At 35.1% G+C, this 72,089-nt stretch overlaps 1 protein-coding gene across 1 annotated transcript; it reads right to left on the reverse strand.

Annotated features, from left to right (window-relative positions):
• Positions 1–1,442: 1,442 nt before the first annotated feature.
• On the reverse strand, positions 1,443–33,861 carry LOC149563906 (APO protein 4, mitochondrial-like). The gene is made up of 4 exons (XM_089827019.1): positions 33,655–33,861; positions 33,490–33,550; positions 31,387–31,632; positions 1,443–2,342 (listed from the first exon to the last, which is right to left on the reverse strand). Exons 3-4 carry the CDS (start codon positions 31,563–31,565, stop codon positions 1,532–1,534), a joined length of 990 nt encoding a protein of 329 aa, XP_089683145.1. The 5' UTR covers positions 31,566–31,632; positions 33,490–33,550; positions 33,655–33,861; the 3' UTR covers positions 1,443–1,531.
• Between the last annotated feature and the right edge of the window lie 38,228 nt (positions 33,862–72,089).

The following is a 72,089-nucleotide window of genomic DNA, read 5'->3' on the forward strand; positions in this document are numbered from 1 at the left end:
GAGATGAACTTCTGATCAGCTCATTACCACATTTTTCTCTCCCTTGTCTCCTCCACGAGGTTTGAAAAGGCCTTTCACTACTTCACATTCCAAATCTGTCAGACATTGTACCAATTTCTACAAGCAACATCAATCCTATAGGGGTTCTTCACGGCATCCGAAGACTATGGATTGTCCACGGATGCACCTCTCTATTACGGATTTCTTTGTGACAATGAAAAACCCTTAGTCCTTACCTTGTCTTTCTTTCTTCTTGTTGCTTTGTTCCTTTTCAATCACCGTTTGGTGTCTTTGCTTGTCTGGCTCTTCTGTTTGTATGCTCGGTTCCATAAACCTTTTTGATTTTTCATGGACATTAATAATTTTATCTTATCTTATTAAGGTCTCAACATAAGTCCTATATAAGAATAAGTTCACCATTTATCAAACACTATTGTAGAGGTGGCAGAAATACAACACACAGTTGGACTCAGGCAAGCTTCTATAGAACACATGTTCCCATCTTCATTTGTGCAAGTTAAAATCTGCCAATAGAGTCTTACAAGTGTGTAAGGCATACAACAATAGACCATCTGAGACTAAACAAGCAAAAACATCTAGACTAGGGTACCCTCTGGCCGTGTCTGACATGGAGCTCCACAAATTATTCTGATTGTGCATATACAACTTAAGTAAGACACTCAAACTGGGGCAAGCTCCAACCTTGTCTGACATATTCTACTTCAGATTATAGTTACAGATTCATCTATCTCTTCTTTCCAAATCTGACCTACTAAGTTGATTTCCACTCCTGTAACTTTTCTGTTTATGCTGAAAATCATCATTTTGCTATTATTAAAATAGTTCATTCACACACATTTCAAAATGACAAACCCCTTGCAAAAAAAAGGAATAATAAACCCATGAGTTTACCACACACTACCATGTTCCTAATGCTTACATTCCTAGGCTAGGGTCTTGGTTTCAACTTTTCATTTACATGAGCCCGCTATTTCTTATGCTTGCATAACTGATTATTTTTGCATGAAAAATTCATATTTAGAAGCAATCATTTCTAAAATTTATTGCATATGTGCTTGCATTCACCAATTAATTACAATATTTATGTCTCGTGTTGCTTCATTAAGCGGTTAATTGGTCATAGTATAGCTATTAGGAAAATGATGTCTCGATCTTGTGATAATTGAAGTTATTATTGACAAATGAGAACAGAGGGTTTATAGGGAGCGGTCATTTAGCCACTGACCTTTCCTATGTTGGGTCAATTCCTAGCTCTGAGACCATCATACCTAGGAACTCCAATCAACACTTGTGAATGCTCCACATCTGAGACAGAGACCATTCATTTTCTGCCTCTTTATCAGAGCAGGGGTTGTACTTAAAATGGCACTTATACCATCGTTCTATCATAATGCTTATCTTATAGCAGATTGGATAAAAAGTAATAAAAGAATTATAATGTAATTCTTATACCAAATAGGAAACAATGCACAAAAATAATGTAAATCTAAATATGTTAGATGGAATAGGCTCAGAGAAGAAAGACAACCCAGAGGAAACAAAGATAATTAGAAGGCGGTCTCAAACCATATATCTTCATCATGCAGATATATTTTTTTGGAATTCCTGACCCTGCTTGTACACACAATTCCACAACAGCAGGTGCATGGCCATAATAACCTCTCCCCTTATGTAATAACGGAGGCACATCCTGCTGACGTAAATGCCATACATTCCTTGGAGGAATCAAGTCATCCAGATTAGCATGTTTCCATTTATGTTCTTTCAAAACCTTTTTATATAAACTACAACGCTGTACTTTGTGTCCAATAGGACCAACATGAATCTCGGGACAAAATTGGCAAACTTTGACAGGATAGACATGCATGAGCCTTTGGGCCCCTAACCTCATTGTTTCCCAAGCGTAAAGTGTTCTCCGCGCCAAATCACAAAGCTCTTCTAGTACAGGAGAGGAACATTGTGATATCTCCTCATTCACTAAAACCTTTCTTACTTTATCACATGTTTTATCTGCAAAATTACATATTAAAGCATTTTTAGAAAAAGAATTATCTGGTTTCTTTGCCAGATACTCAGGGATCTCTGCCCCTGCTTGGATGCAGAGCTCAATAATAGCAGGAATTCTATCATACTCTAACATCTCATTATGCTCTATTACATTTTGAAATCTATTACGTAAATGAAATGATTCCATGGGAATAAGAATATCATTGATGCTGCCTTCCATCCACTCGTGCTCAACATTTTTGGCTCCCCTCTCATAGCTTTGACACGTTCGAATGCGATGCCCTATATGACCAACATGTATTTCTGGACACCACCTGCACAATAAAAAATAAAATTATAAACTATGTGAGTCATATGCATGAGATCTATTGAAAGAGAAATTTGATCTAGCGAAGGGACAAAATTGATTATAATGAAGCATTTAATTGCGTTGTTTTTTATATTGGAAAATGTTTGCAAATAAAACTTGGTCAAGCAACTACATTACAAGACTGCTACAGCATAAATCCCAGGGAGCACATAATTACGATATTAGAAATGGAAAATACCTTAAGAAATATTTTTAGTTGGCAAATGTTGATTATCAATTCAATATTTTATCTATGTCTCTCCTACTGTCCTACATCATTTGAAGTGTAAACATGATCCATTAGAAACAAAGAACAATTAACAAACATTAGTAAGACAGGCCTCCAATTAACAAATATAAGGATAGACAATTATTATTTCCACTGTGTAACTACAGAAAAATCTGCTCTGAAATTGGCAATTAAAATAAAGAAATGTAGAAATTAATGAAATTTTGAGTTTCATTTTTTCTTCAGAATGCCACCCAAATTGCTGCTAGGATCAATTCCTCACATATACCTCAGTGGTTTTCTTGCTCACACCACAAAGTTATATGGCAAACACATATATTGTTGTCTTAGGAATCTTCAACCTTGATTTTGTGCCGAAGGGCATTTAGTTTAATAGTGAAGTCCATGTTGTAAGTACATGATGGTGTTAAGGTCAAATCTTCTTCAGTATAAAAAACCTTTCATTTTGGTGTTCTTGTTCAGCAATATTCCATGCACATATATCAAAATAAACAGATACTGCTGCTCATAATCGTGAAAAAATCAGACCGTAAATATGAAAGAACAGATCAATGTAAACATAATTTACAATTGCATTATAAAGTAAATCTGCTATTTTTATTATGTTTGAGACGTACTGCCAATAAAACTTTTAAAACTCATTATAAATAAACATCATTTCAATGACATCTCATAATTTTAAGATTAATTGTTCATTGGGTAAAATAGGCCTCTCGGGTGTCTGCAGGTTTAATGGTTTGATAGCATACATTTTTTCCTTCAAAACATATATCGGAAGAGCAAGTATATTTTCCATTTGTTTGTCATAATGGCAAGTAGTTCATATGTGGTCTGTTGTTTGAACAAACCAAGAAATAAATCTAATCACAGAGTTGTTTGAGTTTATCTGGTACGAACCACTGCACCAAAACCCCGAGGTGCTAGTGAAAGCTGCCCACTAGGATCATAACATCCCACCACACTCCGCAGTCCAGACTCTGGGCTAGATGTGCACCCATACAGTGGGCCCTTCCTTGACCGTATGAGCCCCAGACAAACACTGCAATGCCGGCGTTGCCATCCACTCTGAGACTCAAACCTGGGTGGAGGCTTTGATATCACCTGGTACAAACCATTGCACCAAAACCCCGAGGTGCTAGTGAAGGCCGCCCACAAGGATCTTAACATTATCTTACTTGGTAGCTTTTGTCTAATGGGCAAAAGAGGGTTTTCAGGTGTTGCAGGTTTATTGGTTTGATTGCATGGATTTTTGCATTAAAAAGTATCTAAAAAGAGCAAATATATTTTCTCATTTGGTTGTCATTTCAAAGAGTAGCCCATAGGTGGTCTGTCATTATTTATGTCAAATAGTTCATATGTGATCCGTTGTTTTTACAAAACAAGAAATTAATCTAATCACAAGTTTCATTTTCTCTCTCCACTGTGTAACTAGAAAAAAAATCTGCTCTGAAATTGGCAATTAAAATAAAGAGTAGCCCATAGGTTGCTCTTTCCACTGTTTTTAGTTTTAAAAAGAGCAAGTATATTTTCTCATTTGTTTGTCATTTCAAAGAGTAGGCCATAGGTGGTCTGTCATTATTTATGTCAAGTAGTTCATATGTGATCTGTTGTTTTTACAAAACAAGAAATTAATCTAATCACAAGTTTTCATTTTCTCTTTCTTGGTAGATTTAGAAAGCAGACATTGAAAGATCAATTGTATGCTGTTAACTTTGCTTTAATGGGTAAAAGAGGTTTTTCAGGTGTCTGTAGATTTAGTCATTACTAGTTTGACTGCATAGATTTTTGCATCAAAAAATATCTAACAATAGCAAGTATATGTCTCACTCATTTGTCGTTTCAACAAGTAGTTCATAAGTGTCCTGTTTCTTGAACAAACCAAGAACTTAGTCTAATCACGCATCTGTATAAATTTATCTTCCTTGGTTGCTTTTAAAAAGTAGATATTCAAAGATCAGTTGTATGCTATTTGCTTTTCTTTATTTTAGTTTGCTTGCTTCAGTTTGTTATGTTTTCTGGTAGTTTAGTGTAACTTCTTATTTCTTGAAAATAATAATAATGAGAGCCATTGAGCTACTCTTAACTCTTTCCAGTCCATCTCTTAGTAGGTTCTGTCACTTTTAACCTCCTGAGCTCAGGCTCGTCTCTAATATGATCATCTAGAGTGCTCTCACTTGACTTTAGCACCTGCTCTTCCGAAGGGTGCCTGTGAGATCCACTTGTTTATTACAGTTTACGTTCATCCAACAAAGATTTAAGCCGTTTAAGAAAGGCCAAAGCGTAGGCCCCTGACTAGACCACCCACAATTTGGGCCTAGCTAGCTTGTCATATGTAGTTGTCATCATAATTGGAGCCAGACTCAACAAATACTTGACAAGCCAAGTCTTGACTAGGACCCAATGAAAAAAGGAGATGAAATTTTGCGAAAAAAATGTTTTAATATTGCAACCCAATTTCCATGTCAAATTAAATATTCTAGGAGAGGACCTACTTTGCTGTGAAGGCACTTGGCACCTCAATATCCTAAATAATGAGTCAAATTTCTACAATTACTTTTTGGTTACTGTATTCGCAAGTTAAGTGCTTCAAGATATTCTCATCCAATATATAGCCACATTAGGTACATCTTCCTTGAGTTGCAAATACCCAAACAACTAAGTACATGGTTCCTTCCAACCATCAATAGTATCATAAGACCATCGTGGGCCCTAGCTATCCCCCGCACGTAACATCCCAAGCCACTGATCAAATCATTGATACTATCATAATAGGGATGTCACTACTAAAACATGCTACAATATAAGCATAAGGAAATCTAACATGCTAGAATAAAGCATAAGATGATCCTACAAGGTAGATAACATCACCTATCACATGTGTCAGTAAATAACCTCATCTAAACATGATAAAAAAGTATACCAATGAAAGCATAAATCACATGAAGGCATACTCTAGAACTTGAAGTACCAAGTGAACACATCCAACAATGGTCGCACTAGGAAAATAGACCATCTCTGTACACTGGTCCCTAGCAGTGGTGTGGGTAGCTACACCTCCTAACCACGTGGCACCTATAGGTCCATACCTATCATGCTAAGGAGATAGTCTCAAGTCCCAAACAGGATATCAAACCAAATATCAAAATACTCTCCAAGTCTAGGAAATCCTAAAAGCATCTAACTCAAACGTTCCAACATAGATCGACATCTAGACCTAGAGGCACACAAGACACGTAGGAAACCTACTATAAGCAAGAATGTGTCATCGTACAAATCACATTGGAGTTACCCTAGTAGTCTTTTAGGACCCCAGGGTCCCTAGTGATCCCTATGCAACCACCAGTATCCTCTCGTACTGACAAGGCATACTATGAAATGTAGGGTCACAACCAAGTGTTCTCTCTACTCCCATCCTAGTCAGTACTAGCACTCGAGGCATGGGCGAAAACATATAAAGACTCTTATTAGGTTCATTTTAATCCCATTTAGTGTAATGTTTTCACTTATTAAATAACTTACAATGAGTTACCCTGGCAACCAGTTAGTGCCATGGCCTCCATTGCAAGCCACTTTCCGACACTACAAGTAGATAACCTACCCTAGGCTCATAAAAGCACAAATTAATGAATCATATAAAATCACCTTAGTCTTGTACAAGCGACTGGAAAGCATCAACAGATAATAACACATCAGTTCTCAATGAGCAACTAGAAATCATCCCAAGATAAATCACAATACCCATCGATTCTCAATGAGCTACCAGAAAGTATCCCAATAATACTAATCAACAACTCAAAATGGTTAAGTCAAACATGTCACAACATGACATCACCAAGATCAAAGAAAACACTTCAGTCCCATCAAGGTGATTGGAAAGTAACCCAAGTATAACTGACTGAGGACTCAAAAATGGTTAAGTCAGATATCTCATATCATAAATCTTGCTATCCCATAAAGGCACTGAAAATAGAAATCAACAATACAAACACACTCAACATAGAGCACACCATCACATACCATGGTTAAGTAAAAGTAATCAAGATCGAGTCAGCATGATACCACACTCACAAAACCCCCGAGCCTCTGGTTGACGTCCTATAACTGGTCAACAATCTAGTCAACCCCAAACCCCAAACATAAACATCACACAGAAAACTAGATGAAAATTTCATGTTTTGGTTTGTTTCAAAATCACATGGTTAATTTATATATGAGGTATCAGTTTTCGTTTCAAAGTATATTTCAAGTAAGAAGATTCTCTTTTTACCCCATAGTACACCTGTATATTTGTTTCAATGAAAATTAAGGTTTTACCCCCATAATACTTGAAATCAATCTTGGTTCGCCCAAAACATGTGCATTAAGTCATTTATTGCCATGCAACCTGTGTGTCACTGCATGATTAGTTGTTTATTTGACGTTATCTGTACAAAGGACTAGGTTTTTTTAATACATTAGCCTGTAGGTAAATATTTAAGAACAAGAGCCCCCTGCTGCACAAGAAAATGGTAGTTATTTGACCTCACAAAAATAGGGTTCTCCACCTAGTTCCTTCGTGTTGAATCACTACTAGTGAAACATGGGTCAATGAGTTAGACTTAAAAAGTACACAGTTAAATCCTGATAGCAATATCACAATTTGACTTGCTGTGGAAATTATCTCCTACTTATCAATTGATGAGATTAAGGGGCTTTGTAATGAATGGTTCATAAGGCACAACACTTGGCAAAGGTTTTGCAAATGGGGTTGCAAGCAGAGTGAGTTTAACCATGGAGGAAACTCCGTAGTTAAGGGCGCTCAAGCTGGAGTAATACCATGATGGGTGACCTCTCAGGAAGTCTCGGTGCTTCACCTCTGTGAGCATCACCTAGATCCAATGAGTTCTAAATGTTTCATTTATTCTCATGAGAGATGGATTCGTGTTAAATAACTACTCATGAAATATGGGTCAATGAGTTTGACTCAAAAAGTACACTTTTAAATCGTGATAGCAATATCACAAGTTGACTTGCTGTATAATCTAATAATAATCTACTTTTCTTTTCCATATTTAAAATGTGTAAAGTCTATCAGTTATCAAATCAAATGCACAAGATTCATTAGTTTGGTTAGAACTGCAAATTCTGTTGGCAAGTTGACTACTCAAGAGTGCAGACTGGCAGCTGCTGCCTTGCCTCATGAATAAGGTGTCAACTGAATGGTCCAAACTTGGTTATCTTAATTTACATTGCATTTGATCCAGGCTATGGAAGGTGACTTAAAGGCAACCTTAGAACACACAAAATAAGACATTCAAGGAGCTAATGGGCTCAAATCTGTTCAGGGCCACTACTAACTCTTACCAGATTTGCAGAAAATCTCTGAGATGGAGAATGATGTTTCAGAGAATGCACTACAAGCAGATGTCACCCAACATTCTTACACATATCAACACATTCACTAATGTAGTCCAAAGATTACCTATAGAAGCCAACTAGCTAAACAGCAGTTCAGTTCATAAGCATTAGATTCCAGTATATGATAACACAATCCACAAATAGCATAAACCTCCACAAAATCTTCATACGCAACAAATTGCAGATTGAATTCAATCATATATTGTAACCATACCCACTACAGTTCCACGTAAGTGTCATCCACAAACAGTGAAATGCCAGACCAACTCTCAATCATCTTTAAGTATCCCCCAATCACTGCACCACTCATTGCCCTTAATTCGTCTTGACATAAAGTTCATTTGGTCAAACGTTACAAGAGGTCAGTTCCTGATTTCTAATTAGCATACCAGCAGTTTTAGAGCATTGCAAGTTCCAAATGGCAAAAAGTATATTTCAGTAGTTTACTTAGACATGCACAACTCTAAAGAAATATTTGTACCAGTCAGATGTCAGGACTAATTTTGCACCATAAATCACACTTTCTGAACCTGTGCAATTTATGTTACAAAAAATCATGAAACTAAGATGTACAGGTTGCACTCCATATACGGTCTTGGACTTGCCTTAAGTTTCTCCACTACTACAAGAATTATAACTGCTCTGGCAGAAATGATAGATTGTTAAGAAGGCTTATCCTGGCACTTAGTCAAAAGAAGCTCTCAATGGCAAATGCTATGAAGCATTTTCCACTATATATGGATTCACTATATTTTTCCAACAACAATTATTTTAGACAAAGTACAAAAGATTTTTGGACAATATTTTTATCCATGATGGATACAAATATGACCATGTCAATGACTTACATCCTCAAATGCACGGGCCAAACAAAGATAATGATAGGAGGCAAAGTTGTGGAGATGCTTTCTAAACTAATCTATGAGGGGGTACAGGTGCAAAATAAATTTACTCTTACAATTAGAAGAAAGAAATTTAACACAAATGCATTCATCATGATTCATAGCACAATAATGTGCATAGGGAAACCCATTCAAGAGAAAAGCCCCACTCAGAAGTATGAGCCCACTGTACTCTTCAGAAATAGAGGTTAAAATTTCCAGGTAAATATCCTTGATGGAGTAATCAACAAATTCATATCTGAAGTGACTCTGGAAGCATAATGATACTTACAAAACTAATTATGAAATATCCATTACAAGTATCCAGTAAATATTACAATTGAAAGCATAAGCGAAAAACAACAAATCATAGGCCAATAATATGACCCAAAAGTGGCACCTAAATCTAGGGCCCAAATTTAGCGCACTCCACAATGAGTTAACAATAAGATGCTAAACACAGTCGATGCTTTTCATTGTCACAATCATATAGATCAAAATGTCGCCAAGAAGTTAACTTCTATTGGCAGCAACAATTTTTGTCAAGATATCATGGCCTGTAAGTTCATAAAATATCGCCGAAATATCTGCAACTTCGCATGATAAGTAACAAACTTATCTCGCCTGTGTGCCTCTTAAGGACTGACAGCCATGCAAAAGAGCTAAAACACATGTTTTCATGGCCAGTTGAGTTTTGGAGAGGTTAGAAAGTGGTGGGAGGAGAAAGGTGATCATTGCAGCATTCTAGATCAATTTGTTGTGATTTGAAGTGGATTCAAAAAGTTTTTTCAAACAAATTTGGATTCTCAAGTAAGATTTCAGAATTCTTTTTCTTTTTTAAAAATTTTGTCTATCCAAGTTTATACAAACTCTATCATACCATTTCCAATCTACTCTAACTCCTTTTCAAATGTAATGAATAAGATCTAGCACCATGTTTTTAGCAATTTTTGCAAATTTTTCATAGTTTTCTCAAAACTTTCATATGTTTTTTAAAATTTCATAACCTAGCCCTTTTTTTGTTTTCTTTCAACTTCGGCTATGTTTAAACTTATCTAAAGTAACTTAGTTTGTTGCTCAATTTCTTTATTAGATTTCAAAATTTGTGCCCTCATTTTGTATGTGACGTGTAAATTGATTCTTCATCAAAATGGCAAATAGGGATACCTCTGCAATTGGGTCAGTTGCAGGGGTTGTCAGTGTCCCAATAGACACATGTCCATCACGATATGTAGGAACACGCCCTAAAGGGACTAGAGACAAGGCATGGGCATATGCTTTTAAAAGACCCGGATATAATACTGCAATACACATAAAATATGAAAAAGTTAAGAGTGGAGGCATATCTCGTTTGAAATACCACCTTGGAGGGATCACAAGGCGTAATGAAATAATGTGGGTTGTGACTAGGTATCCCAACCAACTTTGAAAAAGAAGAAGCACTTGAGAGCATAGTGGGATCTTATTGTGGCCCAGGGATCCACAAATATACCATCCCCTCGGCTTCCACTTCCGCTGGTTCTAGTAGACCACCGCCACACGCATTTTCTATAATTAGTATTTTTGTGCATGAAGACACACCTAAGCACAGTCATCACTAGAGGATACTGGGGGGAAACGCGATGTGCATTGGCAAGTTGACATTCAATGAGCCAATTTTTGGTTTTTTAACACCCTATCTAATGTTGCAAGAAGTCCCTATTGGCTGAATTTTGTGACAAGAATTACTATGCTTGGAAAGGGCTACAAGACATCTAATCTTGCAAGCTTGAGTGGGAAGTTAGTTCACTTGTTTTAATTTATAAATGTTTTACAGTTCTATTTTTTTACTTAGTTTTGTTTAACGTATGTTTTTTAATAAAAATTGTGCACTTAATGTTAATTTTATTCCATGCTTGTAGCTTGCTCAAAGATGTTTCCAGGCCAAAGATGTGGTTGAATACCAAAAGTTACAATGTAAAGTATTTGGCTACATCATAGTTATAGACAGATGAACAGATGGAAGAAACCGTACCAACATCAATTTTTTGTTTTCTTGCAAGGACCAAGTGGTCTTTTTGAATTCCTTGGATACCTCGGACAAGATAAAGGCAGCTGAAACTTTGGCTCTAATGTTAGAGTAAGTTGTGATGGAGATGGGGGTTGCTAATGTGGTGCAAATAATAATTGAAATGCAGCAGCATATGTGGCAATGGGCAAGATCCTCCAATATAAGTATAGGACACTTTTTGGACCTTGTGCAGCACATATCCTTGACCTTTTTTTGGTGGACATAGGAAAATTGGATTGGGTGAGACCGGACATAGAGGATGCATGAAAGGTAACTAAATATATCTGCAATCACCCTTGGCTACTGCGCTTGATGAGAGAATACGCCCATGGAAAAGAGATGGCTAGACATGTGATCACAAGGTTTGCAATGATTTTCTTAACGTTGCAAAGTGTTATTAGTTCTTTGGCTGCAAATGTTTGTGAGTCAACCATGGCTAGACTAAAATTATTCAAAGAAGCCTAATGCACAAATAGTTGCATACACTGTCTTTGACAACCACTTTTTTTATGTGGCTACAAAAAATTGTGAAGGTAACTTGGAAACTTCAAAAGTTGAATACTTAAACTTTTTTGGTGTTCAATAATCAAGACTTTCATTATTAATTTGTAACACTAGTCTCTGATTAGTGATAATCTTTTTCTACTTTTCAACTGAAGGTGATGGAGTCCTTGGCTATGATTCTCTCCTTGGTAGATGGGAATAAAACCTCAATGGGGTATCTTTTTCTATTTTTGAATTGTACGTGATGAAGCCCTTGGTTAAAGTTCTCCGCTATGGTGATCAAAACTCAATGGGGTATCTTTATCGGGCAATGGAAAGGGACAAAAACTGTTAATAATTACTACAAGGGGGACAATATCTTTATGAGGCTGTGGATAGGGTCAAAGGCTGTTAATAATTACTACAAGAGGGGCAGCCTAAAATTTGACCCCATATGGAAAATTATTGATAGGGGGTAGAAGAATCAGCTCCACCAACCCATTTATGTGGCGGGGTATTTCCTCAACCCTTGTTTTTTCTTCTCTCCATCCTATGGGGATCGCAACAAAGAGTTCATGGAGGGCTTCATTGAATGCATGCAGAGGATGGTACTTGAGGTTGAGGTGAGAGACCTCATTGTGGCCGAGATGGAAGTGTATCAGAATGCAACGGGAAAACTATTCTTGCCAAACTTGGGAAGAAGAGGAAGAAATACTCAAACCCCAAGTACAATATTTGGTGTCTTTCACTACACATTGCAATCTACATCTTTGGTGGTCTACAATTTTACTCTAGCTATTCAACATTTCTTTGGATCAAAACCAACTCCACAAGTCCAGTGCTTTTTCTTGTCATGTCAGCAAACTTCAGCGATCAACCTGTCAAAAGACAAGGACCAATCCAACAATTTCTGTTTTTATCCAGCCAGCCACATAACTCACCTAGCGACAAAAAATTCCTCCAAAGGTCAAACCCACATAAGTGTTTTCCAGCTCAACCAGCCCCTACGACTTTTGGTCCATGCCAATCTTCATTTGACTTGCAATTTATGTCATTTTTTCAGTGATATTTTTTCAAAGTTCAGCATTTTCCAACTCAGTAGGCCCCTACGGTTTTTGATCCCCATCAGTCTTTATTTGACCTACGATTTCTTTGGCATTCTTTTTTTCGATGATTTTTTCCAGGATCTTTGGCAACGGCCTTAATAGTACACTCGTGTTTTCTGAAAAAAAAAATTGTAATTTTCTAGGTTCCGATTTTCTGACCTAGCCACCAACCAAAAAAAAACATTTTTTTCCCATTTTTCTTGCGGATTCATGCAGTCTATTTCTTTTCTTATCTAGTTTTTATTTTTTCTAGCATGTTCAGACAGCCTTGATTTCAACATCTTCACTAAATTGACCAGGAACCTACATTTTAGTGATGGCCTCTTTGATCAACATTATGTTGGAAGGATATCAATGGTACAATGGCTGCAACTACTACACCTGGAAGCAGTGCATTATGACATCTAAATATTGTTGTCTTGATAAGATCATTTTAGGTACGGAGGCATGTCCTACTCAAGTTCAAACGGATCAAGATAAATGGTATGAACATAACTCGAGAAGTTGTCATGCTGCTCAAACTTTCAATTACAGATGTTCAGCTCCCTCAGGTGCCTTCCATTAAAACAACTAAAGAAATTTGGGACATCTTGAAGGATCTTTATGAGATATCTAATAAGTCATGCTTTCTTTTTGAAGAGCTTGGTGTTTTTTATCATGATGTAACAGAAGATATGGTAGTAATCACATTGAAAAGTTGGCCTTGATCATATGAGCACTTGATAGAGACGCTCAATATCACTTCTACAAGTGTTGCCCTAAGATTCTTTGATCTCTACAGCAAGCTTCTACAACGGGGTAGATGGAAGTAACAATTTAGAAATTAAGCCAATTCCTCCTCTTCTGAATTGGTGGCTCGGACAAGAATAAAGGTAAACCACCTCGTAGAAATCGTACAACAATAAAGGTAAACCACCTCGGACAAGAATAAAGGTAAACTACCTTCCAAAAATCGTACAATCACTGAGATGGCTCAATTAATGTTAGAGCATCACAATGTTTCAAAAGAGTTTTGAGCAAAGGCAATCTTTACAACTGTTTATCTTCTAAATCAATCTCCTACACAGGTCGTTAAGAAGATGATTCCATAGGAAACTTGATTTAAATGAAAGCCCAAAATCAATCATCTGAAGGTTTTTGGCCCTACCACATATGTTTGGATTCCAAATGCCAAGCACGCCAAAATGGATTCCAGGACTCGAAATTTAAAGTTCACAAGATACAGTGATACCCATAGGGCTTATGGATTGATTAATGATAACAAGTGATTGTCTCATATTCAGTGGAGACATATGTGGCATTTGATGAAGACTAGGGTCCATTTCAACCTCTCCACAAGCTCCAAAGATGGATGTTCATCTCCAATTTGGTTCTCCTAATAGGAGGGATCCAATTGGCATTGTGTCACTAGCTCCTCCGCACAATATTCAAGCTCCACATTCATTGTCTCTAGGTCTTATTGCTCCTACTACAGCATATGTTGACTCTCCTACTCTCTAGCCTAAGTGATGAGCCAAGACCATTGATGATCTTCCTGCAATAAGAGCATGCAATATACCTTTGTAAAATTTGCTCTTATGATCAATATTCACAATATTTTTGAGCCCTAAACATATTCAGAGGCTAAGGGTATACCAAAGTGGGAACAAGCAATATACCATAGTAAAACTTGCTCTTATGATCAATATTCACAATATTTTTGAGCCCCAAACATATTCAGAGGCTAAAAGGTTATATGAAAGTGGGAACAGGCTATGGCAGCTGAACATCAGTCTTGTGAAACACAACATGCGTGTTGTCTAATCTTCCACCCGAGATGAAGCCCATTGGCTGCAAATGGGTCTATAAGGTCAAGTATAAGACTGATGGCACACTTGATAAGTAAAGGCATGATTAGCAACTAAAGGGTCTTTACAAAGGGAGAGCATTGACTATGAGGAGACATTTACTCTCACTGCCAAACTAAGTACCATTCTCTTTACCCTAGCCAATTCAGCTCAGTTTGGTTGATGCATCCATCAGATGGACGTCAAGAGTGCTTTCCTAAATAGTGATTTGAAGGAAGAGGAGTACAAGACACTAACTCTAGGTTTTCAAGTTGTAAGTAGAGAGCATTATGTCGAAAATAGGTGAAAGCTCTCTATGGTCTCAAACAAACACCCCATGCATAATACATCAAGATTGATAAGTATTTGATTGATCAAGGGTTTCAGCATAGTCCTTTCAATATGTATTTGATTGATCAAGGGTTCCAGTTTTTAGGTTCCTAAGTTTTTCCTCGAGTTTTTTAAAGATTGATCAAATTATTCCCAAACTTTTTTTTGGGCTTGGCAAGTTTTTGCCGAGTGAGAGTTTTCCATCTATCCAAACCACCATATGATGCAAGCCATATTTAAACAATTCCCAAAATTGGAGCTCTTCAAGGTAAATTTAATTATTTAAAAATTAGATATGTTTTAGATATCTAGATGCGCTTTAGTTTAGTAAACTTTCTATGTTTTTTAATTTTAATTTTAATCTTGAATTTACTTTATTATTGTTTTGATCTTAAAATAGGTTTGTCGAGACTTGTTTTGAGACACCTTGTCACGATTAAAGAGGCATTGTCTAGAATGGTAATTAGTGCTAATTGGAGCATATGGAGTCAATCTAATAGTGCTAAAGTAGATTCCATTAAAGCATTGATACTAGATGACTCTTGGTGGGATCATATTGAGTACCTTCTGAAGTTCACCAAACCTATATTGAGCATGATCCAATGCACTAACATGGATAGGTCTTGCTTGGGTGAGCTATATGATGGCATTGACTCCGTGATTGAGGATATTAGAAATATCATAAATGAGAGAGGAAGATCCTAATGAAAAGTTCTTCAAAGAGCTATAGATAATCATGGTAGAGAGATGGAACAAAATGACTACCTGTTTGCATCTACTTGCCTTTACATTGAGCCCCAAGCTCTATAGCCAATCGATCCTTGAGGGAAGTATCACTATAGTTGCCCCATACAAAGATCCTGAAGTTGCTCAAAAGGGTACAAAGCAGTCCTTTGAACACTCTTTCTCGTGCACCTACAACCTTTCGTGAGGATTGAATAACGAGTTTCATGAGCACATATAATTGAGGCCTTGAAGATCTTCAAGACAAGAACAATGTTGATGCTCATAAATGGTGGTACTTCCATGGACAAATGTACTAACACATGCAACCTATTACCATCAAAATTTTAGCAGAAGTAAGTTCTTCAATCTTAAGATTCTAATTTTTAAATTCTTGTTGATGAATATTCAAAACTCTTAGCTCTCTAATTTCAAAAAGGTAAATCTTGATAGGTTGCTAGTTCATCATCATCTGAGAGGAACTGGAGCACATACTCCATCCACCCAATGAAATGCAACCAACTAAACTTCAAGGAGGCAGATAACTTAGTCTTTATGTATTCACAACACACAAAGAGAATATTTACAAAAAAAAGGGAGGTAAAACATTTAGGATGTTGAACCAAAGTTGCAGAGTTGGAAACCCACTTTGATGCACTTACAATTGACAACAATGATCGCGAGATACTTGGTGATGTTTTGTCCAGAATATAATGCTAAACATCAATAAGAAAAGTAGAATAAAATGCACAAAAGACACAAGGGAATAAAATGCAACCAACTAAACTTCAAGGAGGCAAATAACTTAGTCTTTGTGTATTCACAACACACAAAGAGAATACTTACAAAAAAAGGGAAGAAAAACATTGAGGATGTTGAACCAAAGTTGCGGAGTTGGAAACCCACTTTGATGCACTTACAATTGACAACAATGATCACGAGATACTTGATGATGTTTTGCCTAGAAAATAATGATAAGCATTAATAAGAAAAGTAGTATATAATGCACAAAAGACTCTTCATATTACACCCAAACGTCTCTTCATTTTCCAAATACAAGACTCTTCATGTTTCCTGCATGACTCTTGTTACATCCCAAAATTTTGACCTAATTTTAATTTATTTATAGCCGTTAGATTAAATAGATTTTCTTTCATAATCATGTGAAGTAGGTAGTTATTTATACCCACTGTATTAATTAGGTTAATTGTTTAATGAAGATGGTCGATATCCATTATTTGTCATGTGATGTTTAGCAATTGCTTGATTTTGGAATTATGGTTAATAACTAAATTCTTTATCTATATGAAATGTTATTATGAAAATTATTATGGAACTTGTTATTATTGTGAAAATATTGCACGGAAGATTGCAGGAAGAAGATGAAGGGGGAAGCATTGCTAAACGGGATCAACAGAATGGGATACTAGCTTAGTCCAATTAACAAGGTGATAGGTATGACCTTAAATTGCCTTGGTAAGGACTTGGCGACTTGAACTTCAGGATACAATTGAAGGACCTGCATGGGCTATTAAATAAACATTTTAAAATATAAATTAATTGAATTAAATACGTACTTCAAAGGTTTTTTATTGATCTTTCCACCACATAATTATAATAAATACCTATGTACGTACACATAGATATAAGAATAAAGTGACACCATAATATTATTATTTCTTTTATAACAAATTGATGCCACCTCATAAGCATATCTACATGCATGTAGATAGATATAAACCATAATTATTTTCAATTTATAACTTTCAAATCTTTTTCCATCTTTTTATTTCATTTTCTTACTTAAAAACCGATTGTAACACTTGAAATATTTATTTGGCGTTTAAGAGCCAAGACATTTCTTTTATGTTACGGCTTCTTGGAAGCCAAAGAGATACGTTATCTTTTTATTTAAGAAATCGAGAGAGGCAGAAGACTTATATATTTCAAGCACCCAACTTATATATTTCAAGCACCCGATTTATATATTTCGAGGCACTCGATTTCTATATTTCCAAGCATCCGACTTCCATCTACCACCCAATACCTCTGCAAATACCATCTAATATATCTCTACGTCTATTGCCAATCTCTTTTCTACCTTGTATTAATCTTCCTGCTGAAAATGTGATATATTTTGTACTGGTTTTTGCACCCGAAGATCATTTCGAGGAAGAGTCAAATCACGACGTCCACCTAGACTCCTATCTTCTAGATTATATCAGGTTATGTGGCCAATCATGTTTCAAGCATTGCTAAATATTTCTTTATCAAATGTTACTAAAATCCAATTACCATAACAGTATATTGTAGTTATACTCATCATAAGTATTATAGGTTAGTTCCTCTTTGAGAAAGAGTTGTTTATGATGTAATGAAATCATGATCTAAATATACCATTCGGAAGTCAGAATCAATGATATTTCTGCAAGTCTTAAAGAACATATTCTTTCAAGTCATAGATTGTGAGAGGCTAGAAACAGATAATATTCATGAATCAATTGAGAATCAACAAACAGAGTTGATTGCTCTGAATTTTTGAACACCAAAGACTTGCTGGTTGTATAGCCATGGAAAAGGTGAAGAGGTGAGATAAACTCTGCAATGACATGGAAATAAAGTCAAACATGATACAATAATCATAAAATAATTTAATCGCTCAAGCTTGTCCATAATATTGTTTCTCTGTTGTCAAGTTGAGTGGTGGTGATCAGGTCATTGAACCCATAAGAAAAACCTTGGCTAAAGTTGTTTAAAAGCATGTTTGCCATCTATAATCACTTGATGTCAATGGTGTCAGTTATTCAGATATGTTCATCCATAACTGTGCGGACATTCTAAACATCGGAATGCTCAAGTGGCTGGACTAAAAGTATGCCAAGCCCAATCTCGGGGTAGGGAAGGTCTTTCTAATTCAATAGATTGTGTGGGGACAAGTATGGTCCGAGGTTGGGAGCTTAAGCCTAAATCAATGCTTCTCCTCTTATCAAAAGTCTAGGCTTGCACAACCAATTAAAGACTCACTGGATATTACTTGTATGTTCCTCTTTTTTTCATGTTAAGCATTTACTTTACTTGTGTGTAGAAAAAGATAGTTAATCGTTATTCCAGTTATTACAGATGATCATTGATACAATTATTTCAAATAATCGTTATTACAGTTGATCGTTGATATAGTTATTTCAATTAATCGTTATTATATTTGATCATTAATACAGTTATTTTAGTTAATCATTATTTTAGTTATTTCAATTGATCATTGATACAGTTATTTTCAGTTAATCATTATTATGGTTATTACAATTAATCATTGTTTCAATTGATAATTGATATAGTGATCTCAATTGAACATGGTTATTTCAATTGATCGTTGGTAGTTAAAAGCAGTTAATGTCCCATAAAAAAGAATTCAGTTATTTGATCAATAATTTGTTGGGAAAAACTCTTTATAGATCGTCTTTGTTTTGTTATGAAAAACCATTTGTTACAACTCTTCACATGACACGTCTCTTATATAATATTATTTCAAAAATTATAATAAATATCTTCTCCAGCTATAAACACAACACATAGTTGTTATCTCAATTTCAATATATAGCAAAATCAAAGATAAAAATCTCTATTCTTACATCCCAATTTTTGGCTCCATTTGAAATATTCATATAATCGCTAAGGTATCATGTGAAGTTTGTTGACAAGTAAAATTAGTTACAATCATGTGAAATGGTAAGATGGTTAATCGTTATAATTTGATATGAAGTTGGCATGCTAGTTAACCGTAATACATCCCAATTTTTGACCCAATTTAAAATGTTCATATAGTCGTTGAGGTTTCACATAAAGTCGGATGATAGTTAAAATTTGTTACAATCATGTGAAATGGTAAGATGGTTAATCGTTATAATGAAGATAAAATGCTAGTTCATTGTTATGATGATATTTAAAAGTTATTTTGAGAAGTTAATTTTTTATCATGAATTCATGGGAATTGAAAAGGTGGTTAGCCATTATGATCGTTTATGATTAATAATTTGTTATGTTACTATGATTTAATTGTGAAGAATTTCCTTGTAAGGAGCACGTCAAAGGGGTAGAAGCATTGTCATAAAAGAATTGGGCACAAGGGCACCACCATCACTAGGCAAATAGGTGTGAATCTTGAATTATCATGGCTAAGGGTAAACGATTAGGCAAGCAAGAGCGTACGTTGAACAATACCATGAGCTCCTTGGATAACATATAAAACATTTAAATATTTAAACATAATCAAAATTCATAGATTTGATGATTTATGTTGGTATCCTCATCATTTCATTATTTACATATATAAATGCACATATGTATAAAGATATGATGCTACCATGGTATTTAATTACCCAAGCTCGTCTCTATTAACATACGTATACATATATATGCATATACTTTGGGAGGATATGAAGATAAAATAAATTCTCCAAATTATGCACGTATATATAACCTTGGACACAATAATAGTTTGATGACATCATTCAAAAATAATATATATATGCAAATATATATACATAATTATAAGTTATTCTTTTAATAGGAGTCCTTCGAGTTCTTTCTTTTAAAATTATAAATCTCTATGAGAGACGATGAGTACACTTGGCGATTTTCCTTCTTTTGAATCAGTGAACCAAGAAGTCGATAATCTTCCTTGTTACTGCCATCAAGGGTCGCAGCTTCAAAAGAAGTCTTTTATATTGTTTACATTTAAAAAGCTCGATGGTGGTCTTGCAGCAATGATCAATATTGTTTCTCTTCACTATTCCTTCTCATTTTCTTTCCCCTTTTCATACGGCTAATATTGGAGTGAAACTAAGCTGTTGTTTCTGCTATTAAAGAGACTCAGCATTCTGAAATCTGTGTTGGGAATCCAGAATTTTGAGAGCCAGCCATTCGGAATTAACCAAGATTCAATCCTTCACTAATCAGATTATGTGAATAGTTTTTCTATTCTTTATTTGGGTATATTTACTACATCTGAAACTCTAGATGCAAGATAGTTTCAAGGATTTTCAATGATCAATGCTTGACTGTGAAGTAAAATAAGACTGTCGAATAATTCATTCAATCAAGCTTACCAAGTTATCTAACCATATTGAGTCTAAAACCAAATGCATATGTCATGTTATGATCCCATTTTCAAATCAGCTTGTCTTTTATATCTAAATTATAATCCTCTTAATTTTCTTAAGAGAAGTCCTTGAGTCTTAAGGACAGCTTCATGCCAGTACTAAAATATTATCTTCTATCAACTAATTTCAGCAAATTAATTGATATCCTCTATGAATAGACACCCAGGACTCATTCCGGCTGGATAGCCAAAAGCGAGGGTGAAGAGGTGGAAAGGAAGTTCTACAAAAACAAGGAACAAGAATCAGAATTAATATGATAACTTTATTTTTTTAAGAACTATTCAATATGCCCTGTTGCCAAGTCGAGTGGTGGAATTAAGAACTAGAATATTCAATGGTTGGAGAAGGTGTTCCATGTCTATTCCAGGTAGGGAGGGCCTTTCTTGAATGAGATTTGTGGGGATATTTTGAGGATCCATGGTTGAGAGGTTAAGCCCCTGACAATGTTTCCCCTCTCCACAAGATGCCAAGACATGCACCAGACAAAGATGAGTTATGCATTCAAAAATTTGTTGGTAACAAGTATTTTACTTTGATGATGTTTATAAAAGTAAAAGATATCATGGATTGATTTATATCATCGATTCAGTTATTTCCTTTAATGAAAGTAGCTTTTCTCGTCAATATAATTGGTAACCAGTTAGATCGGTTGATCTTCCAACTGAACATGGAATATATCTATATGCAGGAGATAGGTTTATCTGATGGATTGTTATTTTAGTCTTCCACTTTTGTGAATAATGAATATGAGCATATTTTCTAACTGAATGTTATTGTCATAGCTACCAATAGAAGAAGGGATGATATAGTGGTATTTGATGCCCTAAATGATACGTTGGTATTTGATGCCCTAAATGATACAATGGTATTTGATGTCCGAAATGATACAATGGTATTTGATGCCCTAGTTGATACATTGGTATTTGATGTCCTAAATGATATGGTGGTATTTGATGCCCTAAATAATATAATGGTATTTGATGGTAATGGTGTTCTGATAAAGTGGTATAGCTATTTGTTCCTAAGCGGCATATATGTATTAACCTAGGGTTTGTAGAAGCATCCCTAGACGGACTTCGGTTTTGAATTCTATGTAGATTTTTCCCTTGTTAAGATCAATGTATCTTCAATTGTTAGGAAATTTTCAAGTAACTGATTATAACTACCTTCTCATGCACATGAATATGAATTAGTATTGTATTTCATTGAGTTGTTAGTGGATAATTAAGGCTTGGAAAAAGTGGATGTTACAAACCGTTATGATGATATTTTAAAGCTATTTTGGAAAGTTGGTTATTTATCATGAACTCATGGGAATTGAAAAGGCGGTTAGCCGTTATGATTGTCTATGATTGATAACTTGTTATGGTAATATGATTTAACTATGGAGAATTTCCTTGTAGGGAGCATGTCAAAGGGGTGGAAGCATTGTCATAAGAGAATTGGGCACAAGGGCACCACCATAACTGGGCAAATAGGTATGAATCTTGAATCACTATGGCTAAGAGTAAACAACTAGGCAAGCAAGAGTGTACGTTGGGCAATACCATGAGCTACTTGGTCAAATATATAAAAAAATATATAGCTATCATTATCATAATTCATGTTCAGAACCATTACCTTTGTTGGTTGGTGATGTTATCTCCATTTTTCTTTTATCGTCACCTATATATATATATATATGATACCACCAAGATATTAAAATAATATCTATAGTTTGTACCTATTAACATATGTATAAATATATACATGCATATATATCGAGAGGATATAAGGTTAGAATAAATCATAATCCTTTGAATTATGCACGTATACAGATATACGTATTTTAATAGATATGACCTTGGGCATAATAATAGCATGATGACATCATTTGATAAACTATATATATATAAAGATAATTTTTAATAAACTTCTCAAAGGAGCTCTTAATATTTCAAATTTATAACTCTCTATGTGAGGCCTCAAGTATGCTTGGCACCCTTTTTTTATCTTTTTGAATCGGTGAGCCAAGAAGCCAATGATCTTATTTTTAAACTGCCACCTTGGGCTGCAGCTCATGATCTTATCAGATTTCTAGCATTTGTCTATACAGTTCAGACAGCTTAAGCCGCTCGGTCAAGACTTCCTAAGTCTCACTAATCATCGATTAGGTTATGTTGATATCACTTATTTCTTCTTATCAGAAATCAATGCCAATACTTCTCATGATAGATCTAAACTGCCATTGTTCCTCTATCAAATATGTTTCAATGTTACAAGTGAAGTTTAGGTACTTGGCTCATGTTTGTCGATCTTCTCTGTTTTTCTTCATGATCAAATGCCAATTGTTTAGCATCAGGTATGAGTCGGAATGCACAAAATGTGACTCTCATAATGAACAGTTGTATACACGTCTGTGAAACATCTTTTTGCAAATTCTAAATCACAGGAATAGCTTAATGCTAGAGTTGTTTTATCTTTTGTTTTTCAATTAAGAGTCAGCAATGTACTGCTAATGGAGGAATTCCATGCTTACCAAAATGATCAATCACCAAGGACTCACCCTCATCGAAAGGACCAATGAAAGAGGGTGAAGAGGTGGAGGAAATCCCTGCAAAAGGAAAAACAAAAATCAAAACTATCATACATGATAAAATATATAATTAAACTATAAGAACTTCCAAGTAAGCTCATGTTTGTCCAATATGTACCCTTTTGTCAAGTTGAGTGGTGGAATTAAGTACCAGGATGCTCAATGGTTGGACAAGGTGTTCCATGTCTATTTCAGGTAGGGAGGGTCTTTCTCAAATGAGATTATGTGGGGATATTTTCACAGTCGCGGTTGGGAGGTTAAGCCCCTGACAATGTTTCCTCTCTACAAGATGTCAAGACATGCACCAAACAAAGATAAGTTATGCTTTCGAACATTTGTTGGTAACAAGTATTTTATTTTTATAATGTTTATACAAGTAGAAGATATGATGGATTGATTTATATCGTCGATTCAGTTAGTTCCTTTAATGAAAGCAACTTTTCTCGTCAATATAATTGGCAACCAATTAGATCAATTGATCTTCCAACTGAATATGGAATATATCTATATGCAAGAGATAGGTTTATCTAATGGATTGTTATTTCAGTCTTTCATTTATGTGAATAATGAATATGAGTGTATCTTCTAACTGAATGTTATTGCCATAGTTATCAATGGAGAGAGAAGGGTGATGCAGTGGTATTTGATGCCCTAAATGATACCGTGGTATTTGATGCCCTAATTGATACAGTGGTATTTGATGCCCTAATTGATACATTGGTATACAGTGGTATTTGACAATATTTGTCATTTCGATAATGTGGTATAGCTATTTGTTCCTAGGCGGTATATATGAACTACCCTGGGTTTTGCAGAAGCATCCCTAGACGAATGTCAGTTTTGAATTCTACAGCATGTAGATTTTAAATTCCTTGTTAAATTCACTAGTGGTGTCTTCAATTGTTAGTTATGAAATTCCCATTTAACTAATTATAGCCATTAATCTCATTCACATGAACATAACTGATATAATTGTCTTCCTATGAATATGAAGTGATAACTATATTTCTTTGATATGCTAGATGTTAGTTAAGACCCGGGAAAAGTGGTCATTACATCTATCGTAGCTACAATCTTCAACAAACCCTCTTAGGAAGATAGATATCTTTAATATAGCACGCACACATAGCTACAACCAAAAGATGTTAATGATAAATTCTCATCACATAGATTCTCATTAAAACATGTTATCTCAACATAGCACAATTCATCCTAGTAGCACAATTAAAGTCATGGAGTCACACACATGACTTCCATCATGTTAGGATTAAACCACAGACAGAAATAACAATTACATGCAAATATAACCAATAACAGAAAATAATAAGTCACAAAGAAAAGAACACAAGGCACCAAGATTTAACGTGGTTCATCCAATCCTTGGGCTACGTCCACCAAACAGCAAATCCGATATTATTACGATCTAGTGATTACAACCTGATTACAATCCGTAATCCCTTACAGCTCAATACCGCCACAAGAACCAATTTTCGCATCACCACAATGAAACAATCCCTAACCCTAAGCCCTTTTATACAAGTATTTTTATGCCGCTTTAGGGTTACAACATGTTGGCCATACGTCGGCCATGGTCCCTGAACCCCAAAGAATTTATGAAGTATGAGTACTTTCCTAATCAGTCACCACAAGCTAACACATCATGCCTACTCACAAAGGGTGGAAAGAGGGCTTTCACCTCCGACTTCTCCCTGAGAAGAATGCATTTCCACCATGCCTCATCACAAAGGGTGAAATGAGGCTTTCACCTCAAACTCCTCCCTAAGAAGAATTCATTTCCACCATGCCTCATTCTAGAGGGTGGAACAAAGGTGGTCACCTCAAAATTCTCCCACAAAGAAGAACTCATTAACAAGGGATTGCAGCTCAAACTTCTCTAACAAAGAAGAGCTCATTATCGGCATGAATACGAATGAATGAGACTCTCTCTACAAAAACTCCCTCTCAATGGATCACTACAATAAGATAGTTGATTCCAATTTGACCAAACCATGAGCTTTAGATTGCAAAGAATTAGACATCTCCTTTTGTCGCATAACCTCCTCTAAAGCTCAAAAAAGACTTCCTCTGACCATTATTTTCTGTATCATCTATCTTACTCTTTTAAATCATATGTGTCATCCTCATATTCTTCATCTTAATGACTAAGACTCTCTCTACAAAAACTCCCTCTCAATGGATCACTACAATAAGATAGTTGATTCCAATTTGACTAAAACATGAGCTTTAGCTTGCAAAGAGTTAGACATCTCCTTTTGTCACATAACCTCCTCTAAAGCTCAAAAAAGATTTCCTCTGACCATCATTTTCTGTATCATCGATCTTACTCTTTTAAATCATATGTGTCATCCTCATATTCTTCATCTTACATCATCTCATTGCTTCTTGTTGCACACTGCAACCAAGAGAGATCAAAAAATAAATTTATCATGGATATCAATGCTAAAAGCATACTATTTCCAGGATCTATACAAAAACAAAAGTTTTTTCTGAGCTGGTGCCAAACCATAGTCCATCCAACAACTGTTGTAGCCATCTCTACTACAATCATCGGCATCTCAAGAGCCGAACTTTCCTTTTCCCATTAGATTGCTTCCCTCCTTGAAACACCCAACTCTGATCAGTAGAGGCCCCAACTAAAAAATACATTGAACCTGATCAGATCATTTCCGTTTCCATGCCTATCTTCTCCTTATATGCACAGCTCCTTCAATCCCATCTGAAATCACATCGGCATCTCAAGAGCCAAACTTTCCTTTTCCCATTAGATTGCTTCCCTCCTTGAAACACCCAACTCTGATCAGTAGAGGCCCCAACTAAAAAATACATTAAACCTGATCAGATCATTTCCGTTTCCATGCCAATCTTCTCCTTATATGCACAGCTCCTTCGATCCAATCTGAAATCACACAGTATGACCTAACATACCCAATCCCACTTCAAACTCAACACAGCACAATCACAGCTCATTGCTTCTTGTTGCACCCTGCAACCAAGAGAGATTAATAAAATCAACCTATCATTGTATTTCCAGGATCTATACAAAAGAAATACTTATCTCTAAGCTGGTGCCAAACCATAGTACATTTAACAACTGTTGTAGCCATCTCTGCTACAATTATCAGCATCTCAAGAGCCAAACTTTTCCTTTTCCCATTAGATTACTTCCCTCTAAGAAACACCCAACTCTAATCAGCAGAGGCACCAAGTAAAGAAAACATGAAACTGATCTAATCATTTCTATTTCCACACCAATCTTCTCCTTATATGCACAGCTCTTTCAAGACCATCTGAATCAGGCAGCATGAACTACTATACCCAGTCCAACTTCAAAAACTCAGCATAATACAATTGCAGCTCTGTCACATACCCAGCACCAAAGAAATAGTTACACCTGTGATATAAAGTATCCTCTTCACTCCATCAACAGATATATCTGTACTTTGCAACCAATAAACAGGGCTACACCCAAAATTTCTGCACATTTAATGATCTTCAAACTCTATGATCACACAGATCAGAGTTTTATATACTTCAGAAAGCATCAATACACAGAGTGAAATCTCTTAGCAGCATACACCAAAAATCAGACTGCATACATACACACCAAAATCAAACTGCATACACTTGCAGCATTAATACATAACAGTCTGAATGCATAATATTCAATTCTCGATAACCAATAGAACAGAAAGCAATTATCATATGTTTCATCTCAACAGATCCTTTTAAGTCTATGGCATTAAAAGAATTATTGTCACTATATTTTGTAACCTCTGCTGACACATTCAAAGATACTTGCTATATTCAAAAAAATAACATTTTCTTTTGTCTTTTTCTCTAGAAGTATAACAATGTCAAAAGAGATCTCAAGTAGTATCAATGAAAGCCCATAAATAATCGTTGTTACCAAGAGAGCGTAGAGAAGGATGCCCAATGATGAAGGAAGAGGAACCGTTGACAGCTAAGCTGAGAGTAACTGTCTGTCATGTCCCTCTCCCCACACTAGCTCTATGGTGCCGGGTTAATCTATCTCCACATTCGGATAGATTAACAGCATCAACAGTCAGGATGCTTGCCAGTCACATGGGTAAAGTTACTTTTGTTTTAGAAAAGTCTTTTAATTATAAAGTGATTTAAGTGACTACAAGACGAAATTGTTGTTTTATCCCACATCTCTTATTCCAACACTTTTCTCTCACTCCGAGGTCATAAATAAGGGATCTACCTTGGGATTTGAACACACGATATTTTATGGACTCAATATCTAGAAACTCTGGTTGCTTAAATGTGACTGAGCAAACTCAAGGACAAAAACCATTGAGAAGTTAGAAGCTGGACATAGCCCCAGTCTTCTTAATGAAGTCTACATCAGATCTTTTTGAAGATTATTTAATAGCCAAGATTCCTTGAAGATTATCAAATTTGCACAGTTCAGTATTGGACATCTACAGGTTGGTACAGCATCCAGTCTTCTTGTAATATTTCACATAGTTGGAATCAAGGTTGGCACTTTCAAATTACATTGGAGAATACATTTGGTCAGTAAAGAGTAAACTCTACAGTTTTGCCGGCTCTAGGGGAAAGTCAGTTTGTGACTTAAGACGACAGGCACTGAATAATTTATTACGGCAAGGAGGAAAGGCTCATCTCCTTATTTGTCACACGGCAGTGCAGGGAACATTGGTGTTCGTGCTGGACGTAGTAACAGGGAAAGATTGGATATTTTCGGCTCATGTGACAGGACCTTTATCGCAGGGCCAGTCCATTCGCAGCTGCATGGTCGGGGGTCAAGTCGTATTTACTGGCAGAGTTGGGAGCTTATGTTGAGGTCGACATGTGATTTGTGCAGGAAGGTGGACGCACTTCCAGTATATCAGAACCACATTACCATTCTGTTGGGTCACGTAGCTTGCAGTAGAATATATGCAGATGTCTGGCAAACTGGATAGTGTTCGCTTGTAAGCATGGGTCGCTGTATGTGACAAATGGACGGGCATTCAAGGGGTTTACGTCTCCATATTGAAACAGCGTATTTTACACCAGGTTCCTACTGTTCTTTCATATTTATGTATTTCTGATTTAAAAACATGTATTAGCATACTGTAATCGGCAGTTGTCAATGAGTTGAGTAAGTGCCTGATTATCATGTTGAATACTGCGGACACCATCTAGAACTAATGAATACATGCATGTTTTCATGAACTTATGATAACTCTTATCATTATCAAATCACCCATCAAACTGTACTAAATGGTTTTTAGGAATTGCTTTAATGATAACTGTTTGATGGAATTTCTGGTCACTTTAAGTCAGTAGTTTAACATAAACCCAGCAGAGATTATTACACTGTCAACTAGCATAAATACATGATGATGAGTAATAAAGGAGGATGGATAACAACAACCAGCCAACAAAAGATATACAAAGAGTGCCATGTCATTAATAAAAGTCAACAATACCACCACATCACCGTCTATGTAGAACATGCGCACATGACATGTACAGTGCCAAAACAAACTGACAACAATCATAGAGAAGACAGGGATAGTAATGACAGAAGGAACAAACTTCAAAAAAGCAAAATGAAACTCATGAACCACTGAGATAGATGAAACTGAAGATGATAGACGACCAAAATTTGCAGAGATAAACAGGATTATGAGAGGATATGACTTGCAGCTAAACTGGTTCAACACTCCAAAATACCGTGGAAATAACAGAAGACGCAACACTGCTAATATACTTTCAGAGCTGAATGAAAACAAAGACTCCCTTACTCATTGTTTTCTAACCTGACACTAATACCACGTTAATGTTTTACCCAGAAAATGGATAAACAGTACAATAAGAAAAGTAGAATAAAATGCACAAAAGACACAAGGAATTATCCTGGGAAAACCCTTCCACTTGAACAGAAAACCCCAGCCACACCAGAAAAATCTCTTTTATTGATAAATAGATATTAAAGCACAATGCTTTCCACTTGAGGTTGTATATCATTACACTAAGCAATCACATATATAAATTGAAATAAGAGATTATTCATATTACACCCACAGGTCTCTTCAATTTCCAAATACAAGACTCTTCATGTTTCCAAAGTTCCAAACACATGACACATGTCTTTTCATATGATATTATCACAAATATTATCATAAATATCTTCTCCAATTGTAAACACAATACATAAGTATTATCTCAATAAATAGCAAAATCGGATATAGAGTTTGCTATCACAGCTACAATCTTCGGCAGCTTTAATATTGGCAAAGTGGTGCATGAACCTATTTGCTGCAGCATATTTTTACATACATATTATAATAATAAAACTTGTACGGACAAACCCAAATCCAGCCCATAAAAAATTTGAGAGAATCTTGAACCCACATCTGAATTGACAACTCAGATAATAGAAGAAATTCCCAGCTCTTGAGCTCTAACAACTTATGTGATTTAAGGAAGAGACTGAGCACTAATAAAGATATGGACCATGTCCCTCTCAAAATTGCCATTTGCTTGATGTTACATAGGTTGATGTAAGTTTTTGTAGGGCAGTCTTTGTGTTGTCCTATTACAATTGGAATGACTAACTAAAAATTTTGGAAAGCAATATACAATGAGCCCAACAAGAAAGATTGAATAGGCCAGGCTATCAAAATTACTCGTGAGAAAATTTTGGAAAGCAATATACAATGAGTCCAACAAGAAAGATTGAATAGGCCAGGCTATCAAAATTACTCAAAGTGAGGATATTTGAGAACTTTTATGCAGTCAACTCATTTAGAAAGTAACTAACCTAAGGATCAAAAGATCATATAATTTTGTATAACTAACCTAAGGATCAAAAGATCATATAATTTTGTATAAAAATATAGCATCAACTCCAAGTAAGTTAATAACCTGTGTATCCTGACAAGGTGCATAATTGTTGCTACAATCTGTCCTTTGATAAGTGTTTTTTGTTTACTGGCTGTAACAATTGCTTGTTGGATGGTGGAGGAACTTCAATATGTCTCTAGTAATGCTTTTTATCTGAATGCATAACTGCTCAAGCATGTTGAGAAATATTCCTCGTACTTATTTTACACTAAATGTAGTGTAATTGCAATCAAAGTGGGGTGAGGCACTCACAGAAAAGGAAAAAAACTGACCTTGTTGAAGAACTCATATGTCCTTTCAATCATTTTGGGCAATGAGAAACATTTTATCAAGTTTTAAATCTTAACCCAGAGAGTTTGACATGACAAAAATATTCCTCGTACTTATTTTACACTAAATGTAGTGTAAAATTCCTCGTACTTATTTTACACTAAATGTAGTGTAATTGCAATCAAAGTGGGGTGAGGCACTCACAGAAAAGGAAAAAAACTGACCTTGTTGAAGAACTCATGTCCTTTCAATCATTTTGGGCAATGAGAAACATTTTATGAAGTTTTAAATCTTAACCCAGAGAGTTTGACATGACAAAAATAATTTCAGTACTATATTTGGATTACTGTTTCTATATTGCTAAAGAGAAAAATGGCAGATGTATTGCAAATGACCATAACATAATTTGATTTGAGGAGATCAAATAATTTTTTTAAATATGAACTGATATCAGTTCTCATGCTTAATGGCCCAGAGATATGATGATAATATCAAACAGATACAGAATACAGAAAACATGCTAAATGTCCTGATAAAAACCAATCAAGTTTCAATACAGCATGACAGCAAAATTCACTAAACAAACCCAAACCACCATAACATTATTCAGCTGTTTCTTAGTGATATTATGCATACCATAATTTTGAGTCTTGACCATGAACCATATGAATACTGTGATTCTATTGATACTATTAAAAAAAATTAAATTGAACCACAGAATCTTAAACAAGATGTCAAATAGACGTTTCACTGACAAAGCTTCGAAAAAGAGAATGCAATGGTGTAAAATAAATAAATCTCAATAATTTCTAAATTGATGAGTAGCAAAAATATGTCATGGCAGAGTTGAAATTGAGAAATAATGTAAGAAGGGTCAGCTGTGACACAATGAAAATAGTATGGGACAGTTGCAAAGATCACATAAACGACAAAAATACATATGCAATATATTTGAGTTTGGCTTAAGGCAATCATTTGAGGAAACCCTGATACTTAGTTCTTAGCTTTTCACTATCATGACTTGGTCAAACAAAAATTGAAGAAAGACCATAAACTCACCTGCATGCCTTAAGTGGTATAACTTTCAAAAGTTTGGAAACTCCTTCTATGAGAATAGCTCTAGCCTTGAGCACCTCATTTGCCACAGGAATCAAATTCTTAACAGGATAGTCTTTGGGTTGTTGCTTTATCCGGTCAAGTATCAGGGACTGGAGCTTTTTCCAATCCACTTTTGACATGTATGACCTTCTAAGTCGAAAATGTTACATGGATCAGCTAACATTTCTGTCAAGGTTGCATGTACACCTTCACACAAAAGAGCAGAAATGACAAAAAACTATCATGACATGACTAAGATAAGACATACATGCAGTTCTCAGATAATCCATTGAAAAGGAACAGTTGTAGAAATTTAGAGAAATAAACAACAGGAAATAAAATTAATATACTTTTGACAATCATTATATGTCAGGTTGTAACTTTATTCTCCATAACTATATTTGATGGTGGAACTTTCTGCGACTGTGTTTTAAGAGTGGAACATGGGCCCCTCTCTTCCTCTGCAAGTCACATATATCACTATAAAAGATTCTACAAAAGAGTTGAATTTAAGAAATATTTCTTCCTCTGTAAGTGCCACATGTATCCTGTTTCCTAAATAAAACAAAAGCTCAAAAGTTGAATCTTTATTCAACTAAAAGCAAAGGCAAGATACAAACTTTATTAAACCACTGCATAACTAGTAACGTAGCTGTTTGAGGGTGGGACAAAGGCCCCTCTACCTCTGAGAGTCCTGCCTTTTAGTACAACAAATTCTAAGAACATAATTAAATTTCTGTTGGCATCTCTTCCTCCATCTGTATCAAATTATCTTGTTTCCTATATACAACAGCGCAAAAAGATAAGTCTTGATTGAGCTCAATGCAAATAGCAAGCTGCAAATTTCATTACAGCACTACAATTCTATAAGGTATTATAGCTGTTAGCCACAGTTGTTTGCTTTTCCAGTTTTCTTGACAATAGTAACTTGTATGCCTAAAGAAGTCATTGCTAGTATTTTGTTGTATAGCTTTTCATTTTTATTGCCAATTGCGAGCTTTGTGTATAGCAGATTTTCCCATGCAAAATATGACATGTTTTCCAACCAATATGATGTGAGAGATATCCTTATGTCTTTCCAGTGCGCTAGTTTTATGGTAGCAGATAAAATTGCCTCCCTGATCAACATTAAATATGTATACTAGTCAGAACAGTGAGAAGGGGCAAAGCATTGGAAAACGGAAGTTGAGGTGCACATTATGAATACCATTACCGTGTATCTCATAACCAGAGCTAACACTAAGACCTAAAGATAACAGGAACACAATATTTGGTACCCATTTGTGTGCAGATTTCAAGACCTCCGCAGGGCACTCAGGGTTGCCAAGGACATGGCAATCAAAGATGAATCAAACTAGCAACATGGAGGGCGTTGCAGAGGGCATGCCGTGCTGGGCGACATGACTTATCTGTAGATTATCGATGGGGTGCACATTCCTTTTATTGCCAGCCTCTGCTGTCTTTATAAGGATAATCAAAAACCTGAACATTTGCCAGATGCACTGATGCAGCGACCACTTTTCTGAACAGCAAACACACATAACAGAAGAGCCACAGCGGCAACAGTCATCAGCAGTTGATGAGTGAGCGTAGGGTCGGTACGAAGATTAAATAATTATCAACTGAAAACTCCCAGAAACGTAACTCACAACTCCCTACTATTAAAAAATCTTCCCGCAATAGAAAGAATATTTAACTGTTTATTTTTCAGCAATAGGTATATACTAAACACTGGTTTCCAACCTAAAAGAAATGACTTTTGAAATCGGAGTTTTAAAACTTGTAGACTCTCTGATCGTTCACCTGAAACATTGAGTTTGTGGACTCTGTTCCCAGAGCCCTTATCAGCATCAATTAACAACGAAATAACAAAACCATGCGTTCCCTTACATTATAAAATGCGAAAGTTAATAAAATAATATCAAATCATCTATTCCATCCTACATCATTGCAAGTACTTGGCGTTGATTAAGTTCTCTGTCTTATTTATCCGTACATGACATTGCTAAAACATTTACAGCAGAGAAGATAAACATAAACTAAGATCTGAAAGCCTGTGATTACCTGTGCAGAGGTTGCCTAGGGTTTTTGAGGTTCGACGCTGCCAGGGCAAAGGATTCGTGCCCTGTATATAAAACAATTTACAATTTTCCTATATAAATATTTCTACTCTGTTGAGAAGGCATACATATACACATATATAAAAACAGATTAAAAACAAATAAATACCACTTGAGATTCGCTAAATCACTCGAAATTTTGCATGAGTAGACGCCAACGAAAGAGAGAATGGAGGGAGCAGGAATTGAACAAACGTCCCTTGTATCATTATTACGATCCCCACACCTGTAGAGAAGATTGAGGTAAAAAATCCTGCATCTTTGTCTAATCTTAGGGCGAATAGTCTTTGGGATGCTTTTGCGGGGGCATTGAATTTATATCTATAAAATAAAATAGAGGGACCTGATTGGGGAGTGTGGAAGTTTTTATTAAACTTTTTTCTAATATTAATTATTAAAAAATATTGATAGATTGATAGATTAAATTAAGTCTGAAGTACTCTGTAACTTTGTAACTTCATTTTAAGATCTGTTTAAGACAATGCATTTTGATCATATGATTTCAGATTTTGTATACATGTGTTTTTTCAATTTAGATATAAAAATTGGTTGTTTATATGATATAGATGTCATTGTGTGCTAGGCACTCCATAATAAAATGTAGCTTTGTCTCTACCACACCTATCTTGCAAAATAAGCATATTATTTCTTCATATTATTTTATGTATCAATCATCTACATGTTTCACTCCTCATACGATGAGAACTAGTCATATATATGATATTTGATATTTCAATGATGCTCTATATTAATTGTGCAACAAGTTTCAATTTTGTGTCTATGTTGGTTTAAGCCTACTTTGATGGTCCTATAGGTATTTTTTAATAGAAATAGAAATAAATTAAATTATTTATTTATAGATTAATTTAATTAGTTTTTTCAAATGATATTTATTGATGGAAAAAATATAACTCTTTTTAAAATTATTTTTGGTAAATGCATCAAAACAAGGGTGTTGTCCCAACCATTAGGGCAAAAACAATAGAACTAGATTAAGAACAGTTTGTTAGCGCAAGAACAATCTCAATAATCAAGCAAGATCATGTCATTAATCATCCAAGGATAAACTTTAGTAGACACCCTCACATCACTATCAAAAACCATGGAAAGGAACAAATATATATATATAACTAGTGTAGAGCATGAAAACCTACATAGTAGTAATACCCTTAATAATATCAATCCAAAAAGTAGTAGAGTCCATCATTGGTGTCCAACACAATAGGTAAACTAATTTTAAACACAAACCTCTTATGGTCATAAACAACAGTAAAAATAGTACAAATCCAAAGTAAACTAGTAAAAACTAAGTAAACTATCACATGATTATAAAGGCCACGACAAGCCAAAGTGAAAAAATTAAAGGAAGGCCTAGCCCTAATACTTGTCTTCTTCCATTCATTAGTAAGCATTATTATTGTCCAATGTTCTATGAGGAAGTGGAAGAGTTAATTGTGTTCTTCAACATCCTTACCACTATTTACATGCATCATGCGCAATGTGGTGCCTGAGTTGTGCATCATATGCAGTGTGAAATGGAAAACATAATACAATTTCCCATCCACCTCTAAAGATTCCTCTCAACCATTTAGATCTTTTTCTCCACCTATGCCAGAATTTTCTTTAGCAAATTAGCCTTTCTTGAGGCTAAGTCAATTTTGGTTTTGTTCTCCTCTAAAATGGCATTGCTTTTATGATCTTCCATAGGAACCATTTCAAGCACTTCCTTATCAAGGATGAGTTCCCCAAGGTTTATCATTAAGTATGTGTTTTCTTCTATAGATCTAGCTTCGTTCTTCATAGGAGACAATGAAGTTTGGCCATCAAGGGAGAAGATCTGAATTCATCCATTCAAGTCTTCCTCTTCTTACCAACAACAAGGTGAAATACAATCATCTACTACATGATTTTTCCTTACATGACTTTCTTTTGGTTTTTGTGTTGAATCAAAGCTATTGCATCAATATAATTGGTTACATAGTAAGCAACAAAAGCTTCCACATGAGATTATATTTCATTATTGTTTAATCTCTACTACATGATAGCATTTCCTTTATTTCATTTAACATTTCAAGATTAATTCCTAAATAGAGGCTTGACCAAGGAAAGGTCACTTTCCCAATGAATTCCCCTTCTCTTGTGTACAAGTACAAATTTGCAAGGTTTTCAATATGAAATTACATATTTGGATCTCACAGTCTTAAGACTTCTATTCAACCATCCTAGGTAACCTAGGCGACCTATAAGCATAGGTCATCCAAAAGTGATATGTTCCTAATGCAATCCTATTTTTTGTTGTTGGAAGTTATGCATTCCAAGGTTTTGAATCTTAGTTTATTCCCATTTTGGAAATAATCTAACATGATTTCTACATATTTGAAGTGGTTGTTAGAAAGTAAAGTCCACCAAGATAACTAAGAGTGGGGGGTGAATCAGTTATATGCAATTAAACCAACTCTCAATATCTTATTTAATTTTGAAACATAGAACCTCCTAGGTAACCTAGGCAAACTATACCAGGCATAAGTCATCCAAAAGTGACATGTTCCTAATGCAATCCTATTTTTTGTTGTTGGAAGTTATGTGTTTCAGGGTTTTGAATCTTAGTTTATTATGATTTTGGACATAATCTGACACAATTTATGTAGATTTGAAGTGGTTGTTAGAAAGTAAAGTCCACCAAGATAATTGGGATTGGGGGGGTGAATCGGTTATATGCAATTAAACCAACTCTCACTATCTTCTTTAATTTTGAAACATATAAATATTAGATGCAACAACCATAAAAAGATAACCGTACACAATAACATCAAATTTTTTAACTAGGGAAACCCTTCATCAGAGGGAAAACCCTGGTGGGAATGATGCCTACAAGATGATGTACTAATATAAAATTTCCTCGTGAAAGGATGGACCCTGTAAGGATTCAATGTAATATAATTAGTACATATGAATCCCTATTAGGAGACTTTGGATCCTTGTTAGGAGTTGTGCCAACCTTGTTAGAATTGAAGGGAAGACAGATGGACCCACAATCCAAAAGGGTTTAGTACTATCCTCACCGAGTAATACAAGTGTATATCAACATCAACAAGTATCCAACAACAAATTATCTTACCAAATATAATTCTTTGTAAGCTCATTTTGCCTCAACTGCACCAATTTATGCTCTGATCCAAAAGATATTTACATTCAAGCTTGCACAATACATCACTTAGATATGACCGCATATCACATTCTACCTCAAGGAAATAATCTTTCCTTTATACCAAGTCCTAAAACAAATTATTGAAATGACCTTGAGGCTTTCCAAATTACAATAATAACATAGGATTGACTTAAGATATTACACTACACATTTTATTACAATATTATATCTTTTCACAATTACAAGTAATATGTCAACTCACAGTCTTCATAACTTTACACTCATTGATAAAATGATTATGCTAACTTAACCAAGTCATCTTCAACATGTTTTCAACCTCTCTCTCATCTCACTCAACTATATTCCATCACTATTAGGAGATAAAATCCAAACAATACTACTCACTTTCTAGAAACGCTATATGAAAGTTGTCTTCACCAAATTCTTCATAACTCTGTCTAGTCTTCATATGTTTGTATGCGCTATTAATGGTACCATCTAGACATGTTGTAGAACATCTCTACAAGTGCACATAAGTTGATCTTCAATCCTCAAACTGAGTGAAGCCAATCTATGTTTGTTGTTCCACTAGTCTTCACAAAATAACCAATATGTTGACATCAATGAAAAGCTTTGTCATGAATGCAACAACCACTAGATCATGTCTCCATCACTGCTAGGATACTCCCCCATAGGAATACCATTAGAATTCATGCTAAAAATCTCCCCCTTTGGTATTGATGGCAACATAGATGAAAAACATCTAAGTTTCATGAATACCAACTACATATTTTTTGCATCTGCTCCCTCATTCATGTTGCCCATGAATGTAACCATACAACAACCAACATGCACAAGGAAGGTTTTAATCTTCCCCCATACATCAACATCTTTCAAATCCTCTTCATCAATCAATGTGAATCTCTCCCTCAAGCATATTTCTCCCTCATTAAATATATCGAGTACAATGTACTCATCTCTCCCCCAAAGGATAATCTTTCATAGGATGTTTTACATGTGTTATTATCTCCCCAAACATGCACAACAAAGGATGTTTTTCATGTACATAACTCTCCCCCATTGACATCAATGATAAAGGCATTATTACATCAATTCTCTAAGTATGATCTACAATAAGCTCAAGTATCCAAAGACATTGTTAAATATTAGTACCAAGAGTCCTTCATGGCTTAACTCAAACACAAATACTCCCCCATAGGAGAAGCATCAAGCATCTAGTGTAGATAAAGAAATAGTGCTCTACTACCACTAGATTGATGTAACTTCTACATCAATTACTCGAAAGTAGGTCGGGGCATAACCTCAAGCATACCTCTCAAGTACTCAAATGTGTCCTTAGCCAAAAGTTTTGTAAATATGTATGCTATATATTCCCCTGTGCTAATATACTCCAATATGATCTCTTTATCTATAAATTTTTCTCTCAAAAAGTAATACTTAATAGATATATGCTTTGTATTTGAATGTAAAATTGGATAATTTCACATACTCATTGTACTTGTGTTATCACAATTTATGATAACAAGCTCTATAAAATCAATCCCAATGCCTTTCAACATTTTCTTCATCCAAATAATATGTTTACAACTATTTTTTGCTACTACATACTCTATTTCTATCGTACTCTATGATATGCAATCATGTTTCTTGGTTAGCCAAGAAAATAATCTTCCTCCCAAGAAGATTGCTCCACTGTTGGTGCTCTTTTTTTCCTCTACTCTTCATGCCCAATCTGTATTCATGTATGCACATAGAGTAAAATCAAGTGATCCATTTATCCCACATTTTCTTTGCAATAGTGAAATCCTTCACACCATCAAACTCAACATAACTTAGGGAAGATGTTAGATCTATCATCATTTGATTGTGCTCTTGCTTTTATTTTATTTTTCTCAATTGTCATGGGTCTAGGCACTTCTATGTATTCATTTTTCAAGTAGTATATTGTAGAATCTCCAACTCCAGATAGATGCAATCTCTGTAGAAGTTGTGAAAGCCAACTTCACAGATCGCCAAGACCACCTACATGTAAATAACCTGCTGAAGAGAAACCAAAGAAGGAAAGGTAGGGCTTGGAGAATCTCAATGGTGTGAGAGAAAATATATTCCAACAATGAAAAATGAAATTGTTGTACAAAAATACACTAGGAGAGCCTATTTATAAAGGCCTCTAGGATGCTTCTAGAATGAGCAAGAAAGAGCTAGGAGATAAGCATGACAACTAAGAATACATCCAAAAAGGTGGATTATCCTCCATGTAGACAAGAGGATAAGTATGACAGGGTAGGTGCAAACTCTTGTGTTGTCAACAAGTCAACATGTAAGAGTATGCTTACTCCTAGATAACAAACTAATAAATAATGCATTTAACTAAGCAAACTTAAGTAAAGTGTAAACAATGCCAATAGTGGCATGTTGTGATGGTTAAGTTGTTGAGTTGTTATCCTTGCCATCAAGGTTCAAATCTAATGGGGATGAGGTCCCCTGTTTGTGGCCTCACTAGTTCATAGCTCCAGGTCAAAGCGTTTACCCCTAAAAAAAAAAGTAAAGTGTAAACAATAATAATTTACACTAACACCCCCCCTTAAGTGCAACTTAGGGGAATGCACTTAAGCTCACAATAGCTATGATGAAATGCATAATGGGTCCTGACAACTAGGCCAGATAAGTACCCATGTACAAATGCAAAGAAATGCAACCTTTGAAAACGGGGAAAGAGGGAAAACCTCATGGGAAAAACCCTCCCCCAAAAAGAGGTAAGTACAAACATGTAGATAAAACATGAAGGAAGGAAGGAAGGAAGGGCTCAACAAGACCCCCCAAGGACAACTTCCACCGAAAATGGCTTAAGAGACTCTCTTAAAACCATAAGTACGACCAGCCCCCCCATGAGAGAGAGAAGAGACACCAAAGCCCCCCTAGATTAATGGAGCCCACGTAGAAAGGATCAAACCAATGAAACTCCAATGCGAAAGAAACAAGGGAACAAAACAAGGAAACCCCTAAATGAGAGGTGAAACTGGAAAGCCTAACTGATGCTCAAAGGAGAAAATATGAGGATCCTAAAAGGGAATCCCCAAGGTAGGTGTGCTGACACTGTCATGAAGGAGGACATGAATGTCCTCTGTAGAATCCTCAACAAGTGTACCTGGAGGCTCATTGAATGGAGTTGGAGGGTCAAGAAGATCTGAAGAAGAATCTTGTTGATGAGAAAAGACCTCAATTGGATGTGGTGTGGGAGTCAAAGCAGTGATCTCTGGGAACAATGCAAAGGTTCAAGTATCCTGACTGCACCACATGATGCTCTAGCGAAAGAGAAGAGACGTACTCCAAAAATGAAGATGGTGGACTGAAGTGTGAGAAGGTGTAGAGGCAGGTGGTAGGATTAGCAGTCCTTATAGCAATAAGGTCTCCTATTGTACTATCCCGAATGAAGATTGAATCTACAATGAACTCAATTGTCTTCCCTAATCCACTGCATGTAATCTAAGAAATCAAGAGAAGGTTTGCAGACAGAGATGGAACATATAATACATCATTGAATATACCATCCTAGATGTGAACTGAACCTTTTCTGCAGACTAGTAGAGCAATGTTATTCCCCATGAGAATATGAGGAATGGGAGAAGCCTCAATAGTGGAGAAGACACCTTGAGAAGATGTCATATGGTGAGAAGCACCTGAATCCAATATCCAAGGGACCTGTGAAGGGGACACAATGGATGCCCATAATGCATGAATGCTATCTAAAATCCAATGTAGTGGATGAAGATATGGAAGAAGATTGAAAGGCAGACCCTTGTGAGGTAGAAGAGGATGGAGATGAAATAGTTTTCTTCTGAAGAAGAGCTTGCAAATCTGCAATCTATTTCTCATAGCCATCAAATCTCTTCTAAAAATAATGTGCCTCATCATGAGATGCTTTCCAACAATAGGAACATGTAGGAGTCTTAGTCTTCTTTTTCTCCTTCTTCTTAGAAGAAGAGGATGGACTAGTAGAGTGCTAAGAAGAGGAATTGGATATCTACTTCAGCTTCTACTCTTGTGTATCCTTGACAAGCAATGCTTGTGACGGTGAACCTATAAGTGAATCCATCTGAGTGAGCTTGGACTGCTAGCAAGTTAACCTATCATAGAATATCTCAAAAGAAGGCATCTGATGTCTATTATCCAAGGCATCCATAGTGGAGTAGAAAGTGGAAGAAAAGATCTGATACTGTCCTTGCAACTTTGAGAGTATCAAAAAAATACACTCTGTATCTGTTTTGTTTTTCCCACATCCCTAAAAAATTGTACGCAGAGATTTGAACTTCATCAATAAGTCCTCAATGGTGGAAAAATTAGTAGGTGTCAAAGAAATCAACTTTGCATCAAGTTGTAGTGCCCAAAATTCATTCACTATGCCAAACAAGTTGTGAAACTTGGCCCAAATAGCCCGAAGAGTGGTCAAACCATCTAAGTGAAATAGGAGACTATCTAAGATGTTTAGTGTAATCAATCCCATGGCTTCATCCATTTTTTTTATGTGCTAAAGAACCTTGAAATGGCACTACAAAATAGGTTGGTTCTCATCCAGACATAACCATAAGCCTTGTAACATAAGAAGCCTAGTCATTTGTGTTTTCCAAGTGTGATAGTTGTGTGATATTCGCCAGTCCACAGAGGGGTCCGACATTGAGAGAAGAAGACAGAAGCAAAAGGGATGATTCTAAAGTAAATTACAAAAAAAATTCTCCCCCCTCCACAATTTATAAAGATATCCCTCACATACCAAAGCAACAACTATTGAAAGCACAAAACTGAGAAAAGAACCTGGATTTCAAATGCAAAGAGGGAGGAAACTAAAGCCTCTAATTCAACACCAAAAATGAGAGCCCAAAAAAAATCAAAAAGAAATGAAACTAGTATCATCATCTTTGTCTCGAAACCAGCTCCTAACACTTCATTCAGATCGAAAAAAGACCTCTGTATGCTCAAGTTATAGCAAAAAAACCAACTACTACTCCAAAAACAAGTTCTTTGGAAAATTATAGTCACTACAAAAAAATTGACAGCCATACAATCATCAATTGATTGTTGCCTAAAAAAAATATGGCTGACAGAATGCTAACATCAACATCCAAAAAGTGATGTCATCCTACCATAAAATGACATCAACAGGGGGGTCGGGAAGATGATGTAAGCAAGACTAAAAATGACATCACTGCTCGAGAAAGTGATGTCAGCACTAGTTTGATGATGTAAGTAGCCTGATTTGTGATGTCATCACAAGTGGCTATGGTTGGGTGGCTGGTTACAATGATGGTGGCAGATCATGGTGATGCCACTGATGTCGGGGATGGCTAGAGGGCGGTCTGGCAGTGGCAACTAAGAGCGAGCTGCATTGCGACTGGGTGGTTGGTGCTAGCTAAGCACAAGCCGAGCGTAGGCTGCACTCTGGTAGTGATGGGGTGGTTGGGTGGTGGTTGTTGGGTGAAGTAGCCTGTGCGGTCACTTTTTCAAAATTTTAAATTTTTTTTTCTGATTTTTCGTCTGTACAGCTCTCTAGGAGGCCAAAATTTTTTTGCTAGAAGCTACAGTGTCCAAAATTCAAAAATTTTATATAAATTCTGACTGTAACAAGCCTTCTAAGCACGATGGCAGCATCCATTTTAGCCCAAAGTGCCCCCAAAAAATGCACTTCCTCTCAATTGAAGAAGAAACCTTGAATGAGCTAGGGTTTGTGTCTTCGAATCACAACTTCAAAATTCTTCAAACCAGGAAACAACAATGATGCTCTGATACCATGTAGAAGTTGTGAAAGCCAACTTCACAAATCACTAAGACCACCTGCATGCAAATAACCTGCTGAAGAGAAACCAAAGAAGGAAAGGTAGGGCTTGGAGGATCTTAATGATGTGAGAGAAAATATATTCCAACAATGAAAAATGAAATTGTTGTACAAAAATACACTAGGAGAGCCTATTTATAAAGGCCTCTAGCATGCTTCTAGAATGAGCAAGAAAGAGCTAGGAGATAAGCATGACAAATAAGCATACATCCACAAAAGGTGGATTATCCTTTATGTAGATGAGGAGATAAGTATAACAAGGTACGTGCAAACTCTTGTGTTGTCAACAAGTCAACACGTAAAAGTACACTTACTCCTAGATAACAAACTAATAAATAATGCATTTAACTAAGTAAACTTAAGTAAAGTGTAAATAATAATAATTTACACTAACAATCTCATTGGATGTTTTCATGTTGGTAAGTTCTCTTTGTTTAGCTTAGGTACCTCTGTCTTGTACATCTTGATTTTTAGCTTAAGCCCCTTCAAAAATTTCTTGCAAGCACGAGAGCTATAATACCAATTATTAGAATGATTAGAATAACTAAGGGGGTGGGGGGTGAATAAGTTATCCTCAAGTCCAAGTGTGCCAATTTAACTTTTAACAACTTCAAACTAATTAATCAAACTCCTAAATCTACTCATCTAATATAGCAATTCATTAATAATCTAACATATTAATCTCATCACTTAGCTCTCTATTTAGTATATGTTGAATAATACAAACATTAAAACTATAAATAACATGAAACATGAAAATAAAATTCACACAATTATGACCCCAAGTTTTAACATGCAAACCCAATTTGGGAAAAACCACCAAGTAACATGCTACCACTTTTCACTCTTCTAAAATGAGCTTAGTTAAGAGCCAACCCTATTAAAGGTTACAAAATACATTGTTAGTTGTGTCCCTGTTAAAGGATTTAATCACCTTGTTAGGAGTGACCTTGTTAGAGGTCTTTAAAACATCCCATTAGAATGTCATATTGATTAAAGGATTTACAATATGACTATTAGGTCAATCCTGATCAAATGATCTTTACTGCCATAATTGTTAGAAAGTAACAACTAGGTTGATTTGATAAAATACAACTCACTTTGCAAGTTCAGATCTCCATTCGGCTCATTCCTAGTTCATTGATTAGACTTCATCACATTCTCGATCTCTAAACTCCTTGACAACACTTCAAGCAATCTCGCTTCACAAAAATTCTCACTTTCCTCTACAACTTTTTTCTTCACAAGTTCTTCACAAATTTACTAATCTAACAACAACTATAAAACATCTCTTATGTCTCCTTAAATAGATGAGTTTAATCTTTTGTTGCTTAAACATAATTGTAGATCTTAGGGTTGTTGGAATTATTTAGAAAAACCTGAGAGGGGGGTGAATCAGTTATCCAAGGTCTAGATGAACAATTAAAACTTTTCATAGCTTAGTGAACCCATATCCATGAATCATTTTCATCGTGGATGCATCCATCAGATTATGAAATCACTTAAACTTGTAGGTTGTTGTCAAATCAACTTTGTAGAAATGTAAACATGAAACATAATAAATTCAATAACACTTTGGACATAATGATTTAATGTGGAAACCCAATTTGGGAAAACTCACTAGTAACATGCTACTCATTCTCACTCTTCTAAACTAATGCCCCGTGAAAGGCCAACCCTATTAAAGGTTAAAATGCACATTGTTAAATGTGACCTGGTTAAAGGATTTCAATCACCTTGTTAGGAGTGAGCCTTGTTAAAGGACTTTAGATCATTAACTTGGAATGTCACCTGGTTAAAGGATTTACAAATAATTGTTAGGTCAACCTTAATCCAAAGGATTTACCCTAGACTGATACAATGATTAGAAAGTAATAGTAAGGCTTAATTTGATAACAACTTACAACACACTTGCAGATTATAGATCTCTGTTTCAATCCTGCATTCTTCTTGGCTTTCACACATTTTAGCTCTGATAGCTTGTTCATCCTTCAAGCATCCATACCCTTAAGCCTTCTTGCTTTGCTTGCCAATGCAGTTTCTTCACTTGGGTCATTGAATGAAGCAATACCCTGGGCTCCTTGTCTCCCTTAGGTTCTCATACATGACAACCTTTGTTTCTGACCAACCATCTCTATAAATTGAAAATTAAGATCTTTTGTCATTCATCCTCCATCATCCATTTTAGGGTTAGGTCAAATTAGGCGGGACTCAATGAATGTACTCACTATTTCATATTATCTCTTTATAGAAACTTCTCCTTCAATCCTCTTTGAATTTGCCTCAAAAATTTTTACCATGAATTCTATGCCACCAGCTCATCAACCTTATCTTCCACACAATTCACACAATCCAAGAAATCAAACTTGTTGCTCAAATTCATCAAATTCTCGATCTTCCTCATAATGCTGACACTCGACATTAACTGGCTTCTAGTGCTTGGCACATACTATGTTGCTTGGCATCCTCTATCAAATCACTTGGCAAAACTAAAGTTTACTAGTGCTTGGCATCAACTAAACTTCACTTGGCCTACACCATTTCACTTGGCTTACACTAAAATTGACTTTTCTCAACACTAATTGGTTTTATGTTCGACTTATACTAGCTTTGCTCAGCACCTACTGTGCAAATTGTCAAGTTTGGAAAACATACTTTGTTTAACTCGTTCTTCTGAACTTAATTAGTGTAACCATCCTTTACAACCTTAAGTAGATTATCAATGCACTATAATATCACTATCAAGTAACTAATCCTTGTACTCCTTTTCCATATCATAACTCGACCTTTCCTCTAGGTGCTATTGTTACCTCATTTGATCAAATCCTCTTCATCAATAAAATAGATGATAGTACTAAAATCATATAAGCAATTGTCTTACCACAAGTAGTAGGTTTGACATCAGTGACAAAATAATGATTGGAACATATTTATCATACTTGTCTCAATCTATTTTCAACAAGGATTTGATCAAATTCATTGAATATGTCCATTGTTTTGTCCTTCTACTTCTTTCTTGAAAATTCTGGAAACTTCCAATTAAATCATCACCTTAGATCGCTTAACAAACTCAATTCATGCATTAAATATGTCAGCTCATAAATCCTTATCTTTTATGTGTTTTGACCAATTCATAAATTCAACTATGTCAGCCTCATTCTTTCTTTCACAAACTATTAATTTTCTGACACTTAGTCATTGCTACATTCTTCAGCTCATTCATCACTAGGTATCTCTATCACTACTGATTTGTTTCACTCGGCTTACACTAGCTCACTCTACCTTCACTATGCTCGTCCATTACTTTAGTTTACCTTCATCATTTTGCTCAGTCATTACCATCACTCAATTAATACTACTTTGCTCATCTATTACTGAAGTTCCTTAATATTTTTCTTCAACTTCTCCATTGACCTAGTGACCTATCACTTAATCAAGCTTAGTCTTCTACTCAACTTCTTAACTTCTACCAATCATCTCTTCTATACTTCAACTCATCTTTCTTCTTCATTTAATACAATGATCAAACAACATATTATCTTGCCAAATGTTAACTGATCAAGTGCACTTTGTAAGTTCATCATAATTTCTCTTCTTGACTCACTCACTTCATTAGTTCATCTTGTTATCTCTCTTTTCAAATCCTCTTCATTAATCAAAAGATATAACACTCTACACTACTAGCAAATGTCTTGTTGGCTCCTGATTTGATAAAATTTCAAATACCTTTTAAGAATATAGAGAATGCCTAGGAATTATATAGAGGCCATGATTGATATTCCCATAAAAGTCAATAGGGTCAACTGATAAGACTTTAAAATCTTCTTACCTTTGAATTATGCAGGATTCAGGCAGGTATACCTTGGAATTACTACTATCTTCCCTAATGGTAAAATTTATCACAAATTCCATTATAGCATATGTATGCCTCTAATTCTTCTAATCCAGAGACAACAAAAAAGGATGCAAGATAACTAATCCTCCATGCTCTAAAGCTCTCTAGACCAAGTATAGGCTAACCTTTTAGATTCACTAAACAAAATATAAGATATTTTAGATTTTGTATTTTAATGTTTAGATATTTCATAGCATCAAACCTTCCTATTCAACATCCACTCCTGACTAGTGCTTTATCTATTGGGCTATTTGTTCATAGGATTGACATATCATAGTAGATATATTCTCCCACTTTGTGAAAAGAAATCAACACTCAACTTCAAATCTCATTCTTATCAAAATCTCCCTAGGAAAACTTTATTTCTCTTAGATCACATAAAGCATTTGCATAATCCATTTGATTATAAGAAAAATATGAAATAAGATACAATTTAAAATGAATTACAACTGAAATTCAATAGACTTTGTCCTAAGATCTCAAAAAATTAAAAGTAACACAAGTAGAGACAAGATCCAAATTGGGCAACTTAGAACACTCCTCTATTTGTATTAATTAATTTGAAATAATACAGTGAAATGTCAAACCCTACAAAATATAACTCAAGATAAGATTAATACAATGTAACCCTATATTTCCTTCTGTGAACAAGAAACAAAGATCAATTCTACACACTATTCTTGGACCGACTCAAAATATGATGAATCACTTTCATTCTATCAAAATTAAGACCCTTATCTAGCCTTGGGAACTCATTTAAATAGATGAGTTGCAACAAGCTTCAAGCATAGATATTAAGACGTGTCATCTTTTGATATAACATTTTAGTTTGTTATAAACTATCAACAAAAGTTAATCCACTAACAAGTTGATGTGACATCCTAAAATCATGTGACCAACTGTCTCCTTTTATCTCTTGCATTTTGTCTTGTTAAAAAATATTATTTTATTATTGTCCTTGTGGTGGTGAATCCTCTTGATTTGAGTTGTTGATTGGGATATACCTTCTAACCCACTCTTCAACATCATCATTTGTTGTCCGCATATGATCTAAGATTTGATCTTCTACCTAGCTATATGGGTTGTACTTAATCATGGCCCGAGCAACCTATTTCTCAAAATTCTCATAGAATATCCTAGAGTTGACTAATTTGGACATACATTCTTGGAAAAGTTTCATATTCATATTTTTTGTTATTTTTTTAACCATTTCATTCACTGTGGTGATGGCCTCTATTCTCCAAGTAGTAAAATCTTTGATATTCTTTTTCTCATCCAAAATAGGTGGTACCAGAGTAACTTGGAAATCCTCTATTAAATCCTTTAATTCCACCATTTTACTTTCAATGTATTATGGTAATACAAAGAAGTTTCTAAGTGACTTAATAATTTTCACTGTAGCCATAACGTTTGGGGGAGGGTTAGGGTCTATTCTTACACATAACTCAATTTTCCTTATTTTCTCAATCCTCCCTACCCATTTCTGATATGTTGGCTTGACCAACTTTATGTCATCTTCCATCTTATTAATAGCCAGATAGAGTATTTTATACACTTCATGGATCCTAAACAACTTAGAATTTATCTTCTCATATAAAAATATTAATGCAATCCTAACAATAATTTCTTTGTTATAATCAAAATCATTTAGTTTGTTTTCTAACTACATTTGCAAATCTATAACTTCATTTATCAAAGCATCATCACTCTTGCTATTCTTTGTAGGAATTTCCTTGGGATGTGTTGGTGTAACTACCAAGGCAAAAGGTACTATGCTTAACTATTTTGATGAGGTGGCTTCTCCTTTGTTCAATGATTAACCGATACTAGAATTTTTTGCTACCTCAATCTTAGCTACCTTGTTTTCTAACATGTTAACTTGATTTTGTAGATTAGTATTTTCTTTCATCCTTTTTTCATATGCTGCAAATATATGTTGTATCTTTCCTATAACTGCTCATATTTCTTTTATGTCACTTTAGCAACATTATGAACATATGAAACATGTTTCTATAGATTCTTTGTGGAATGGGAAAGTTTAGCATCTTCCACCCTATGTAAAACCAAATTTCCTCTAACTTCTTTGTCCTCATCAATACCTTGACCATAAGAAGAGGATAAGAAAGACCAAGTAGCTAAAATAACTAAAACTTCACTATACTACATCCCAGAGGTAGAACTCTCAACTTCCTTCTTACACCTCTTTAACCTCATATCTTTCATGATCGAATCAAAGGCAATTGCATCAGCAATATTAAGATTTGGCAGTAATTGGATTCTTGATTCCTTGACAAATTTTCTCCCTTCTTATGGGTCAAGAGCATCAAATTTGATAATCATCTCATGCTCCACTTCTCGAGAAAGGTCATTAGGATCAACATTTGGCCTTTGCCTTTTCTCTTTGGCCATTTTGAGGGAATCCTCCTTGTGGTATTGCCATAACAATTGCTCAAAGAAGCCTGATTTAACAAATTCATCATCAGTTACATCCACCTTGCAAGGTTTTATTCTCAACTCCCTTGGGAAGAGTCCTTTTGTCTCTTGTATAGTAATACTAGAGATTGGTTCTCTATGAACTTGAAGATCTCTTCCTACTAGCAATTCTTCAGGGATATAAATGTATTCTTCTTCTTCATCATCATCTCCATAAGGAAGATTCAATCCCTTGAATTGTTCCTCACCTTGAATGTTCTTTGTATCCCATATGGCCTCTCTTTCAACACCTTCTCTTTCCTCAGGTATATCATCATGATGCCCTTCATATGGTGAGGCTATAGCAGGTGGTTTGGAGATTTTGGAGGAGATCTTCTTGTTGGGTCTTTTGGTTGTATTGCTTCTAGACCTACTATCTCAACTATCCTTGGATCAATGGGTCTCTTTCCCAGTCTCCTCCTCTGATACATTCTTAAACCCTCTGGAGTTTCAATATCCTTCTCTAGTTCATCGCCATGAGTCTATGGCTCCTCTCTTATCCTCTTTAGAGCTCTTTCCTCTTAGGGACTATATCGACAGACTAAATTAACACATTTAAACTTTTTGCATCATAAAAAAGGTTACCTTTGTCTTCTTTGTTTTCCCCAAATTTTCACTCATAGTATCATATATACAGTTGAAAGTGGATCATAACTTGGATCCTCCTCTCAAAATTCATGTAATGTCTCCTGGTATGTATGTCAATATGCTTTCTTTCTTTTCTAAGATTTCAAGTCTTCGTCATTTTTTATGATGTCCTCTAGATAATCAAATTCATGCTTACCCCTAGGTGTCTTGTTGATTTTATGCATTAATCTTTCATAGAAACCCTCTATGGAATTCATCCTTTTTTAACTAACTTTCAAATTGCAGGGTCTAAGCAAGTTAACCAAATTATTCCTTCCATCTTTAATGATTGCAAAGTTGTGAAAAATTGTAAGATCATGAAAGAAAGTTCCTTTTCAGGCCTTTTCTAATGGGAAGTCAATATCCTAAAGCATGGTTATTTGCTTCATGACTTCAAGAAAACCAATCCTTAATGGAACATATTTAGGTAGCACAAAAGGCCTTCTTGGAAATCAGATGTAGGAACATCTTGTGTTGCATGGCTATCCTACATAATTTCTTGTTTCTTTGTTGTTGCCAAGTCACAATGACTAGCATTATTGAGCTCTTAGTTGTTGTCGAGCTATTAGTTGGTGTTAAGTTTGTGGTTAATGTCGAGTTCTTAGTGAGTTTTGAGTTCATGTTGATGTTGAGTGATTGTTGATGTCAAGTGCATGTTGATGTCGAGTGCCTGTTCATGTTGAGTTCATGGTTGATGTCAAGTTTTTAATGAGTGTCGAGTTCCTGTTGATGTCAAGTGACTGTTGTTGTCAAGTATCTATTGGTGCTAAGTTCATGTAGGTGTCGAGAATTACCGAGTGCCAGTATTTGTTCTAGTCCTTCTTTGGTCAAGTTGTCTGTGCTTGGTTCTAGTTTGGGCCGACCTTGCATATTTAATTTCATAATTTGTGTTTGTTGAGAGCCAACTTATGGCTTTAGTTTCATTTAATGTAAGGGTTTATTTTAGTTGGTAATTGTAACAAGTTGACTTGTGGCCATGCAAACATTTAAAGGTGTCTTGGGTAGAGTCTTATACATTATTCTAAAAGATTAGTAGATGAGAAAGGGTAGAAGTAGAGTGAGAATGCGAAGATCATCATTGAAGATTGAAGTTTGAATTGTAATGTGGGTCCTAACCCAGAAGGCCTTATAGTTGGTCATGTATATTGATGAATGGATGAATCAATAATGTCTTTTTCTCTTCTATCTCCTTTGATTGTTGTTCTTCGCATTATGCTTTTGTTGTGTTTACTCTTGTAGGTGGCTTTGGTCATTGGTTCTGCCTTTGGCCCTAGTTATCCATTGTCATCCTTGCGTCAGGGGGTATCAGAGCTTGAGGTTTGTCCTTATGGAGATTGGATTATGTAGAACCCTAAGTGATTTGGTTGTGGGGTAACATATTTGGGGATTTGACCTACAATTTGTAGAGGGTGATGATCTTGCAAGAACCTAATTGTAAAGATGGTTCGAGGTAGAGGAAATGTCGATAATGCCATATTGGATACATTGAGACAAATTGCAACTAAATTAGATGCCGAGGAGACAATCCAAAGGAGATGAGTACACCTTGATGATGTGAGTGATGATGAAGCAATAGCACCAAACCCTAATCTAGATTTTGAAGAAGATCAAGATGAGGTAAGACTATTGAGAGTATTGTCTAGGGAAAATTCAAAGCCTACTATAGAAGTTGGTCCTTATGATGAAAAATTGGATATCAATGTTGTATTGGATTGGAACTCTAATATGGAGAAGTTATTTAAGTATGAAAACACTCCTGATAATAGGAAGGTGAAGATTGCAGTTATTAGTTTGAAAGGTCATGCCTCAGTGTGCTAGGAGCATTTGCAAACTGATAGACAAAGGAGAGGAAATGAGAAGATCAAGACTTGGTTGAAACTGGTGAACAAGGTGAAGAACAAGTTCCTCCATGCTGATTACCAAGTTAGCTTGTTGAGAAAGATGCAAAATTTGAGACAAAGAGACATAACTGTGAAGGAGTAGACTGAGTAGTTCTATAGATTGGACATCAGATCTAGACATGTGGATGATGATGTTGAGAAAATTGCAAGGTACATAAATGGATTGAGACCTAGGATTCAAAATGAGATAAGTTTTATGAAATTGGAAACTATAGAGGAAGCATATCAATATGCATTGAAAGATAAGAAGGTATTGACAAAGAAGCATGAACAAAGACAAAGAGGTAGAGGTGGTAGATTCCAGAGAGGTAGAGGTAGATCTTATGGAGAAGGTGGTAGATCTGACAAGTATGTGCAAGATAAGGGCAAATCTGAATGGAAGAATGATGAAAAAATCAAGATTGAGTGGAAAGGTGGCAATTTTTACCAAGGAGGTACTGGTTCTTACTAAGGAAGAGGTAATTCTTATTCTAGAGGTGGTTTTCATGGTAATTGTTTCAGATGTGGTAAATAAGGGCATAGATCCATTGAGTGTAGATCCTCTAAAAGTGGGCAAGGTAATATAAATGTTGTGGTTCAAGGAGACACAGAGGGTTCACCTAGTAGACTTGAGGCTGGAGAAAATATGATGGTGAGAAGAACCTTATGTGATAAGGGAAGTGATGAGGAGCATGTCCTAAGCAGAAGTCTTTTCAAGACCAGTTGTAAGATAGTTGGAAAATGTTGCAAGGTGATCATTGATAGTGGAAGCTCTACAAATTTGGCATCTGAGGAATTGATTACAAAGTTGTAGTTGCAAAGGTCCAAGCATCCTAAACCCTATAATGTTGCATGGATCAAAGATGAGCATAAGATATTGGTAAGTGAACAATGTATTGTGAAATTCAAGATTGGACATTATTTTGATGAAGTTCTGTCTAATATTATGCCTATGGATTGTTGTCATATTTTTTTGGGTATACCTTAGCAATATGATAGATATGTTATACATGATGAAATATTGAATCAATATACTCTTTGGGTGAATGGGAGAAAGCAAATATTGTTGTCTTTGATTGAAAGTCCAGATGAGGTTAATTGTACTACTATGAGAATTTGCATGGTTAATGGAAAACAAATTGAAAAGGAAGTGAAGAAGAATCAAGTCAATTTTACTATAATTCCTAGGAAGCCAAGTTATGCCAGTAGCAACTGAGTGGCATAAAACAATGGTGGCTGAGTGACAACTAGTGATAGCTGAGCAATAGAAGCTAGTAGAAGCCAAGTACCAGAAGAAATCAAAAACTTGTTGAATGAGTATAAAGATATTGTTGTAGAAGATATTCTTAATGATTTACCAATAGTAAGAAGTATAAGTCATTGTATGGATCTAATTCTTGGAGCTAGTCTGTCAAATAAAGCACCATATAGATTGACACCCACTAAGAATGAAGAACTTAATAGACAAATGCATGAGTTGGTGTAGAAAGGTTTGATTAGAGAAGGTTTGAGTCCATGTGTTGTACCTATTGTATTAACACCTAAGAAGAATGGAGAATGGAGAATGTGTACCGATTCTAGAGAAATTAGCAAGATCACAATGAAATATAGGTTTCTTATGTCGAGGATGGATGACATAATGGATTGTTTGAGTGGAGCAAAGTATTTTACCAAGATTGATTTGAAGAATGGTTATCATCATATCAGAATCAGAGAAAGTAATGAATGAAAGATTACTTTTAAGATAAAAGATGGTTTGTATGAATGGTTGGTAATGCCTTTTGGTTTGACTAATGCACCTAGTACTTTCATGAGATTGATGAGTGAAGTTCTCAAGAGATTTTTGGGTAAGTTTGTGATTATTTATTTGGATGATATTTTGATATTTAGTAAGACTAATGAAGAACATCTTGAGCATGTTAGACAAGTATTTCAAAGTTTGAAAGGGGAAAAGTTGATGATTAGCTTGAAAAAGTATTCTTTTATGCAAGAGAAGATTGTGCATTTGAGATTTGTGATTTCAGCTAATGGTTTGAGAATGGATCCTTAGAAGGTTAAAGCAATTTTGGAATGGCCTACACTAGAGAATGTGGATGAGGTAAGATCATTTCATGGTTTGGCTAGTTTTTATAGAAAGTTTATAAGGAATTTTAGTTCCATTTGTAATGCTACGATTAAGACAATGAGAGGAGATAAAAAGGAGTTCAAATGGATACATGAAGCTAATAAGAGTTTTGAGACTTTGTATTAGCTTTGCCTGATTTCAATAAAGTATTTCAAGTTGAATGTGATGCAAGTGGTAGTGCAATAAGGGTTGTATTGAGTCAAGAAGGTAAATATGTTGCTTTCTTTAGTGATAAATTGAATGATTCTATAAGGAAGTATTCTGTATATGACCAAGAGTTTTATGCTATTATTCAAGCCTTGAAGAAGTGGAGACATTATTTGATTCCTAAGGACGTTGTGTTGTATAATGATCATAAAGCTTTACAGTACTTGGGAAGTCAACATAAATTGAACCAGAGACATGAAGTGGGTTGAGTATTTGTAGAGTTTCACATTTGTGATTAAGCATAAGAGTGGAGTCACTAATCGAGTTCTTGATGCACTGAGCAGAAGATGTTCTTTGTTGACTGAGATGAAGGTTGAAGTTCTTGATTTTGATGAAATGAAGGAGTTGTATGATACTGATCTTGATTTTTTTGAGATGTGGAGGGAGTGTAGAGCACCTAGTTTAATAAAACCACCAAGTAATTTTTCTGAGTATTTCATTCAAGAAGGTATGTTGTTTAAGGGAATTCGGTTACGTATTCATAGAAGTTCTATAAGGTTGAATTTGATTAAGGAAAAACATAGTGGTGGGTTGGCTGGACATTTTGGAATTAATAAGACATTGAGTTTTTTGAAGGATAAGTATTATTGGCCACGAATGTAAAAGGATGTTTAGAAGTTTGTAAGGAGTTGTGGAGTTTGTCAAGTTGCAAAAGGAGTAAGTCAGAATATTGGTTCATATACACCTATTTCTATTCTTGAGAAACCTTGGATTGACATCAGTATGGATTTTGTTCTTGGATTACCTAAGATAGCAAGAGGGTATGATTCTAAATTTGTTGTTGTGAATAGATTTTCTAAAATGGTTCATTTTATACCTTGTAAGAAGACATCAGATGCCAAGCATGTTGTTGAGATTTTCTTCAAAGATATTATTAGATTGCATGGATTATGAAGAAGTATCATTTATGATAGAGATAGTAAGTTTGTTGGTTACTTTTGGAAGACTTTATGGAAAAAGATGGGTACTGAGTTGAAGTTTAGTTCTACTTTCCATCCATAGATAGATGGATAGACAAAGGTTGCGAATAGAAGCTTGGGTGATTTGTTGAGATGCTTAGTTGGAGATAAACCACATAATTGGGAGTTGGTGGTGACACAAGCTGAGTTTGCATATAATAATTATGTAAATAGGAGTATAGGGAAAACACCTTTTGAGATTGTTATGGGAAAACAACCTAAAGGAATATCCGAATTAAGGGAAGTTGCTAATGAAGAAAAGAGAAGTGATGCAGGGGTAGAATTTGTTGATTTTATGGATTGTTTGCATAAGGAAGTGAAGTTGAAGTTGGAACAAAGTAATCATAAATATAAGGAGAATGTTGATAAGTATAGAATACATCATATTTTTGAGGTTGGGGATGAGGTGATGGTTCATTTATAGAAAGGAAGATTTTCCGTAGGAACATACAGTAAGCTGAAGATAAAGAATTTTGGACCTTGTAAGATCTTGAAGATGTTTGACAGTCGTATTGCTTATGAGTTGAGTTACCTGATGACATGGATATATCTCCTATATTCAATGTTTTTTATTTGTATAAGTATCATGAGTTAGATGATGAAGTTACTATATCAGATGATTATCCTAAGAAGCAGATTGAAGAGGTTGAACAGGTATTGAATTAGAGAGTTGTAAAAAGTACAAGAGGAAAGGATTACAATGAGTATTTGGTGAACTAAAAGAACATACCGGTAGAAGATGCTACATGGATTTCTTAATCTAAGTTGGGTTCATCTCAAGTTGTGACACTTGCATGATTCAGGAGAATCATTTCTTTCAACCTCAATTGTATGATGTAGGAGCATCTTGGGTTGCATGGCTATCTTGCATAGTTTCTTGTTTCTTTGCTATTGCAGAGTCGCATTGACTAGCATTTCCAAGCTCTTAGTTGTTGTTGAGTTCATGGTTGATGTCGAGATCTTAGTGAGTGTTGAGTTCCTGTTGACGCCGAGTGATTTTTGATGTCGAGTGCCTATTGGTACTAAGTTCGTGGTTGATGTCGAGTTCTTAGTGAGTGTCAAGTTCCTGTTGATGCTGAGTGAATATTGATGCCAAGTACCTGTTGGTACCAAGTTTGTGTTGGTGTTGAGCATTACCGAGCAACAGTATTTGTTTTGGTCCTTCTTTGGCTGAGTTGTCTATGTCCAGTTCTAGTTTAGGCCGACCTTGAATATTTAATTTTGTAATTTGTATTTGTTGAGAGCCAACTTGTGGCTTGGTTTGCATTTAATGTAAGGGTTTATTTTAGTTGGTAATTGTAACAGGTCAACTTGTGGTCATGCAAGTATTCAAAGCGGTCTTGGGTAGAGTATTATACACACTTTTAAAATATTAGTAGATGAGGAAGGGTAGAAGAAGAGTGAGAATGTGAAGATCATCATTGAAGATTGAAGTTTGAACTATAATGTGGGTCGTAACCCAAAAGGCCTTATAGCTAGACATAATATTGATGATTGGATGAATTAATAAAGTATTTTTCTTTTCTATCTCCTTTGGTTGTTGTTCTTTGTGTTGTATTTCTGTCGTGTTTACTCTTGTCGGTGGCTTTGGTCACTGGGTGTGCCTTTGGCCTAGTTATCCATTGTCATCCCTACGTCAAAATCCATATATTTTGATGACTATGGTATAAGGGTAAAAATAAATGTCTCCCCATAGGTGGCACATCTTTGGTTGGTGTTGAAATCAATTTGCCTTAAGATTTTTTTCAAAGAATGAGGAAAATCTTTGACATCTAACAAAATTCTTCTTCTTAGAGCAATTCCAAATTGATTTTCAAATAACACAAATCTAGAACTCTCCCAATCCATAGACAAGATAGCTGACCATAACTAAACATGCAACAATTCATCATCCCTTTCAAACTCCACATATATGCATTGTGCAAAATAATCCTTATTGTGAAAGAGAGTCATATGAATAAGAAATGGGTACCATATGAAATATGTGGATTCCCCTTTCTTCAAAGTTGTCAATCCTTCCTTGATATTTATTTTCAAATATTTATGGAAGTCATAAATTACTCCATTTCCATACTTCAAAATCCCAAGACACATCCACATTGTAGATTTACTGAATTTCCTCCTGTTTTTTAGCCTTAATACCAGTTAAAAAGCAATATGGGTGTTTACCAGGGTATCATTGCAATGTTCATAGTTACCAATGGTATGTGATATAGCTAAATGTGTCAATTTGATTCTATCTACCTCTTTCAAGAAGGAAACTATCATCTTCTTATGCATGTCTACCCCTTCTTGGTCAAAAACTTCTTCAAACATTTTAAAATCTATTTCATCGGTTATATTCATGGTAGGGTGTAAACCAATTTTTTTTTTGATAGATTTGGCATCATTTCTTAATAAGACTTCTCCATTTGTGGCTTTGATCATGTTTGAAATTGGGTCATACTTGTTTATCAATTCCAAGAGAAGGTCAATATCAAGGAAAACTGTGAGCACTACCAATTTACCTAAATAATGTTGCCACACATTAATTAGAGGGCTCCTTGCATTAGCTTGACCATACCATCACTTAAAAACTTCTAGACCTTTGGTTGGCATGTTTGTGTCATAGACATTTCCATACTTATCCTTTAAACTATGGTGTACTTCATTTTTCAAAGTTTTCCAAGTCTAAGTTGCTTCCCTACCCTCTTTTGACATAGGAAATTGTTCAATAAAATCATCCTGGAGTCTTCTATCCTCATAATTTAACTTTCATGAGTATTTCTTGGGAGGCATTTTTTTTACAATAGGGTGTCCATACAACTAGGGCTTACTTAGGGTCTGAAAAATGTAAGCTAGGGCTTTATAAATCAATGCAAATCCCAAAACACATAATTTCTTAATTTAGAGAATGGGAAGAGAAAAAAATTACTTACTTGTTCTTTTTGTGAATTTTAGAACACCTTCAATATGATTTTGAAAACCTTTAAGCTTGGATTTCTGAATCTTGCGAATTTTGCATGTAAATGTTGATAATTTAGTGACAACCCTTAAATTAGTCATTATAGCATTAAAACTATGAGATCATTAAAAATAAATGTCACTTTGCCAAGCTGAAGAAAACCTCTTTTCTCATCTCAATACCCAGTTTAAACATCCACCATTGATCATCTTCCAACTTACATCAGATTATTGCAATCCCCCTTTGACATTCACTGACCATTTGGTTCATCCTTTGGGACCCATCATTGACCAATAAGAAATCATAAAAGTGATCATGTAAGATCCTTTGAAGATTCCACACACTAAAGGAGACAAGACACTTGTCTACATCATGCTTTATTGCCATACAATTGCCAAACCCTCACAATAACATGGGAACTATTATCTCCCTTTTATTCTCAAGCATATGGAAAATTGATGTTTATCATATAGTTAAACGCCCACTATTGATTTAACCCTCATGCAAAATTATCCCTTTTAACTAACAATGGATTACTCCATCGCAGACAAGACACGTGGAAGCATCGTGCTTCATCACCATGAGAATGCAAATTCCTTGTGAGACAACGTGGGTCATTTGATCATCTTAGAATTAATACTATAGGCACTTACATGATTGGACTTACATACATTGTCCACATTGTCCAATCATATATCAGGTCTCCACTGACTCCTTAGGTCTTGCTAGAAACCCTTCTCATCGATCAAGACACGTGTCATGATCTTGCTTCCTTGCTATAAATTTTGCCATATTTTGAGAGAACATGATAATCGTTGATTCAAAAGGAGGGGACCCACTAGACTATAGAGGAAAACCCATCCTCATGTCTGTGTGGTAGAATCTTGGCATCTGTATTGTACAACTCACACCTTAAGCCCACTCATACTGGTTGAAGTGGACACACGTGGACCAATCAAGATGTAGTGAATCCTTGTTGGAATTGGTCCTACTACACAACTTGAGCTTGGTTCATATTCCACATGGATAAATCTCACTTTATTGCTATAACTGCTATTAAGGATTGCAAGTTAATGAGGATCATTGATCTGCACCTCTATATTTGAAATAACATGAGTCCATAACTTGGACATGCATCATCATTGCATTATGTCGTCACTCAAGGAGAAAATCTTGTGAACAAATAGTGTTCATTTATTTGGTTCGACTGCTAGTTTAAAAGGAAAAGTGTTTAGTCCTACCATTTTTTATCTAGAGACATCACGTGTTCTTGCTAAACAAAATGTCAGAGCTTGTGAAGAAATGCATACCAATGATATGAGATTCCACCATCTCGCACGCTCAAAATAAAATAATTCTAAAGATGTTTAAGACCAAGGTTTAACAATTAATTAAAATGTTGTCCATGGGAGACATAAAAAAAAAGCCTAGGGATTTATGAAGGGGTTCTAACCATGATGAAATAACCTTTGTCCCTTAAGACATATAACACATTTTAGAACAAAAAGGAATGGGGTCACAACTTAAAGATAATAACACCTAGGCTCGGACACATCATAACAGTGGACACCCCCATTTTTAAGTGAAACAAAAAGGAACAAATGAAAAGAACACACTTAGGAGATTTTTTGAAATCAACCTAGGGTTTCAACCTCAAAACCTTTGCAACAAGGGTTTCTTAAAATACAAGGAAACCAATTTGGTACAGGAACAAGAAAAAGGAAAAACCCTAAGGTGGAAAATACAAAACTTGTTTAGGGAAACACATGAACATGTGTTACCAGTAAGGTTTGACATCAATGCCAATATACCAATTGTTCCAATTGTGGTTTCCAACACATGATTGTATAGAGAACAAGGTGGATGAAGTGACTAATACTAAATCTTCTACTTTATTCTGAATTAGCCATTATATCTATAAGGGGAGAAATTCACTAGTAAATTATTAGACCCTTGGATAGATGAAATAAGGTATGCAAAGTTAGATATGGGTAAGTAGGGCATTCTGAATCCTCAATCTTAGTTAATAGATACTAATTTGAAGGAACCAAAGATCACTAAGGATTTTGGTGTCTACTATTAGTCTTCATCATATTTTTATACATTTATTGATTTAATTAACGCTAAAGTGGGTTTGAAAGGGTTTAAGGGAAAATTTGGATTCATTCTTCACCATTTGAGATAAGAGATCAACAAGAGATCCTGGTGGGTGATTGTAAGTAGAATTGGAATTAATTGGAGAATTTGTGTGGATGCCCTACTAAGATTGTGAAAAAGTAGTTTACTTATTATGAAGTGAACTTTAACTTTCAATTATGGTCATTTGAGAATTTAGTGAGTTGTGGATAAAACACAACTATTGATATTAAGGATAGGTCATGTTATAAATTTAAGAATCACCCTTTCATATCAATCGGAGACAACCCTATAGGTACATTTTCACAAACCCTTAAAGGAGTATCACATGTAGATGACATTAGGGCTTGCATTCATTGCAAGATTGAGTCAATTGGAAATGGAGACATAGGTTCTGGCCTAGATGAAGTGTATAATGATGACAAGTCTCTAAAACCTGAGTTCACTCGCTTGGAAAACCTAAATATTCTAAAATATATTGATTATGAAGAGTTTGATGAGAAAGAGTGGATAATAATTGTTACAAGTAGGATTCATGATGATATGTTCTATATTGGTAAACAATCTACCTTGATTATTAAGTAATTGATACACCTAGTGACTAGATTGAATAATGTTGGCATAATTCCAATGGAAACTAAAATTGTAAAGAAGAAAGTTGAGAAAAAATAGGTACAAATTAGGATAGAAGATCCATGACATTGTCTGATATTAAGCAAACTAATGTGAGGGTAATAGAAAATATACTTGGATGCAAAATGTATTCCAATACAAGGCACAACTTAGTTACAACGGGAGTTAGTCAAACTTCTTATAAAAAGGTAATTTTCAGAGAACATCTTTATCTATGTGTGTCATAAGGAAATACTTGATTGATAATGTAGAGAGAATCAAACATTATATATATCAACCTTTTAGATTTGGATCATTGATCATGTATATATTCTTTCATCTCATGCATCCATTTCTTTAAATGCACCTTGCAACATGGATGATAGGTATACCATGAACCTGATTCCATAATGCTACAATAGATAGGACAAGGCAAGAATCACAAAAAATATATTTGGAATGTGTTGGTACTCAAAATTGCATTTCCATTTTGAGTGCCTATTTCAAATTTTGAGTCCCCTGTGAATGCTTTTCACGCTTATGTACCTGGCTGTTGAATTAATGCCTAAATGGTGTTTTATGTTTCTAACACCCTTCATTCAGCCTATCCATATGTTTTGTAATGATAAATTGATATTTTGAACCATTCTACGAATTCCCATTTTGAGTAGTTTTTAGTTCTACATTTTCTGCCTAAGTGTCAAACAATGATCAGAGGGCTTGTTTGCATTTGAATATCTTTTACCCGGTTAAGATTCATGACCCGCCACTTTGATGATATTTAATATGCATATCAAAGAACCTATGTTCCAAGTGTCAAGTCATTTTGAGATGTTTTGTCTAGGTTTTGAACCCCTCAAAGTTGGGTAGTTACCTCTGTTGTAAATCTACATTTTGTTCATATTTCTGGGTAGCCCTGTTTCTCAAGCTATAACTTTTGACCAGTTGACCCAAATAAGAAAATTATTTTTGCATCATATTCTAGGGGTTAGAGACTTTCTACTTTCTAGATTCGAGCTTATGACGAATTCGTTTGATCAGTTTTCAAACGCGATTCCATTTGCAATTTTTAAAATTTTTATTGGTAATTAGAAGTGTAGATTGATCAAGAACCTTGTTTGGGATGTCATATCTTTGAGTCCATGATTGGTGGGATCAAATGGTTTGTTCCCTTGCATTCTACTCTGAAAATACTACAAGCGTGCTAGTTTTCAAGTCTTGATGAATCCATCTGCACACTTTTCCAGGGTCATTCCATTCGCCAAAAATGTTGTTTTACTGATCCTCACTATCCTGCAAATCCAGGTAGCCAACTTTAGACCCTTGCCAAATGCATCCCATGATTTTTCATGAGTCCAAATCACAGAATTATATTCTCCTCATGAAAAAATACTGTTGCCCCAGTTTTCAGAACCTCAAGTGCCCGTTTGCCTAGTTTTCAAAGCTAAAACCAAATGCAATTTCCAGCTTTTTGACATGTTTAATTATAGGTAATTTTAAGAAGGTAACTTCAAAGGTTGATATCTTTTGATCCTGATGTCATCGTGGGATGAGATTTGGCAGGCCTATTGAACATGTCAGAGAGAATAGAAGTCCAGAGTTTTAGGGCTTGATCATATGTTTGAATTAGTTTTCAGAAAATCACAGTTTGCAAAGAGTAGAGTAAAATGAGTTTTTAATGATCGATTTGTGATCAAATCAGGTTCCAGTCAATTCAAGAAAGTTAATGGATCACTTTGCCAAATCAAGTGCTCAAAAACAATTTTTTTTTTTAGCTAGAGCCACTTTGGGCCCAGCTGATTCCATCGGATGAGTCTGACATTAATGAGATGTCTCGGGTTTTCAAGTTTTTTCAAATGAGCTGCCATAATGATTTCTAAATTACTGTGATGATAATTTGTGGCCTTTTCCATAAATTTTCCTCAAAAAAGTGTATGCTTTCCGAACATAGTATATCTGTGATTATCTCCACTTGATGTTTGAAGATGCAATTTTTACAATAAGAAAGGCATTGTTTAAAAGCAAAGCATTATGTGGCAAGAGAATTTCTAATATAGAAATCCATACAATGAACAAGTCTAAGGTTTTTCATATGGAAAATGGTGAAAAATGTGAGACTCCACCTTGCTGTCCACATAATTGGAGAGATTTAAGTTTTATTTTACTCCATGTTATTACACTTCACATGGGATCTCACGCAATGGAGAAAGGTGACACCATTAGAGCAGATTTGCCCACATAATAGGGGTATAATGTCCATGACTTTGAAGGAAATACAAAGGCAATGTTGTATGAAGGAAAGTTTCAATTATTTTATAATGCCATTTACATTTTCTTGCCGACTTTTCCTTTTCTTCATGGAACACGAGCTGTATGAATGCACAGGGTATAGAAGGGGATGTTTGGAGGTGCAGGGGAGATTTTTTCTGAGATTTAAAGAGATTTTTGTGCATCATAATGTGACAAGAAGAATTAGAGAGAAAGTCCACGTTTTGAGCCATATCCCAGGCGAAAAGACAGGGTAGCATCTAAGCCAGGGGGACTGCTTCAATAGAAAGGCTCACGCCAAAATGAGAGGGGCAATCTATGTTTGACAGTGTTTTCACATAAAGTCGCAGCATAGAATGTTTCAACGAATAGTAGGGGTCATCCACATGCAAGAACCCGTGGCTAGCAGGCTTGTTCTCTCCTATGGCATTAATGGAGGCTCCACGTTTTGGTTGGAGCAGCCCACATTTTTGGGCCAAAATGGTAGGTAATAAACAGAAAGCCATGGCTTTGAAGGAGAAAAACCACTTTTCGATGCTACTAACCAACATGAAGGGCAGTCCACACGTGAGCAAGAAGCTTCAGCACTCAGAGAAAAGAGCGACATTAGAGGAGGTCGCTGTATCAGGGAAACACGTGCGATTTTTAATGTGAGTTGAGGTTTTCCACTTGTCCCACATGTACTGTGACAGAGATTTTTGGCTTATTTTTATTCCAAAGGACACCAACCTTTAGTGTCTTCAAAGACACACTCTTACATGTTATGTTTCCGATATGGTGGTCAGTGGTCAGGAAAATTTTGATCGCATGATACATAATGAGGCATGTCGTGAGGTCGTACGGCAACTTCAATGGTTCTGCAATGTTACGACCATGTCGTGTGGTTGGGGCCCAGTTTTTAAGGGGTCACGATGTTAAGATTCCGCCATAAGATCTTGACCAAAGATGCATGGTGCTCCGACGTGAGGTCGTAGGGCAACTTCAATGGTTCTGCAATGTTACGACCAAGTCGTGTGGTTGGGGCCCAATTTTTAAGGGGTCACGATGTTACGAAAATTTTGACCACATGATACATAATGAGGCATGTTGTGAGGTCGTACGACAACTTCAATGGTTCTGCAATGTTACGACCATGTCGTGTGGTTGGGGCCCAGTTTTTAAGGGGTCACGATGTTACGATTCCGCCATAAGATCTTGACCAAAGATGCATGGTGCTCCGACGTGAGGTCGTAGGGCAACTTCAATGGTTCTGCAATGTTACGACCAAGTCGTGTGGTTGGGGCCCAATTTTTAAGGGGTCACGATGTTACGATTCCGTCGTAAGATCGTGACCAAAGATGCATGGTGCTCCGATGAGACGACGTGCTCTGTAAGTTCAGAAAAACAAATTTTTAAAGGTAAGATATCACGAGGAATTCATACCATCAGGAGGAGTTCTCAGTTGAGATGCGGGAAGGAGAAAGGTTTTAATATATTAATTATATATTAATAGAATTGACGTATGATTGGGAATTTCAAACGAATGGGTTACAATGTTACAATTTCATTGTAATATCGTAGACCCGTAATATTTTCAAATTTTCATATGAAATGTAAAGTGGGGCCTGCTCAACAAATAAAGGATCGACACTTGGCAATGGGAGAGGAGAGAAAAAAAGGAAAATGACATAAAAATTAGAAGTCAAAATGATTTGAATGCTCAGATTTTAAAATTGAAATATTTGAATTATTTTTAAAAGTTTATATAGTTTATACTATGTGAATCTTTTAAAATTTTAAATTTTAATGGCTCTGTTAAGTTTAGGAGGTAGATTTTTGAAATGCTCTCAGGGGGGCGATTTTTGTCCAAAATGTATAGTGTAATATACTATCGGAACCAGAAAAGAGCAAATTTTCCATTTTTGAAGTCAGATTTTGTGCAAGTCTCAGCCAATAGCAGCTATAGGAGGTTTTTTGATTTTGGGGGCTTCTCAGTGAAAATTGCAAATTTAATGTTGCAAATGAAATTGCAATCAGATATAGACATAATTTCATCTAATTTGACTTCTTCAACATTTTGAAGGATGAATTGAATATTTTTGAAGGTGGTTGAAGCAATTATGTTTTTTGGCAACAACACAAGTGAATTTCATAGCAAAGGGTATAAATGACATGTTTAGATCATATTTGAAGCCTCGGTACACTTTATGATGATTTATTGATATTTCTCCATGAGATATTTGCAGATTATGTAAGTGGAATTATATAAGATATTTTGGCATCATTTATGATTTCAATTGTAGGCAGTTGAAGGAAGTTCAGTTTTAGCAACTTCAGATTGAGGACATTCTCAGTAGAACACATGTCAAATTCATATTCCAGATTATGAAATATCTTCTCTCCTATATATCTTGTTTTTCTACTCTTTGTAAGGGTTCCAATTCTTTGGAGATTTTAGGAGGATTGTGAAATCAATCTGTTTCTAATTTCCTAAGATTTTCTCATAGTTGTGATACCATTTTCTCAATGTTCTTTTGTTATGAACAGCATATTGTATTCCTTTTGAGGCATTTACAGTCATTCTTTGTGTATTTTCTGAGTTTTTATATGCAGATGATGTATTGGTTTCAATGAGATTAATGCAAGAGTTTCATTTTCCTTAGTTTCATTCTGATTCTTGTCTCCTTCTTCTGTTATCCATAATGTTTTGTGTTTGAGAACGAAGAGCTTGAACTCAATTACAATCCCTTGAGGTTGTATGTCATGGTGAATTTGTTGTTGGAACAAAGATCCATGTAAATGCTTGTTTACATTGACAGGGTTGCAAGTTATAGCAGAAGGATTTCATCATAAGTATGAGAGTTTTTATGAAGATTGATGTCTATTTACAAGCCAAATAGATAGATCATATGCCTGAATATATGAGTATACTTTAGGTATCCATCTGCATGTTAAGGTTTAGTTGATACCCAATGGATAAGGAACTGGTCAACTTGAAGGATATATGTTCTATGCTGTTGCATACCTGGGTTATGCTGAGATCAAGCTTTAATGAATATCAATTTCCCATTTTATGTTTTGAAGAACTAGAAGTGTAGGTCATGGCTTGTTTTCTATTACTTTCCTTCATTGTAATTAGCTACTGCAATCAAGAAGTTTGTTAGCAAATTATAGAAGATAATTGGCCATTTTTGCTATAGGGGATAGTCTTGCATAGAAGAGTATCAAGTTAATCAGACATATCCCTTAGGTTTGCTCGCCTTGGCTTAGCAGAGCCTAAAGTGAAGTGAGTCCCGATGACTCTGTTAATTGGTCCAAAACTAAGATTTAGCCTTGCTGAACATAGGATTTAGCTCATCCTTAGGCTTGTCCTTGGTCTTTGTTTCTTGGTATCAGGTTTAAATCTACTTGATATGTTCTTTACTAGAAAGACCTCCAACAGAATGATTAAAGGATTTCAGAAAAACTAAAAAAAAGGTATAAGATTCCAAGGGTAGTAGTGGAGAAATATCCATTTTATTTATGGTAGAGACTGATTATAATTGCATGGAAGTAGTTGAGCCAGGAAAACATTCATACATCCTATGGGTTTTGAAGTTAACTCAAGAAATGCAAGAAGGATATACTAAGGCAATGTTAGACTCACCTAGAGAAACATGTGAGAGATGGGGAACTTATGTAGAGAAATTTAGTGCAGCTAGAGAGCAATAATTTAGTGGGACAAGGGAAAGGAAGGTGAAAAAGATGGTTATGGAAGGAGGATAAGCAAAAAAATGGAAAGAAGTGAAGAACAAGGAAAGAGATATTTATGCTTGAACCAAACTTGATGGGACAAGTAGTGAAAAAGTGAAAGAGCCTATTACTAAGGCCACTAACATTAAAGATGAAGAGGAGATTGAAATCACCAAATTTTATGTGTTCCTAAAGTTCGTAGCACCCCAAGAAGATCTACTAGATCAAATCCATCAGCCAAGACATAGGAATAGTAAAAAGGTGAACCAAAGAGAGCACCAAGATAGAAGGAAAAGGCCCAAGGCCCTACACTTAAGAGATTTATGGCTATAGATAGAAAGAAAACTGGAAAAGGCAAGAAATCAAAGAAATTAGTAGAACATCAAACATGACCTAAGATAGTAGAGGTACAAGAGAAACTCAATATTGACATTGAGGTAGAAAGAAAGAAATGGAAACAAGACATTAAAGACATCACTGCAAGGATAGAACATGATGAAAAACTTGATTAAATTCAAAACATTTATTGGAGATATGATGAACATAAACAAGGTATGATTGAAAGTTTCATAACTAATCACTTGTTAAATTTTAGTAAGTGTTTAATAGAACTAGAGAGAAGTATCCCTAATCATTTGTATACAAAATTAGAAGAGAAAAAAGGTTTAGGGAAATTGAAGATGATAGGAAGATGAGAGAAGAAAAAGTAGGAGAACTTTGTACATTGATCAATTTTGAAGATATGAATAATGTTCTTGACCAAGTAAAGCCAAAATGTAGAATTAAAATGGGACATATCAAGTTGATGGTTAGACAATATGATGAAGTTGAGGTTGAAATTGAAAAAAGCACTATTAGAGGTATTGAATGATCCTATTGTGGAGAAGGCACAATGAAAGAAAAAATTAGTTTGTATTTTAATTAATGAACCTACCATTAAGGAAAGAAAAGATGAGGAAGAAAAATAATTTGTTAGCATAGTAAAGAAACAAGATTTTTATATCAGTGGAGTACCTATTACATTGGATGTAGCACCCGACAAGGTAGATAAGAACAAGGATAATGTGGACAACACAGGTGATATTGGAAACATAATGTTAGAAATAGTCAGCATGACAGGTAATATTGGTGACAGTGAGAAAGAGGGGGACAAACAAGAATAAATTAAGCAAGATGATCAAAATGTGGAGATAGATCATAGTTAGAATGACATGGATTTAGATTAGATTAAATCTCCATATGTAGAAAATGAAGATAAATCTTGGTTTCCCATAGTAGATGATTAAAATAAGGGAGATGATTTGGCCACCATGGTTGAACAAAGGACAATAGAGGTAAATATTTTGCCATCTATAGTCGAATATAGATCAATTGAGAAGGATAAAAAAATTTCCACACCTTCAACACTAAGTACATCATTGAAAACATTGTTAGAAAGTAGGACTATGGACATGGACATCAAGAGGTTAGTTTCAGAGGATATGGATGAGAATTTTTTTATGCAAATCTCAATATTTGCATTTGCCAAAGCTAAGGAGAAGTCAAAAAAACAAAAGATGATACTTGAAAAAGCATAAGACAGGCTACAAAGAACATTGCCTACACCATTGTAGTTACAAGGAGCAAACATTGTAGAGAATTTGGACAAGTGATAGATGATTTTGATGATCATTTTATATTTTGGCTAAGACAAAAAAGTTGAGAGCTCAAAAGGAATTTGAATCTTCACAATTTCAGAAGGTGTGCCCAAATATAGCAAATGATGTTCTAGTCATTGATGAGTGCATAAAAGATATTACAAGTTGCATCACATAGGGAAAGAAAATGTATATAGCATGTACAAGGGCACATAATATTGTTTAGGATGTAATAAAATGCACAATAGAGGATGAAGGCAAGGTAGAGCAACTAGCTAGTGAATTTGAGCAGAATGATTTAAGTGTGATTGAATTGGGTAAAAGGGCAAGTAAATCATTTGGAGCTATTTACTCTTTAGAAAATGTGAAGAATAAAATGTTGGAGAGATTCAGCCTATTGAGATGTCTAGTAACCCCTAAATTAGATATTCTACAAAAGGAGTTGGATAACCTAATTGCATCAAAGAAATCATATGAAAAAATCATTCTTATGGACTTAAATGGAGCAAAGATAGCTGCATATGGATTTGTGCAGTTATAGATGTAGTAAAATCAGTGAAGAAATAATGGGATGTTGAGTTCAAGACCTTGAGGAGAAATTTCTTAGATCTCACGAGGTATGTGAATTGAAGAAAGTTCATTTACGCAATAATTTTGATATGCATATACTTATATAATACTCACCTTTGTCATCGATGTCAAAGGAGGAGTAAGGGAAGTGAAAAATATATAGGAAGTAAGGACAATACATAAGTTTTTGTATATGAAAGGGGTAGAAGAAACAATACGTATACATGTATGAAATATATAGTTATGTATAAGATACATATAGATTGGCCACTGTAGACACCTAAAAATCCTTTAGAAAATAAAGTATTTTTATTTTCTGAAAAAGTCCCTGATGACATCATCATTAATTAATTAATTAATTAATTAATTAATTAATTTATTTATTTATTTTTATGCCATTCAATCCCTTTATCTTAATTAAAAATATTTAATTAAGGGATCTCTCCCAAAAATGTTTAAATCTTATTTAAACATTATTTTCTTATTTATTAATTATTTAATTAATAAATTGACCAAAAATTTCAAAATAAATAATTTATTTATTTTTTGCCCAAAACTTGGCCAATTTTCTTAAGACCACTAACCTCTTCCAAAATCTTCTAATCCTTTTTTAATTTTAATTAAAGGCTAATCCCATCATTTCCTACTCCTAATCCCAACTCAAAATATTTAATTAAGATTAAATATTAATCCTCATGTTTATTAAAAATATTTTAATAAATATCTCCTCAACCCAAACCCTTGAAATAAATAAAACTTTATTTATTTCCTAAAAACCTTATTTATCCTCATCCTGGGAAGTTCTAGACTCTTCTAAAAAGTCTTCATCCTCATCCAAAGCCTAGACTCTTCTAGAAAATGTCAATCCTTATCTTTAATCCTAATCCTAATCCCCTCCTAACCTTGTCACATTCCCTAAACATGGGTTAAGACTTGCTAACCCAAGCCAAAGTTAACAAATATCTCCTCCTTCACCCACTCTCATTAAATGCCATCCACTTGCCCATCTCTAACAAGCTTAATCTAATCTTAACCCAAGCCTAATTCAAGCCTTAATCATTTGCACATTCCTAAGTCAAGCTTAAGACTTTCTTAATCCAACCCAAGTCAAACTATCTCAACTCTCTCACAAATATCCCAACCATAAAATTTTATGAAGCCCACAAAGCCATAAATGACTCTTACAAGCCCATTCATTGCTCTTACAAGCCATTATGAGGGTCTTTATGAGCTTTGAGCCTCCTTTGTTGACCCCTCAACCCCTCTTGCTCTAACCAATGACTCTATGACATGTGTCACTCCCTGATTGGCTGTAAGGAAGCACAATCTATGTGCTCTCCTCTCATTCAATCTAAACCTTCCATAAGCTTTTTCCCATCCTTGCATCCTATCCCTTGATCCCTCAAGCCCTTTGCCTATTTAAGGAATCCTCTCCCAAGCCATTTTAACACAATCTAGAAAGTAAAGCCATAATGCCATTTTGAGAAGCCATTTTTACATCAAATCCATTCACCAAAATTTATTAAAAATCCTCCATTGAAGCCCATTTGAGCATTTGAGCATACATACATAATCAATCCATCTTAGCTATTAGACACACCTCTACATCAAGTGATCATCCTCATTGAGAGAGCCTATCCATGGCTCGTATTCTCATTTAAGGACTTCACTTTGTCTCTCATGAAGTTATGTTAAATTAGTATGCAAATGCTTTTTGATTGTTTTAATTTAGTGTTTCTAACATACTAAAGTAGCATATACATTTCGGCACGCCCGGTGGGACCCTGCATGGGTCATCTTCATTAGCTTTTTTAGTCAAGTTTTGTATGTCATTTGCTGATTTTGGCTAATTTTTCTTGTTTTTGTGATTGGTAGGATTGTATAAATTGGTTTTGTAGGTCCACATGAGCATGAAGAAGACAAAGGAACTCACAATCTATCTCATAGTGTTTGTAGATTTTTCAAGCTTATAGGTGGATGAAGCACTTGGAATTCTTCTTCCTCTTCTTGTCTATATTCTTCTTCTATTCTGTCTACTTCTTCTTCTTCTTCTTGAGGGATCTTGGCCTTTTTTTTTTTAAGAAAGCAAAATCATACACACTTTTTTTAAAGTGCTTATAATGAACCCCCAAATCATACTTAAATCCATTAAAAACTAAAAATTTGCAAAAAGAAATCTTTTAACAAGTGAAACTAAATCAATCCAATCATTTGCATCCTTGCAACATCAAGGTTTTAGATGCATTTATGCAAAGTTAGGAACACTTCATTTTTGGAAATTTAAAAAGAACTTCAAGTTTCCATTTCAAAAGGTTCAAAATCAACATTAAGTGCACACTAAAATCTAAATCAAACTCAAAGCATCAATCAAGGATAAAATGAACCTCATTTGCAAATATTTTAAAGTTCTTTTAAAAAATCTCATGAAAACTAAGAGTCCTAAATGGTTGCCAAAATTGTCCTAAAAAGCTTTGTTATTTGTTCCAAACAAATGTCTTGTTGCAAAATCTTGAATGTTTCTTAGGTTTTTTATGCATCAAAACAATTTAGGAATATCATTTTTGGGCTTAAAACATGCAAACTAGAACACAAAATCTTGAATGAAAACCAAAGTCCAAAGAGTCATTTTCACTTTTGAGTCCAAAACAATCTTGAATGATCTAAGGTTAAAACAAAACACTTCAAAGTTCTTAAAACAACACGCAAAATCTCAATCTTGAATGCTCAAAGGGAAAAATTTGAATGTTTAATCACTTGTTTTTGAATGCATGTTGCTAAAATCACTCTTGGGTGCCATGGATTAAAATCAAGTTTTTATTTTATTTTTTATGAATGCATGATTAAAACAACAAATCCAATCTTGAATGCCATAGATCAAATAATCATCTTTTGGGGCATAAAAAGAATCCACATTTTAGAAACTTTCTAAGTTATAAAAACAAATAAAGACACTTTGAGTGAATTCGTTGTTGGACTCACCCTCTTTAATTACCCATCATTCTAACCATTGGTTGTAATATCAATGCCATATATGGGGATGGGTCTACCTAAGAAGGTGTTAAGTGCTCCACAAAAATCAAATTCCACTCACTCTAGTTTTTATTGGTTTTTCTAAAATAGAAATTTTTTTGAATGCACATTAGTCTCGCTAACACTTCATTTGGGCCAAAAAATTGAACAAATCTTGATGTGGAGGGCCTTCGAGTGCGCGCTTGAAATCGAGCTTTACACACATCTTTGTTTTGAGCTTAAAACAAACTCACACTCAATCTTGAATGCCTTAAAGAAAATCAATCAATACTTGATGTGGAGGGCCTCCAGGCACGCGAGTTTACTTTTTGTTGACCCTAAATCTTCTTGGTGTATTCATTCTTCAATCACTTCTCTTTTGTTGGCGCATTTCAAATTGGAATTGAACCTTTGCATCTTAAATCACGTGTGTTTTCAAACGGTCTAGATTAGAAAACTTAAAGCGTCAATTCAAAAAGAACTCTGTCTTTTA

Source organism: Cupressus sempervirens, chromosome 4, assembly GCF_028749045.1.
Source record: "Cupressus sempervirens isolate cs-2001-9-10 chromosome 4, ASM2874904v1, whole genome shotgun sequence".
NCBI lineage: Eukaryota > Viridiplantae > Streptophyta > Pinopsida > Cupressales > Cupressaceae > Cupressus > Cupressus sempervirens.

Excerpts from the sequence above, each read along its gene's own strand:
- LOC149563906 (XM_089827019.1), bottom strand. The coding sequence starts at position 31,565 with ATGTCAAAAGTGGATTGGAAAAAGCTCCAGTCCCTGATACTTGACCGG. Across the intron at positions 2,343-31,386 it reads ATACCACTTAAGGCATGCAG|GTGGTGTCCAGAAATACATG; the intron begins GTGAGTTTATGG and ends TTTATTGTGCAG.